The sequence below is a fragment of the Beta vulgaris genome, chromosome 8 (genome assembly GCF_026745355.1).
Source record: "Beta vulgaris subsp. vulgaris cultivar EL10 chromosome 8, EL10.2, whole genome shotgun sequence".
Taxonomy (NCBI): domain Eukaryota; kingdom Viridiplantae; phylum Streptophyta; class Magnoliopsida; order Caryophyllales; family Amaranthaceae; genus Beta; species Beta vulgaris.
Genome location: NC_079209.1, coordinates 25,328,140 through 25,400,228, shown reverse-complemented (window position 1 = coordinate 25,400,228; position 72,089 = coordinate 25,328,140). Strand labels below are relative to the sequence as shown.

The 72,089-nt window shown below is 36.6% G+C and overlaps 3 protein-coding genes across 5 annotated transcripts; 2 read left to right on the top strand and 1 right to left on the bottom strand.

Moving 5' to 3' along the window:
* Nucleotides 1-34,350: 34,350 nt before the first annotated feature.
* Nucleotides 34,351-35,206, top strand: LOC130589869 (uncharacterized). Its single transcript, XM_057391488.1, has 3 exons — nt 34,351-34,508; nt 34,604-34,878; nt 35,020-35,206. The coding sequence occupies exons 1-3, from the start codon at nt 34,494-34,496 to the stop codon at nt 35,204-35,206; spliced, it is 477 nt and encodes a 158-aa protein (XP_057247471.1). The 5' UTR covers nt 34,351-34,493.
* Nucleotides 35,207-35,229: 23 nt separating this feature from the next.
* Nucleotides 35,230-36,011, top strand: LOC130589868 (uncharacterized). Its single transcript, XM_057391487.1, has 5 exons — nt 35,230-35,401; nt 35,494-35,563; nt 35,658-35,756; nt 35,834-35,926; nt 35,976-36,011. The coding sequence occupies exons 1-5, from the start codon at nt 35,301-35,303 to the stop codon at nt 36,009-36,011; spliced, it is 399 nt and encodes a 132-aa protein (XP_057247470.1). The 5' UTR covers nt 35,230-35,300.
* An 8,562-nt stretch (nt 36,012-44,573) lies between these two features.
* Nucleotides 44,574-48,468, bottom strand: LOC104883801 (two-pore potassium channel 1). Of its 3 annotated transcripts, XM_010668364.3 has the most exons (4): nt 48,327-48,468; nt 48,140-48,233; nt 45,060-45,990; nt 44,574-44,966 (listed from the first exon to the last, which is right to left on the bottom strand). In XM_010668364.3, the coding sequence occupies exons 3-4, from the start codon at nt 45,956-45,958 to the stop codon at nt 44,801-44,803; spliced, it is 1,065 nt and encodes a 354-aa protein (XP_010666666.1). In that variant the 5' UTR covers nt 45,959-45,990; nt 48,140-48,233; nt 48,327-48,468; the 3' UTR covers nt 44,574-44,800. The 3 variants fall into 3 exon arrangements, with proteins under 3 accessions (XP_010666666.1, XP_048490461.1, XP_057247062.1); XM_048634504.2 differs by lacking the exons at nt 48,140-48,233; nt 48,327-48,468 and adding an exon at nt 47,367-48,108; XM_057391079.1 differs by lacking the exons at nt 48,140-48,233; nt 48,327-48,468 and having other exon boundaries at nt 45,060-48,107.
* Between the last annotated feature and the right edge of the window lie 23,621 nt (nt 48,469-72,089).

Below are 72,089 nucleotides of genomic sequence, written 5' to 3'. Positions count from 1 at the left end.
GTAATATGAAATGGAATAATAATTATGTAGAGTTCTAGTTCTGTTAGAATTCTATGTAATTTAGGGTTTTATTTAAGTAAGTGTGTAAATGATAAAGGAATCCTATTATGAGTAGGAGTCTAATTCCTTATCATTGAGTCTTAATAATTATTAGGTTTAGGCGTATGACTAGGCTAGTTATCTTTTATCTTTAAGCTTTACTAGTCCTAGTAGGTTTAGGAAAGTATTGTAGTATATAAAGGCTATTCGGCCATCTTAAATAAAGTAGAGAAGTTTTAGATTAAAGTGTTAAGCTTGTGCTTGCATAGAACTGAGTGTTCAAATACACAAACCGCGACTTTGTGTGATCTTGGAGCTGAGACTCACAAGAGAACCTCTTAAACTGCGATTTAAGAGCCTATCCATTTTATTCTTATTGTTGTTCGTCCATAAAAATCATAAAAAACACAAAAATAGTTCGAACCGCCAATAAAAATCACATCAAGTGGTATCAGAGCAGGGTGCCTTGCGACGGCGCGTGAGGGCGCGTCCGGTGTCCAAATTGTGATTTTTTTGGTTCTGTGTAAAGCTAACATACAGGGATACGTTGTGTCAAAATTTCAGCTCAATCCGATTTATAACGAAGTCACAGCGATCTCGAACTTTGACGCAAAAATCCTGTCTTTGCGCGAAGATGGTGGGTGAAGCTTCGAGGAATCTGGGAGACGATGTGGACCTCCTAGGAAATAAGATGGTGAATTTAGATGCTAGCCTGAATTCAGTGGTGGAGACTATGAGGGAGATGCAAAAGGAACTATTGGGATTGAGAACCAAGGCTGAAGAACGTTCCTACAACTCCTATGAGCGACAACCACGCAAAGAGGAGGAGATGAAACTAAGTGAACTCCCGGAATTTGATGGTACCTTAGAGCCTGATGTTTACTTGGATTGGGAGAAGCGTATGCAGCGCATCTTTGATCACAAGAAGGTTAGTGATGCGACAAGTTTTTCTTATGCCACACTTAAATTCACAAGGTACGCTTCTTTATGGTTTGAAAACATGCAAGTGAGGCGAGAGAGAGAAGGGAAGGAATCCATCTCTACTTGGTCAGATTTGAAACTTAAACTCAAGAAACGTTTTGTTCCACGTACTTATAAGCAAGATTTGTTTGTAAAGTTTAATTCTTTGCAACAAAATCAATTAACTGTGGCACAATATGTGTAAGAATTCGAGAGGCTTTCAATGGCGTGTGATTGTAAGGATGAAGATGAGCAAAAGAGTGCCAAGTTTCTGATTGGGCTCAATACCCCTATTGCAAATCTCGTGGAACTTCAAGTTTATCATTCTTTTGATGAGTTATGTCAGTTGGCTACGAAGGTGGAAAGACAGCAAAAGGAGGCTAAGGGTAAGAGCACTCGTTTTTCTTTCACTCCAAAAACTGAAACTTCTTCTTCTATTGTAAAGACTGACACTTTCGACAAGGGGAAGGGAGGTGAAGAGGAATTTAAAACCCCTCCTAATGTGGTTGGTCAAAAAGGGATGAGGGAAAGGGTATGCTTTAAGTGCCAAGGACAAGGGCATATTGCGAAACAATGCCCTAATAGGATGTTGATTACGTTGGAGGAGCGTTTTGCCTTGTTGACACAACAAATGGAGGAGGCGTCGGGGGAGAAAGCTAGGGAGGATGAAAGAAGTCCTGAAGCCACGTTGCATGACATGGCAGATCCATCCTTTTGGGCTGCAACTCCTATCTATGAACCAGAAGCCAAAAGAGGATTGATTGTGCGAAGGACGTTGGTGGCAGCACCCTTAGAAGACGCAACAGATGAGCAGCGTGAGAATTTATTCGAGTCTAGGTGTTTGATCAATGGTAAGGTTTATAATTTCATCATAGATTCAGGTTCTTGCACCAATGTTGTGGCACGTTCCTTGGTGGATTCATTGGAGTTACCTACGCAAGATCATCCTAAACCATATAAGCTGAGTTGGTTGAATGATGATGGAGGTGTGCGGGTGAAGAAGAGGGCTTTGGTAGGTTTTCGAGTGGGGGGTTATATGGATAAGATGTGGTTTGATGTGGTTCCAATGACTGCTTGCTCGTTGCTCCTAGGGCGCCCGTGGCAATATGATCGACAAGTGCTACACCATGGTCGAGATAATGTGTACTCGGTGCTAGTAGATGGTGCTCGTGTGGGCCTCAAGCCATTGCCGCCCAAGAGAAACTTGATTCCTATGCCTAAGGAGAGTGCATCGAGTGTCCAAGATGGTGGTGGTCATGTGTGCCTACAATCATGTCGAGACGAGATGCTAGAGACCGCAAGCACCAAGAAGGAAAGAAGTGCTAGTGTGCTGCATCTTCGGCAAGACTCACGCCTTAGTGAAGGGGACTATGTGTGGCTTTCCCTTAGTGCTCAAAAGCTGCACATTGATCATAAGAATGATGAACCAATGGATGAGGGTCCTTTCAAGGTTGTTAAGAAGCTTGGGTTCGACACATACAAGGTTCTATTGGGGCGTGGCATATGTGCAACACTTGGGGGAGTTGATTTGGTGCCTTGTTTAGAAGACCCTTGACGACAAGGATGTTTTTCAAGAGGGAGAGGATGATACATATATGATATGATCATTTTCTATAAGTAATATGAAATGGAATAATAATTATGTAGAGTTCTAGTTCTGTTAGAATTCTATGTAATTTAGGGTTTTATTTAAGTAAGTGTGTAAATGATAAAGGAATCCTATTATGAGTAGGAGTCTAATTCCTTATCATTGAGTCTTAATAATTATTAGGTTTAGGCGTATGACTAGGCTAGTTATCTTTTATCTTTAAGCTTTACTAGTCCTAGTAGGTTTAGGAAAGTATTGTAGTATATAAAGGCTATTCGGCCATCTTAAATAAAGTAGAGAAGTTTTAGATTAAAGTGTTAAGCTTGTGCTTGCATAGAACTGAGTGTTCAAATACACAAACCGCGACTTTGTGTGATCTTGGAGCTGAGACTCACAAGAGAACCTCTTAAACTGCGATTTAAGAGCCTATCCATTTTATTCTTATTGTTGTTCGTCCATAAAAATCATAAAAACACAAAAATAGTTCGAACCGCCAACAAAAATCACATCACTCCCTCAGTTGGTAAAGGAGTTTGGATTGAGATTCTTGAGCCACCTAAAAGCTTTTCCCGCCAAAGATTGCCGGAAGAGATGCGTAGCTCGAGATGCAAATTAATTGACGAGAGTAAAAGGGGTTTAAATAAACATCTAGACTAAATAAGGCAAAAAGAATAAAAGTGATTAATTCATGAAACAAACATTAGGGGTAGGGGGAATCATGGAGCTCACAACAAAAATTTCAATAACATTGATAGGCAATGCACTAATGGAAAAATAAGGAAGGGCTGCGCTAAAAAAAGCCCTTAAGGCTGCGTATTCTGACAGCATCCCTTTCCATAACAGCTCTTCACTTTAAAGGAAGGGCTGCGATTTTCAAGCGCAGCCCTTCACTTGAAGAAGGGCTGCGTTTTTGGTCCATAAACGCAGCCCTTTTGGACCCCAAAAAAATAAAAATAAAAATTATTAAAATAGAAGGCTCTAAACATGTTCCTTACAACCTTAGATGTTGCGGAACCAAAAATTATTTGGTTTTAGAATTCAATAACTCAAATATCTAAGAATTCATTAAATCTTACCTTAAATGTATCCTGATGCATAAAATAGAAATATTTCCACTCAAAAATAGCGTGCAAGATTTTGATACAATTCCATTTTTGACATAATTTCCTAATCAAAATTTCCAGATACCAAAATCAAGAAAAACTCAAATGAATATTACTTTTAACATGTAGCAGATTCCAACGAATCAATCCTCCAAACAAAAAACAATCAATACTTTGAAACTCAAATCTCATATAATAATCACTCTATCACAAATCCACCATCATCAAACCTAAAATTTAACAATACAATCAGTTACACTGAAAATAAAATAAAAACCGACACTCAACCCAAACCCACACTCGAGTACACCTAAAACTTTTTGGAACTTTCACATTGACATTCTCACTTTCTAAAAAACAAAAAAATGAAAAACAAACTAAAAAAACAAAAATCATAAACTAAAAAAACGAAGAATCGAACACATAAACCAAAACGAAAAACATAAACTAAAAAAACAAGTGTTGATGGAGATCTGAATGAACAAATGAGGGAGGAAGCCGTCGGTGGATTTGTTACGTCGAGCGAGTGTTACGATAGTAGATTTGAACAGTAGCAAGGGTCAGGCGACTGCGTTCTTCTAGCATTTTCTCTCTCCTCTCTCGTCCTCAACCTCCAACCTCCATCTCTCTCAATTTCTCTTGTTCTCCGACGATTCTAATTCTTCGACGCCTTCTAATTCGATTGTAGAATAAGGGTTTCAAAGAACTCCTAATTCTATTTCTCCTAGATTTTTGTGTGGATTTTTGTTGCCTAATTACTCGAATAGGGTTGTGAGATTTAGGAGAGGAGGAAGGCTATCTGATGGCGTGAGGGAGGGATGGTGAGAGAGAGAGAATGAGTGAAGGGAGGAGAGAGAGAATGAGATTGTGTCGCTTAACATTAACGTGAGAGAGGAGGAAAGGGAAAATCCTAGCCCGCGTAACATTTTAAGCCAAATGCGCGCTTCTTTTCAAATAAAATAAAAAAGCCCATAAAGGGTTGCGCTGGTCTAAAAAACGCAACCCTTCTTACAATTAGAAGGGCTGCGTTTTTTAGACAAGTGCAACCCTTCACTATAAAGGGTTGCGCTTGACTAAGAAACGCAACCCTTAACGGTAAGAAGGGCTGCGTTTTTTAGACATTCGCAGCCCTTTTTCAAAAGGGTTGCGCTTTTCTTCAAAAACGCAACCCTTCTGTTATGTAGGGCTGCGCTTTTTTAAAAAACACAGCCCTACAACAAAGAAGGGCTGTGATTTGAAGAATACGCAACCCTTCAGATGCAGCCCTTCCTTTTTTTTTCCCCTAGTGATGGTTCAAACCTATTGAGGGTCTTGGTCTAACATCAAGGGGTCACTCTGGCACACCTCTCAACACCTCCTACCCAACCTCGCTTATGAGGTCGTGGTTGACCCATCATATCAAGTCATCACTAATATCAAGCTTTCTCTCACAAACCCAACATTAGCATAAGATTCAAGCACAAAGGTAATCAAATTTCATGCTTTAAAAATAGAATATCTTGATTTCAGTACCAAAAGTGCAATCACCAAAACCAACCAAACATCATTCAAAATCATCACAAAGTATTATTATCCCCCTTCCCTATCATGAAATCTAGCTTAGGAAGGATAAAAGCATATTTAGACTAATAAAAGCAACAATAGGAGGAGCAAACATACTTAAAAAACTAAACATGATTAGTAAAAACAAAAAATATTGAAATTTTTGAACAATAGACTACTATGACTAATTAAGACAAGCATAAAAAAATTTAAACAAGCACAAAACTAAACAAATAACTGAAAATAAGCAAGGAAACAAGGATTATAGACTAGAAATTACCAAAAGCTTGATGCTTTGATTGATAAAAATGAAGAACAAATGTTGAGTTACAACGTTCTCTTTCCTAAGAATATGTTTCTCTCTTTCTAATTAACCTAGAAAAATGTGCTAATAATCTAGGATCATCTTTTTCATGAATTAAAAGCTTACCCTAAATGTCTTAAGAGATGGTATTTATACCCCTCAAAAATACAAGTTAAAGTAAGGGAAAAAAGTTGAAAAATCGGGAGATGAATCCTCCAGAGCTCCCGCTCCATGCGTAGAGCGTTAGCTCTGCTTCTACTCCTCTTTTCAATTTGAAGCTCCCTCTCTCCATTGAAAGGCTCCCTTTTGCCATTCCGTGCTTGTACAATCCTGATTAGGCCGCTACGAAACCTAAATAAAGATAAGAAAAATTCATAGCATAGGATGTTGACAACATCCAATCTTCGCATGAACAGGAAACAACCTACAACTCCCAGAAAAGACTCAAAATGCATGAAACTAGTAGAATCACTAACATTGAACAAAGCTAGCTAAATAGGCATAAAAATGGACTAAACAAGGGGTTAACTAGGGTTAAAAGAGGCCGTAAAAGCAGCCTTAAGAGCCTCTTCTCAAAGTACGATATGAAACTTAACCCTACTAAATGCACATTCAGAGTTGCTATAGGTAATTTTTTGGGCTATATCGTGACAATAAGAGTAATCGAGGCAAGCCCCAACCAGATTAAAGCGCTGAAAAATATCCAATCAACTAGAAACGTCAAAAAAGTGCAAAAGCTAACAAGACGAGTCGTTGCGCTTAATCGTTTCATATCAAGGTCGTCTGAAAAATGCCACTTGTTCTACGATTTCCTCATAAAATTTAAAACAAAGGCTTCGACTGGTTGAAAGAGCATGAAGACGCTTTATAAGCACTCAAACACTACTTAGCCTCTCCACCTCTACTATCCAAACCAAGCGACAGAGAAACACTTCAACTTTATCTGGCTGTCAGCAAACACTCCGTCTGTGTCGTATTATTACGTCAGTAAGTCTCTGTTAGATGCAGAGACCAGGTGTTCTTCACTAGAAAACTTGTATTTGCTTAAGTTATTGCTGTTAAGAACGACATTACTTTGAAACGCATATTGTCGTTGTCATGACTGATTATAGCATTAAAATTCTTTTATGTAGACCCGAATTGACAGTTCGCATAGGAATGTGGGTTATCGCGCTCAGTGGATACGACATCAAGTACCTACCAAGGAAAACAATCAAGTCACAAGCCCTAGAAGACTTCACTCAAAAGCTCGAGAAGATCGCAGACGACGAAGTCGCTCGTATCAGTAACTTTAACAACAAGCCTTGTATATTATTCATTGATGGGGATTCTAATTTTTCGTGGTGCAGGCCTAGGTGTTGTACGGAATTCACCACAAGGGATATGATAGTACATGATATATTTTGTGATTTCAAAGCGACTAACAAAGAAACTGAGTACGGAGCGTTAATCGCAGGAACGACCCTAACAAGCGACTTGGGGGCAAAAACGTTAAAAGTCTACGACGATTCGTTGTTGATAGTTAGTCAGTTCAACGTAGAATTTGCTGGTAAAGATTCAAAATGGCGCTATACTTAGAAGTAGCACAAGGTAAGATTAAGACATATAAACCTGTTGACATAATGTAGGTACCAAGAGACCAATATATTCAAGCAGACGACTTAGCAAACTTGGGGTCATCCGTGAGGGACGTAACATTTACTTTCATCCCCATCATTCACCTCATGACGCCAACAATAAGTAAATGCAAAGAAGTTACAGACATCACTATCGCCACAATTGACGATGGTAAATAGGACCACACAATAAGCGCAATATTGTCTAGACGAACGATGCTATTCCGGAGGATGTTGAGGTAAGTAGTAACTAGACACAACCTATTTTAAAGTATTTACTTAATGATGTTCTCCCGACGACATAGCAGAGGCAAGAAGAATATACTTCAAAGCATCCAGGTATGTTGTCCTGATACAGGAGTAATGGATGCAAGTTTTCTAGCTCTTGCATATAAAAGCATCTCTTTAAACCTTGGCTCAATTGATGTACATGGAGGACTCTTCATGGGAATGACTACTAAGGTGGTAGCATGTTCGCTAACCAACCAAGGTAGAGTGTAAGCGTGTGATAACATGTCTATGAGGATCCTAGTTCTATTAGGATTCATATCTTTAATTGCTTTCTTAGTTCTAATTGTATTAGGAATCATGGTTTTGCCTACGTTCTTAAAACGATGGATTTTACATGATTCAAAGAGTCTAAGGAGTCTATGACTTAGGGACTTGTCCTAAGCCTATTAGGTTTATGTTTTGTCGAGTAGTATAAATATGGAGTCATGTAGTTCGAATATTTTACAGAATTAATAAGAATTTTCGAGTGTTTTGGAGTTAAACATTGATTGTTTACAAACTTCTCTTGAGTGTTGGTGGCTTAGCCTTTATTCATTCAAAACCCTTAGAATTATTCCTTGTGGTGGCTTAGCCTTTATCATTGAATAATCTAAGTTCTATCTTGGTTACTTAGTTTGAGTTCTTGAAGTGTTCTTGCTGGAATCCTTGTTATTCTTGCTCGAATCTTAGTGTTTCTTGATTGAGTTTGGTTGATCTTGATTAATTTACTTAGCTTCCGCATTGTTATTTGATCTTAGAAGATTAAATACATCATATGGTATCAAGAGCATAGGTGACATCCATTGAAGGGGGTCCGAAATTTTTTTCCTTTAAGGGGGAGTATTAGATCTTCAAGAAAGTCTTAAAGATCCAATCTTTTTTTCAAGATTCTTGATTTTTCATAAAGTTTCATCAAAGTAAAACATTATTAGTATTGATTGGTGAAAGAAAAACATCCAAGATCCATAAAAACATCCAAGAACATACATCTACACTCATATTGAAGCGTTTTGAGGCGGTTTCTTGGAGACGAAATCAAGGGAGTCCACGCCAAGTTCTGTTTGGCTACCATGGACAATGATCAAGGAGGAAGAGAGGGTGGAGAAGGGAGAGTCCCTAGAGGGCTTAGCCTCTAAACAAGCCCAAAATTTGCGCAGGGATAGGCAGCTTGAAGACCTAACCACACGCATGGATGAACTCATGCGCATAATGCAACAAGGGATGCATGGTAATAGGCGCAACAACTCTCCTAGTCCTGTTAGGAGTATCAATACTAGCAACCATGAAGCTAGTTCTGATGAGGAGGTTCACCATCCAAGACATAGACAATCACCAAGGGATGATGATAGAGGACTAAGGCTTGATCTTCTAGATTTTGATGGTGCTATGAAGCCAAAGAAGTTCCTTGAATGGCTACAAAGAATGGAGAGAGTCTTTGATTATAAGGACTATGATGATAATAAGAGATTTAAGGTGGCTATCTTAAAGCTTACAGGGTATGCTAGTCTATGGTATGAGAGCCTAAAGAACAAGAGGCACAAGGATGGCAAACCTAGCCTACATTCATGGGAGAAGCTAAAGACTAGGATGAAGAAAAGATTTCTTCCTTCTGATTTTACACAAGATATGTTTCGAAAGCTCCAAGTTTTACAACAAAACTCTCTAAGTGTGGAGGAATATGTGGTGGAATTTGAGAAAATAAACATGTTATGTGATGTAGATGAGAAAGCTGAACATAAGATTGCTCGTTTCATTGCTGGATTGGATAAGAAACTAGCTAAGAAGGTGGATCTACAACCTTATTGGAGTTTTGAAGAGGTGGTACAAGTAGCTATGAGGGCTGAAAAGTATGTTAAGGCTAAGAAAGCCTCCACGTTTAAGCCTTTTGTGAAGCAAGGAGAGAAACCCTATAGTGGCGCCAAGAAAGAAGAAGGTAGTGCATCTACTTCTAAGTTTGATAAGTTTAAAGGGGATAAGGGGAAAACTTCTACACCCTTAGCCACAGATGAGAGGCGCATATGCTTCAAGTGTAAAGGCTATGGACACATCTTAAAAGATTGCCCTAACAATAGAGTGATGACTTTAAGGGACATACAAGAGATTGAAGATGAATATGCTAAGGGCAACATTGAAGAAGAGGAGCATAAGGAGCAAAAGGAGCATGATGAAGAAGAAACCTATGAAGCAGATTCGGAGGAGGAGCCAGTGTATGGGGGCCAACAACTCATAGTGAGGCGCATGCTCCACACACAACCAGCCCCTTTGGAGCACACTCAAAGGGACAAGATCTTCTTCACTCGTTGCTTGGTTAAACAAAGGGTATGTGATTTAATTATTGATAATGGTAGTTGTGCTAATGTAGTGTCTACTACTCTTATAGATAAGCTACAATGGCCTACTTCAAACCATCCACACCCTTATAAGCTTAATTGGCTAAGTGATGATAATGGCATCAAGGTGACAAAACAAGCCTTGCTTTTGTTCGAAATTGGCAAGTTCAAAGATGAGGTTCTATGTGATGTATGCAACATGGATGCTTGTCACATCCTTTTGGGACGACCATGGCAGTATGATAGACATGTCAAGTATGATGGCCGCACCAATGTATGCATTGCTACAGTTGGAGGTAAGAGAACTACTTTAAAACCTTTAACTTCCCCTCTTCCAAAGAAAGGTACATTGCTAGTGAGTGCTAAGGAGATTGGGAAGGAATTGGAGGAAGAACATGAAGGGTATCTCTGAATGGCAAAAGAAGTAGAAGGGGAACAACAAACATATAAGATTCCTAAACATCTTGAGCATGTATTTGATGAGTATGGTGATGTCTTCCCTTAAGACTTACCTCCAGGTTTGGCCCCAATCCGTGGCATTGAGCATCAAATTGACCTAGTTCCAGGTGCCTCATTGCCAAACAAAGCTGCTTATAGATGCAATCCTCAAGAGACACAAGAGTTGCAAAGGCAAATTGAAGAGTTGATGTCTAGGGGATATGTGCGTGAAAGCATGAGCCCATGTGCAGTACCTGCCTTGTTGGTGCCTAAGAAAGATGGTACTTGGCGCATGTGCATTGATAGTAGGGCTGTTAATAACATAACCATTAAGTATCGTTTTCCTATTCCTAGGTTGGATGATCTACTTGATGAATTGCATGGTTCTACTATATTTTCTAAGATTGATTTGAGGAGTGGTTATCATCAAATCAGAATGAGAGAAGGAGATGAATGGAAAACAGCATTCAAGACTAAGATGGGGTTATATGAATGGCTTGTGATGCCATTTGGATTAACAAATGCACCTAGCACCTTCATGAGGTTGATGAATGAGGTGTTAAAACCATTCTTAGGTAAGTGTGTTGTGGTTTACCTGATGATATCTAGTGTATAGCAAGAATGTGGTGAACACTTAGCTCATTTGAAGGAAGTTTTTGAGTGTTGCGCCAACAAAAGCTCTATGGGAAGCTAGAGAAGTGCTACTTTCTAGTTCCTAGTGTTACATTCTTGGGTATATTGTCTCCAAAGATGGTGTTTCAGTGGATCAATCCAAGGTAGAAGCAATCAAGAGTTGGCCTATTCCTTCCACTATTTCTGAGGTACGTTCCTTTCATGGTTTAGCCTCTTTTTATAGAAGGTTTGTGCGCAACTTTAGTAGCATTGTGGCCCCTATGACCGAATGTATCAAGCAAGGTAAGTTCATGTGGACAAAGGCAGCTCAACAAGCCTTTGATACTATTAAAGACTTGTTATGTAATACTCCTATTCTTGCACTTCCGGATTTTACTCAACCATTTGAAGTTGAATGTGATGCTAGTGGAGTTGGGATTGGAGCTGTGTTGATTCAAAAGAAGCGCCCTATTGCATACTTTAGGGAGAAGTTGAGTGGTGCTAAGCTCAATTATTCTACATATGATAAGGAGTTCTATGCAGTAGTGAGAGCACTTGACCATTGGAGTCATTACCTTTGGCCAAGTCACTTTGTGCTTCACTCAGATCATGAAGCCTTGAAATATATACATGGACAACAAAAGCTAAACCCTAGGCATGCTAAATGGGTGGAGTTCTTGCAATCTTTCAATTTCTCTTCTAAGTATAAGGAAGGCAAGGCTAATGTGGTGGCATATGCTTTGTCTAGGAGGCATTCTTTGCTTGGAGTGTTGAGTTCAAGACTTCTTGGTTTTGAATTAGTGAAGGAATACTACAAGGAAGTTTCGCACTTTAAGGAGATTATGGAAGCATGCTCCAAGGGTTCACATGGTTCCTATGTGCTTCATGATGGTTATATTTTCAAGGGAGAAAGGCTATGCATTCCATCTTGTTCTATTCGAGAGCTTTTGGTAAGGGAAGCTCATGGTGGAGGTTTAGCAGGACATTTTGGAATGAACAAGACTTTGGCTATTCTACAAGAACATTTTTATTGGCCAAAGATGCAAGGGGATGTGCAAGGAGTCATATCAAGGTGTGCTACATGTCAAAAGGCCAAAAGCACTTTTCACCAAGGTTTGTATACTCCTCTACCTATTCCTAATGGTCCTTGGGAAGATGTGGCTATGGATTTTATTGTAGGTTTGCCTAGGACACAAAGAGGCAAAGATTCAATCATGGTGGTCATTGATAGGTTCTCTAAGATGGCACACTTCATTCCTTGTCACAAAACTGATGATGCTTCAAAGGTAGCTGATTTATATTGCAAGGAGATCATTAGACTCCATGGTGTTCCTACAACTATTGTAAGTGATAGGGATACTAAATTTATGAGTTACTTTTGGAAGACACTTTGGAAGCTCCTTGGTACAAAGTTATGCTTTAGTACTTCCCATCATCCTCAAATTGATGGACAAACTGAAGTAACTAATAGAACTTTGGGCGCCTTACTTAGAGGGTTGGTAAGTAAGAGTACCAAGGATTGGGATATGAAGCTTGCACATGCTGAATTTGCTTACAATAGGTCCCCTACCTATGCTACAAATTGCTCTCCATTTGAGATTGTTTATGGAGCTAACCCTAAGGTACCTATTGATCTTATTCCCTTCCCTAGTGATGAGGTCTATCATGTAGATGCAAAGGAGAAGGCGCAAGCAATGCTTAAGCTTCATGCACAAGTTAAAGCAAGGATTGAGAAGGTGAACACCAAATATCAACAATAGCAAATGAAAATCGAGTGCAACATTCTTTTAAAGTTGGTGATTTGGTTTGGCTACACTTAAGGAAGGAAAGGTTTCCAGGGCTTAGAAAGAACAAGCTTATGCCACGCTCAGATGGTCCTTTCAAGATCACTGGAAAGGTGAATGACAATGCATTCAAGCTGGAGTTACCTGGAGATTACAATGTAAGTGCCACTGTGAATGTGGGAGATTTGGCACCTTATGTTCATGATGATGATATGGCTCAATTGAGGTCAATTGTTTCTAAAGAAGAGGAGGATGATACAGGAGTAATGGATGCAAGTTTTCTAGCTCTTGCATATAAAAGCATCTCTTTAAACCTTGGCTCAATTGATGTACATGGAGGACTCTTCATGGGAATGACTACTAAGGTGGTAGCATGTTTGCTAACCAACCAAGGTAGAGTGTAGGCGTGTGATAGCATGTCTATGAGGATCCTAGCTCTATTAGGATTCATATCTTTAATTGCTTTCTTAGTTCTAATTGTATTAGGAATCATGGTTTTGCCTACGTTCTTAAAACGATGGATTTTACATGATTCAAAGAGTCTAAGGAGTCTAGGACTTAGGGACTTGTCCTAAGCCTATTAGGTTTATGTTTTGTCGAGTAGTATAAATATGGAGTCATGTAGTTCGAATATTTTACAGAATTAATAAGAATTTTCGAGTGTTTTGGAGTTAAACATTGATTGTTTACAAACTTCTCTTGAGTGTTGGTGGCTTAGCCTTTATGCATTCAAAACCCTTAGTATTATTCCTTGTGGTGGCTTAGCCTTTATCATTGAATAATCTAAGTACTATCTTGGTTACTTAGTTTGAGTTCTTGAAGTGTTCTTGCTTGAATCTTGATATTCTTGCTCGAATCTTGGTGATTCTTGATTGAGTTTGGTTGATCTTGATTAGTTTACTTAGCTTCTGCATTGTTATTTGATCTTAGAAGATTAAATACATCATGTCCTCTAAGGAGTGTTATTCAAAATATGTGTCATGGGCCCTATTTGTGATGTTTGGAGAATCACCGGCGGGGACAAGTCCTACAAGATATACATGAAGGGACATGTGGAAACCATTTTGGTGGACGTAGCTTATCCAATAGAGTGTTGATGATCGGCTATTATTGGTCAACGATGAAACAAGATCCAATCAGGTACGTCAAAAAATGTGATAGTTGTCAGCGACATGTAAGTATGACGCACAAACCATGTGAAGTTATATATCCTACTTTAACCCCTTGGCTTTTCATGAAATGGGGAATCAATATAGTTGGTAAACTACCTCCAACCCCAGGACAAAAGGTAATTTTGTTAGCCCTAACATATTACATTTCTAAATGGATAGAGGCAAAATCGTTCCAACATGTATGTGACAAAGAGGTAATCTCCTTTATACACATTAACATTATTTGCAAGTTTGGAGTGCCATCTGAAATTATATGCGACCATGGGTCGCAATTCATAAGTGATAAAATCAAACATTTATGCGACGAATGAAACATCACAATGCTTACGTCAACGCCCAGATATCCTCAGGCTAACAGACAAGCTGAAAAATCCAACAACAAAACTTTCTAGACACATTAAAGAAACGTCTCACATCTAAGAAAAAGTAAGTGGGAGAAGCACTACCTGCCATCTTATGGGTAAATCGCACAATGCCACGCACTACGACCGGACAAACACCCTTCTCATTGTTGTATGGTTGCGAAGCGGTCCTACCATATGAGGTAAGCATCCTAACAGCTAACTATCGCCTGATGATGACGGAACAACAAAATCATGATGAACGTATCAGCGACCTAGATACAATTAAAGAGATACGAGATGTAGCATCGATATGAAGAGCAACAAATTATCAGAAGGAGTTTCAATAAGAATGTGCAAGCTAAAGCATTCGTGGAAGGGCATTCGTGGAAGATCTTGCAAAACACACAAGAGCCTAATGCAGGTAAGTTAGGTCTGAAATGTGAAGGTCCCTACCAAATAACCAAGGTTGTTGGCAACCGTGCGTACCAATTAGTTCGACGCAACCGAACTATGGTCCCCCGCAGCTAGAACGATGTGCATCTAAAAAAAAATCATTTTTTGCTAAGTACTATGAGATATTTTACTTTTTGTTTTATGTTTTCATAAGTGATGAACATGTGTCGCAAGGTCATTGAAGTGTTAACGACAAAAATTATTGTGTATTTCTTTTTCATATTTTTTTCCATCTTTTGAGAAATAAATAATTTTGTGATGTTTAGACGTGGCGATCAACGATTATTTTTTCAATAAATCAATTGGGTTAACAAACTATTGTATACAACATCAATAACCTCAAATTTCTTAGACATTGCGTATTATAATAAACACGACAAGATTCCAACGTTAGTCATGAATGAATGGCACCTCATAAGCATCAGACCTACTGTACTCAAGTAGGTAAGCATGTTTTACGACTATTTGATTTTCTTTCTAATGATGCCTAAGTCAAACGACAAAGAGGGGTTTTCAAAGCACCTTACGATTTTACTTAGACGCCAGAAAAGACATAAGTTCTAAAGTAAAACTTGCATGAAAAAAAAAATTAATGGTCATGCCATTCCCAAGAATTTCCAAAACCATAATTTGTGGTCATTCCCATGAGTGACCCAAAATTACACAAGCATGATTACTCCCATGAGTAATCCCAAAAAAAATTCATTGTTTCTAAGCAATGAAAGTTTAAAACACAAAGACTAAAATGGTTAAACGCCAAAAACATCAATGAACTTCTCAACAGAATTTTCAAACGCTTGCATCTCAGGCATAATTCTCTTCTCTGAATCATTATCCTGTGGAACGTTAGATGCTAGAATGTTGCACTAGAAGTGGAAACGTCACCCTCCTGCTAGCCGACGCTCAAGGTAAAAATTAGATCGTGTGGTTCCATCAAGTCCTTCATGGATCCCATAGACACTCAAGATACCAGTCGATATCCTTTTGAGATTCCCATGATACTGTGACACAATTCGCCTTTGTCACTAGTGGAAAAAACTCCATCTAATGCGGTCAAAATTCGGCTTACAGATGTGGTTTTGATCCGCATTAGATGGGCTCGCACCAGATCTTAATTTTTTACTGAAGTGGTTCTTAAAGAAAACTGCATCAGTTAATGTGATTAACTGATGCGGTTTTCTTTCAGAACGGCATCAGTTTTGGTCCTAATGAAATTAAAAAAAATAATCTAGCGCCACACCCCACAAGCAAGATGAACGAAAACCAAAACTCAAGCATTACAAACTTATTATACAAACTAAATTACAAGAATTTCACAAACTAAATTACGAAAAATTTAGAGAAAATAAATTAAAGAATATAAAATATTATTTAAACTAATGAAAGACGAAAAATTTAAAACGAAATATTATATGAAACTATACATAATAACGACATTAATTGGCAAAGAAAGTAAAATGAAAATTAAATAACTAAACTATACTTAAAACTGAAAAATCGAAAATAAATAAATCTGATAATCGAAAAATGTTGAACAAAACTATAAACTATACTAAACTATAATTAAAAATGTTGAACAATATAAATTAAAATTGATAAATCGAAAAAAATATATAAATCAAACAAAATAGCAAATCTAAACCCTAAATTACATGCGAAATTACATTCATCATCTTCGACTCTTCATCTTCGTCTTTTCGTTTTCGTCTCTTCGTCTTCATCTCTTCGTTTTCGTCTACTCGTTTTCGTCTATTCGTTTTCGTCTCATCGTGCGAAGGTACTGATGCGCTGGCGATGGTGGTTCGTGAAGTGAAGGTAGTAAAACGACGAAGAAGGCGAAGGTTGTGAAGCGAGGAAGAAAGCGAAGGTCGTTGAAGCGATGGACACAAATGTCGCCGTCGTCGTTGCCGTCGTGGTTCGTTGTGGAAGGAGAAGGGAGAAGGGAGTAGGGAAAAAAGAGAAAGAGGCGTCGTTGAGCTGGGAGAGTAGATAGAGGATTTGAATTTTTCAGGATTGGGGTTACAAGGGAGGGGCTGGGTTGGGGTTAGGGAGAAATCGGCCACGAGGAGAAATGGGCCTCTGGGACGCGGGATTTTTTAGGATTTAGTAAGGGTAAAATCTGATGCGGTCCCCATACCAGATCAGATGAAAGAAAACCGCAACGATTTAATTAATCAGATGCGGTTTTTTGAGGACCGCATCAGATTTTTTTTGCTAAATTTCCCTCCCATTGTTTGGTTACTTTTCGGATGTGGTTTTTTAAAAAATCGCATCTGTTACTAAGTGAAATATAAGGTTTTTTTTCCAATAATTGTATCACGTCGTCACATGAGCCTCTACCCCATCCACTTCGTTCTTCTGGGCAGCGACATGTGCTAGTAGATATCATCGATCTCGATTCACGGCGCTTCTTCGACGTCTGTTGGTTTTTTCTTCAAACATGTAGTTCCTCACCATTCTTCTTCAGAGTCTCTATAACAACCCGGATTTCCCCGTTAAACTTAAAAAGGATTAAACACAGTGAAAGAGATTCTAGTCGAGATAACCCGGACTATTACCATTACACACACCGAACTACATCGGAGAGTGTGGAACTCAATTTCTACCTCTATTCAAATTAATTAACTATTATAATAACGCTCCAATTCTCATACTCTATTCCCATATATTTCTACAAAAAAAATCTGGCAGAATTTGCTTTGAAAATAAGACAACCCTAAAACGGGAAATAATTTAAACCTGTTTACAAATTCAATTTATAAAATGATTAAAATCTCTCCAAATCCCAAAGCTCAACAACCTCAACACTTTCGCGGAGCACAATCAACATAGAATCAGAAGCACTAACGACTCTTAAATATAAAGAACTAAAACAAAATATTGATAGCTAACTATTACAAAGTCAAGCGTCCTCACTTTGGAATTAAATATGACATTACAATTATTATTCCATATCATATTAGCTTCAACTCCAGAATGATTAACTCTCGACTTCAACCTGAAACATTTAGGATACTGCCACCCACCAAGTGACAGGCCATAGAAATGACAAAACGACCTACACACATTAGCACAGCTAAGTACTAAACCCGTAAATAAGCTTAGCTTAACACATGATTTGGTGGCTTTTACATGAAAACGACTCAGCAGCCAACAGAGTCAAATTGTCATAACAGGCATCACACAACTCATGTTAACAACATACTTGTTATATCTTTACTAGATTGTTCCTTTTCTACTACACCGGCATTCACATAATAGCAAACCTAACAACGTGACATCAAGCAATCTTGTAACATATACATATCTCATATAAAAACTAATTAGTTAACCTTTCAACATCTCACGATCCCTTATAAGGAATCTAGGCTTACCACTTTTGATATAAATAATACACTTTACTTCCTTTAATTGATTTCTTATAAGAAATCCAAACTTATGCTTTCATACTCTATCAATCACTCTCTTATATTTTATACATAAATTATTTTCAGGAAATCAACATTATAATAACTTCTCCTATAACAATCCCTTATTGGGAATCCAATAACAAGATATGATTCCTTATCGGGAATCCAACAGCAATATAACTTACCATGATATGCTTCCGTATCAGGAAACCAATATCAATATTCATATTCAAATACTGAATAAACATTCTTTACTTACCTGATATGATTCCTTATCGGGAATCTAATATTGAAACAACTTACCATGATATGTCTTTATCGGATATCCAATATCAATATAACTTTCACAATTTGAGATAACTTTCTTTTAACCAGGGGAAAAGAGAACATGACGGAGGAGACAAAGCTTAGACTCCGACAGTGGGGGTCGTCACCCAAACATTCGCTTTACTTTTGGCTAATAACCGCGATTAGTCTGGAGTACATTTTTCCGCTGATTTCATCAGCCATTCACAAGTTTCTTATTACCTGATATATCGCCAAATTTCGCCCCACAGAGCAATGGGCATGTTTCCTTGTGGGGCCCCCAAGGATCACAGTCCATGGGGCATTGTTCATGTCACATCATCCGTCGACTCTAACGAGGATACTTTCCCCTTTTAGATTCTTGTGATTATAATCAATCAGATCATTCACATAACTCATCCAATAGTATTCGTAATTCTTATCATCTTTTGAACAGCAAACCACGCTAACAGACTTTACTTTAGATAGCTATACTCATTTATCATAGTACCTTCAAACATATTTCAAGTTCAATATTTATACATTTATGTTCAACTCAATTTCCAATTATAGAACTTATAACCACAATCATATTCAATAACATATTCATCATAATGACAAAAGTCTCACAGTTATGATTAACCAACGAGAGTTACTAAACCACTTACACTTAATTTACACTTTTGCATATGAATAGTTTATGTTATTTTACAAACATTATGATTATGAGTCTTCATTTACCTCACCAATAATAATAATCATTATCAAGCACCAACAACAATTATCATAGGCCTCTCTCTTAGAATTAAGTAAGGATAGTTAACTTAAAACACACTACTCAAGCTTCATCGATCAAAGGTTGATTATAAGTAACTAAATATGATCCAAGTTATACCATTAGCTAAGTTCTTAATAACATAATCAATAATAAAACCAAGTACAACCCCCCCACCCCCCACACACACAGATAGATAGATAGATAGATAGATAGATAGATAGATAGATAGATAGATAGATAGATAGATAGATAGATAGATAGATAGATAGATAGATAGATATATATATATATATATATATATATATATATATATATATAACTGAGCTACGTTCATGCAATCCACGAACTTTTACTTAAGTAATAAAAAGTATTAACTTAGCCTAGTGATTCTATTAAACATTATAGCTTATTATATTACTCCATTGTAGTCATTGAACTAAAATCCTTCATTGAACACATCCTTAACAATTTAATACATAACTAGCGAAGTTAACTCTAATAGTCTCCACTTTATTAACAGTGATTAGTCAATCCTTTTTAAACTATTTTCATCTTCAAGCAACTTACATCATTTATTTAACAGTCAATCAAATTGAATCTCTCACAAGTTAACTTTAATTAACTCACAGCTCAATCATTTAACAAAATAGTGAGTGATATTTTACTTTATAACCAACATGGAAGCAGTTTACTGAACTATTAACATTGTTTACTAAGTATTACACAAAGAATATAAAAATCTTACTTCTATTTTATTAAACTTTAACTAGTATGCTAATTAGACTATGTTAATCCACACTATAGAATATTCCCTCATCACACTAACTAGCATATATTTATACACAAACCTTGCTTTTGGACTTCATGAGTTATTAACTACTTTTAACATTCTTGATAACTCAACACTTAACTAATTCCTTTCCTACTTAAGTGATCTAGCATGGTTATTTGGGTCATAAAGTGTAGTAGAATAGTTTTCGACTAATTAATATAACCATTACAACTTCCTAATTGCTATCCTCTTAACTTATAACTCAAGAATTAGATTCAACAACTACTATACTTTGATAATATAAAATATTATACAAAGATTAGCACTTCCTATCAACGTTAGGACCAAAGAAACTTAGGTTGTCTCTTACTAACTCATAGCTTTCCAATTCCATTAAGAGAAATAAAGTTTCCTTCAACAAACTAACTACCTTTATTGATCCAAATCTGATTATGTAAGCTACCCAATAGATAACAATCACATATTGATTTCTTATTAAGCTATTTCAAAATCAATTCCTCAACATTCATTATTAATACTACCATATTCAATTTTACTAATAACCTCCCCCTAAAAATATTCATGTCTCCAAGTAATTTTTCTACTCTGTAACTCAATCCCATGATTTCACCTTAGTAGCATTAATAACACATCAATAACAATTTCTTAATAGATAGCCATTTAAAGAAATTAATTCAATTAGCTTTCTTAATTAGAACGAGTTTAAGGAAGAACAAACATTTCTCTCTTCCCAAAATCCAAATTAAACGAAAGATATTCTGACATTTCGAAACTGAATTAATCGACAAAGTTATAGCCTTCAATCACAATAACTTACTAGTAATACCAATTACAATTTAAATTATAAACCGATTTCATAAGCAACTTCACCAAATGAAACCATACACTAAAAATCATTATCAACATATAGAAAATGAATCATATTTCACAACATAAACTACCAAATACTGCCAATCCATCCCTACATGAATTTCATCTAACAAGGAAAGGTTTAATCGGGTGCAATTAAATCAGATTTTGACAAAATCAACACTAATACCATGAAGTAAAACAACCACACAACACAAGAATGGGGAAAGTACCAATACGGGAAGAAGATAGATGGTAGCACCACCACGATCAGCACCGAATCAAAACAACAACATTGACGACGACTACGCACTCGAAGTGGCAGCAGCAGCAACGACGGCAAGAAGAAGACCGAGAGAAGGGGCAAAGAACATCAACAACAACAGCAACAACTCCAACAGCGGCAGCGGCAAACAGCGAGAGGATGGAGAACACAAGCCGGGGGAAACACCACAACACATGGCCACAAACGAGCAAGGCTCGCTGCAGCTCCGGCGACGGTAAGGTGGCGTGGGTGACACGAGAGCAGCGTCGAGCAGAGTGAGCAGGGGATGGAATCGAACTTTAAGGAGAGCGAAGAAATGACGGAGAAGCAACGAAACAGGCAAGGAGGGAACGGCGTGTGATCTCCGGCAACCTCGGAAAACGCCGGTGACACGCGACGCAGGTGAGCGAGAGAAACCGAAGGTTCACGGGGAGGAGAGAGAGAATGTGGGGTTTTGGATTGGGGTTTCTCGGGTTTCTCTAGGGGTTTGGGGATTTCTTTTTTTTCTATGAGATAGAAGGATCGAGTGCAGTGAAATGGGTTCGGGTAGGTTTTGGTTTCTCTAGTAAACCGACAAAGGGTGTAATAGGGAACCGAGTTTGGCCAAACACCCCTCAACTAATTACACATAAATTCCACAAATATAAAATAATATTAATAATAATTTCATAAAATTAATTAAGTAAATAAATATATTACACTAAGACAAATAAAAATAATACTCCATAAATAAAATAAGAATACTCCAAATGTAATTAACTTAATAGTTACAATTAGTCTTTAAATAACCGCTCTTAAAAATAGGGCTATTCAGTCTCACCCATCTTGACCTCCTGTAGGTGGACTTTCTCCAGTTCTGCTTCCTTCCCTCAAAAGTTGCTTTGCTTTTTCCATCTTCATCTTCATTATTTGATGGCTCCTAAACAACAACAACATTTCCTTCTTCGTTATTGAGAAATAATGAGACGCCTGCAAGGTAACAACCACAAATAATAATTATAACAAGAAAGAATTAAGGTAGTGAAAGTTGTGATTAACATACCTTAAAGATGAGCTCGAAACCATCTGACATCAGCCCAGTCATGGGACGTTCCCGCAAACGATCTTCAGTGTGAGGAAAAATAAATTTTTCCCCAAGAGCCAAATTGACTTGTCAAACGACATAAAGTCGTCAGGTACAGTAACAGTGTATGAAGGTCCCTCCTTGTCAGGAGGGAAGGAAATTCACCCTTACAAATTTTTGGGGCAACATTTGGGTCATCATCAACAACATGAACGACGTTAAGATTCCCTTGCTTGTTAGGTGGTGTGAGCGACGATGCAGCAGAACGTTCTTTTTCCCCTCTTCCTTTTTGGAAGAGCTTCAACAAATGATCAATTGTCCATAGAACCTCTTAGTCGTGATTGGGAAGAATATGTTCTATAGAGTGTCAACGTGTAAGAATTGAGTTGCAGGGGCGACGATTAATGACTTAATAATAGAAATATTTACCTAACACCATTGACGAGCAACTAACTTGATCAGCGACTACAACCTTCTTCAAAGACCTTTCTTCTTCTCTTACTTCCAAAAACTCAACACACCTCTGTTCAGACTCTTCACGATGTTCCAACAATTTTGGGTCCAAATCTGCGAAAAAAGCGACGTAAAAAATCGCAAGAAAATTTACGAACCTTCTATGTTCCAGCCTCTGATTAAAAAATTTCCTAAGTCCCCCAGGGATAATTTGTTGACAAAGATGTAACGTTTCTTCCAGTGTAACAAACTCGCTCTTTCAAGCTGCTAGCGAAACACACTTAACATCCATAAACTTAAATTAACTCTTAAATAAATTAACTTGCAGCGGAAAAACAACCTTAATTACACCAATATCTTGACTAAAATTCCCAAATATTGTATACAACCAAATATAAATAACTATTCCTTAATCAACTATCTAAATACAAACTCAATCCTTAATCTAGGACGACATCATAATCTTGCTCCTCTTCAAATTCAAAGCTCACAACACCGAACCTGCAAATTCATAGAAGAAATACAAAACAAACAAATTCCAAAATGAGTGGAAAGCTCATAACCTTTACTTCAGCCCGTTATAAACATTTGATTTCTCAAATCATTTTCATCTCGTTACAACGCTGGCATAGCTTACTCTCTTAAACAAATTAGTGGCAAGTACGGGCTTTGGACAAAGGACAAACGCTGCCTCCAAGGTTCATTATGGAGCTCAACAATACTACCCCCAAGGTTCGTTATGGAGCGTAGCCGACCGTATCAGGTCAAAGGAGTAACCATCCTCCACCCATACCTTGCCCACTTTCTATTTTCAGTTCAAAAACTAAGCCAACAAAACAGTTGCGTATTCATAATCAATCAATGACATTTCATCATTACATTCATATCTATGGCCATAGTACGAACTTATTTATCAAAAACATAACACAAACATCCACACACACACAAGGGTATGAGTAAATGATTTTACTGTACATAAAAGTTACTAAATGCAAATCCAATTCCTTAATCTCCGAATAGTACTCCACTCCATGATTATCCTCCAACAATCACCTCACAACGACAACAATAATCAATAACCACACTTAGACTAATCTATACTAGAAAACATATTCATAACTAATTCCCAATTCACAAATTATCCACCTTTAACATTATAATTTCCTTAATCCTCACTTCACCATCATAATTCTACACTTAATCTCTTTATCAAACAATATCACCAAAACTTAGCTCAAAACAACAATGACAACTCTACAACAACCACCACCACTACAACGACACAACAACAACAACCACAACACACTTGTAGAATTAATGCTATTTGCTACGGTGATATTGCTGCGATTTTACCTATACGCAGCAATATAACACGCAAAAAGAAAAGAAAAAATAGAAATTGACAATATTGTTGCGGTTCCCGCCAAAAACCGCAGCAATATTGTCTAACGGATTAATTTTGAACAAAATGTGGGGCCCAGGTCAGCTAATACAACTGCGGTTTCCACGTAGGACCGCAACAATATATTAAAAAAATAATTTTTTTTTAATATATTGTTGCGGTCCCACGTGGAAACCGCAACAATATTTGCTGGCAAAAAAAATTAACGGGCCCTCGTTCATACTCTCTCTCACATACTTCACGATACATTCTCTTAGTCTCTCTCTCTCTTCTCACATACTCTCATACTCTCTCACACTCTTATATCCAGCTACTGGGTTTATTTTCCGGCGATTTGGGGTCTTCGCTTCTCCACCGGCGAGTTTATTTCCGGCGACTTAGGTTTCTCCACCGGCGAGTTTATTTTGCTTCTCCACCGTTTCGCGCAGACCACCGTTTCTCCTCAATTCGCTTCTCCACCGACGCTTCTTCTCCCACCTCGTTTCTCCTCACTTCTCCACCTGCGCCACTCCTTCGGCGGTGATTCTCGTACCACCTCCGGCTCTTCTCCTCCCACCAGCGAGGGTTTTTATCATATTAGGTTATTTTTTTTAATTTTTCTTAATTAGTGTTTTAATTTAGAATTTGGCTTAAATTATAGTTTAAAATGATTAGTATAAAGTATATATATGCTTAGTTATAAGATTTGAGTATTAAAAACTGATTTTGTGATAATTCTGCTTTAGTTTTTGTATGCCCTAATATGTTATTTGGGATTGTTTATGCTTAAGTTATTGTGATGTTTTTGCAATTCTTTGTTTAAAGTGATATGCATGCAATGCCTTTATATTGATAGACTCACCAATGGGAGGGGAAGGGAAATCTAAGGAATGGTTTGGTACTTGTTGTTTGATGATAACTTGAAATCACTTGAATGTAATTATTGTTTGGTGAATACTTGGAATCGCTTGAATGCGATTGTTTTTATGTACATCATATTGCCTAGATACCCGTTCAAGACTTACTCATTAGGAGTAAGTCTTGAATAGTCCCCATTTTGGGACTGTTCTTAAACGTCACATCTCACTAAGGTGGTGAATGTGGGTTGATTCTTTGATACTAAGTGAAATACGGTTAGTCATTTCCCTAATTTGTTCTCCGGGTACATATAAGATAAACAATTATCTTTATCGTGTACTTGGAGAACTGAAGGGAAATGCTGCCGAATGTCACTTAGAATCAAAGATGATACATGCATTCACTAGTGGGATTGGACGTTTAAGGATGGGTTAGGTTGGAGTGATAAGGCCCAATGGAAGCATGCATTGAATATTAGTTTGTTGTGTTGGAGTTATGTGAATTTTAAATTTATAATAATTTGTATGTATGTGTTGGGGTTTTTAGAAATGGATCGAAGTTGGATGTATGGAAAGCGGAATACGTTGGAGTTCATAGAAGGTGTGAATGAGTTTTGTAAACGTGTTGTAGAACATCAACAACTTACCTGCGAGGCTGAGATTTATTGTCCATGTGTTGATTGCTACAATGTGAATATGATTTCTAATATTAGGACCATAAGGGATCATCTTATTCGTCGTGGATTTAGGGCTGAGTATCATATTTGGTTATGGCATGGTGAGCAGGGAAAATATACTCAGGATAGGGTTAATGTTGATGTTGGCACTAGTAATTCATTAGAGATTGATATGTCGAATGCCGGGGTTGAGAATGAAGTTGTGATAGAAGATCATGTTAGGATTGAAGGTGATGATGTAGTAGGTGATGAAAATGACAACGGAGATAATAGTGACATTGAGGATGAAGAGTTTGGTGATCGATTAGGTGAGATGTTGGAAGGGGCTCGTGACCATTTTAATGAGTGGCCACGAGTGTTTGACAGTTTGTCTGAAGCTGCTGGGAAACCCCTTTATCCAGGGTGTACAAAATACACTCAATTGAGTGGGGTTTTAACTCTTTTCAACATAAAAGCGAAACATAATTTGACTGATGTAGGCTTCACAGAACTCTTAGAAGCTTTACAAGATATGTTTCCTAAGGGTAATTTGTTACCAAAATCTACCTACTATGCCAAAAAATTAATGTGTCCTTTGGGTTTGGAATATGAGCGGATCGATGCATGTCCGAATGATTGCATGTTGTATCGAAATGAGTATGCAGACCTTTATGAATGTCGGAGGTGTGGTAAGTCCCGCTACAAATTGCCGGATGGGGTTGTGCCCGGACCAGGCAATACTGGTCCTTCTGCAAAAGTGTTGTGGTATCTTCCAGTTGTGCCAAGGTTTAGGAGGCTCTTTTCTATCAAAGAAGATGCACAAAACCTAAGATGGCATGCTGATCGCAGAAAGAAAGATGGGATGCTTAGGCATCCAGCAGATTCTCCTCAATGGAAAGCTATCGATTCCAGATATAGAGACTTAGGTCAGGAAGCTAGGAACTTGAGACTTGCATTGTGTACGGACGGAATGAACCCTTACGGTACTTTGAGTAGTCAACATAGTACTTGGCCTGTTCTTTTAGTAATATACAATCTTCCTCCATGGTTGTGCATAAAACGGAAATATATTATGTTGTCTCTTTTAATTTCTGGGCCTAAGCAGCCGGGAAATGATATAGACATATATCTTGCACCTCTCATCGAAGATCTCAAAAAGATGTGGGGCGAAGGTGTTACGGTGTTTGATGCGTATTCTAATGAAGATTTCAGGCTTCGTGCTATGCTATTCTGTACTATAAATGATTATCCTGCTTATGGGAATTTATCGGGGTATAAGGTCAAAGGGAAAAAGGCATGTCCCATTTGTGAGAATGGTATGGAGGCTACACATTTGCCACATTGTGGGAAACATGTCTATATCATTAATAGGAAATTCCTACATAGTTCTCATCCATATGAAAGAAAAAAGCACCATTTAACGGGTTTGTTGAAAAATGCTCCAGCTCCTAGACCGTTAACTGGAAAAGAAGTTTATAATCGTGTTAAGAGGATGGGAACAGTATTTGGTAAGGGGGTTAAACCTTCGGAAGATGATGGTGTCATTTGGAAAAAAGAGTCTATATTCTGGAGACTTCCTTATTAAAAATACTTACCAGTTAGACATTCACTAGTAGAATAATTGCTTATTGCTGCGGTTTTAGCTATACGCAACAATATATCACGTAAAAAGAAAAGGAAAATTATAAAATAACTATATTGCTGCGGTTTTAAACGAAAACCGCAGCAATATAATTTTAGCGGAAAATTTTTTGAAATTTTTTTACTATTTGACCTAATATATTGCTGCGGTTTTTAAGAGAAACCGCAGCAATACATTAAAATATTAATATTTTAATGTATTGTTGCGGTTTCTATAAAAAACCGCAGCAATATTAAAACCCAATATTATATAAAAACCGCACCTCTCTCACTAAACCCTTAAAACAACCGCCTCCCTCACATCTCTCACTCTCCTCTCACGCCTCTCTCTCTCCTCTCACCCTCTCTATCCTCCTCACCCTCTCTATTCTCTCCTCACGCGTCTCCTCTCCTCTCACGCATCTCTCTTTCTCCTCTCCACCCAACCACATCAGATTTAGTCCTTCGTCAGTGCTCCTGTCGTCGTTATGTTCCGGCGAAACCAAATCAGTCTTCGTTCCAGTTCGTTCATGTCGTCGTTCTATTCCGGCGAAACCAAATCCGTCTTTGTTCCAGTTCGTTTGTCGTTCCTTCGTCGTTCATCAGTCCTTCGTTGTTCCAGTCCTTCGTCGTTCGTGCGCCGCCAGTTCACCGTTCGTGCGCCGTTCTACTCACCGTTCGTGCGCCGTTCTACTCGTCGTTCAACCAGTTCGTCGTTCGTGTTTGTTAATTTTTTTTTTTAAGAGATGTTATTTTGTAAATGTTGTTACTTTTGTAATTGTTGTTATTATAATTTTTTAGCAATTATTTGTGTACGAAATTACTTTTAGATCTAGTGTTTGTAATATTAAATATAGTTGTAGTATATATTTTCCCTTATATTTTTTTTGGAGTTACATTCCTATTCTTATGTTGGGTGTTTTTTATGATAATTGTTATTTTTTTTTTTCAGATCTGTTGTTTTTGGTACTATAATTTTAACTTTTTTTTTAATCTGCCTTAATAAATTATAGTAATATATTTCAATCTGTCTTTTTGTATTGTTTTATGTTTTTGAATATTGTATAATAATTTTTTGTCATTAATTTCAATCAGTAATGTTTTATTTTCTTTTACCTTTTTTGTTTTTCAAATTTGATGGCAAAATGCAAAAAAAAAAAAATTTTTTTTTTACCAGTACCTATTGTTGCGGTTTTGGCTAAGAAATGCAGCAATAGGTGTAATATAAATCTGATATGAAATAATTATATTGCTGCGGTTTTACCTAAAAACCGCAGCAATATGTTCAAATATTGCTGCGATTTAAAACCGCAGCAATATATTAATTACCTATTGCTGCCCCCTTAATTGCTGCGCGCCCAAAACCGCAGCAGTAGGGCACTTTTTGACCGCAGCAAATAGCATTTATTCTACTAGTGATTGTCTCGACGTAATGCATATTGAAAAAAATGTTTGTGATGCAATTACCGGTACTCTGTTGAATATGCCAGGAAATACTAAGGATGGTCTTAAGGTTCGTAGAGATATGGAAAATTGAAGATTCGACCTAATTTATGGCCAAAGGTTAAGGAAAAGGTAAGAAAGGAAAGGGAACAACAACGTATTTGCCTCGCTTGCTATACATTTCTAGGAAAGAGAAACGATTGTTCTGTAGTGTTTATACGGTATTAAGGTTCCCACTGGATACTCATCTAACATGAGAAGACTGTTTCTATGACTGATCTGAAATTAATTGGGTTGAAAGTCTCATGACTGTCATGTGATGATGCAAGTGTTTTTGCGCGATTGCAATACGCGGGATTCTTCCAAAACATGTCAGACTTGCTATCACGAGGTTGTGTTCATTTTTCAATACCATATGCACCAAGGTACTTGATCTGATAGTTGGATGCTTTGCAAAATGAGGTGGTGATCACACTTTGTCAATTTGAGATGTATTTTCCACCTTCTTTTTTTGACATTATGGTTCACTTAGTCCTTCATTTGGTAAGGGAGATTAAAATGTGTGGTCCTGTGTTTTTAAGATGGGCATACCCTTTTGAGAGACATATGGGTTCTTTGAAAAAGAAAGTGAAGAATCCAGCAAGACCAGAGGCGAGTATTATTCAAAGAACAATTGTCGAACGGTTGGAGGATATTGTTCTTCTTATTTTGCTAAGGTTGTGACGATAGGTCTTCCAAAGTCCAGACACGAGGGTAGATTAGAAGGCAAATGTGCGGTTGGAATGCGACATATTGCACCTTCATTGGATGAGTTGCATAAAGCTCATCTTTTCGTGTTGCACCATGTTACTGAAGTTAATCCTACTTAGAAAGACATATGCGTGAATTGCGTCACAAAAATCGTCAAAAGGGGAGAGGGCATTGATGAATGAGAAAAAGGTCGTTCATTACTGTTTCACAATAAAGTAATCGGTGAATTGTCTGCAAACAACCATCATGTACCTGATACAATTAAGTGGTTGGCATACGGTCCACGTGACAGTTTTAACTCCTATGAAGGATATGATATCAATGGTTATACCTTTTACACTAAACATCAGGATAAGAAATCAAAGGTGGTCCAGAATTGTGGGGTTTCAACGATTGCATCATCTAGGGAGTATGGAGTGCAAAGGATAAAACTCCGATTGATGCTACACAATCATATTATGGGATCATTCAAGAAATTGGGAGCTCGATTATTGTGACTTCACTATGCCTATTTTTCGATGCAAGTGGGCGGATAATAGACGTGGTTTGCAAAGGGATGAGTGCGGTTTTACTCTAGTCGATATGATCTCTGCGTGACATGAAGAACCTTTTATCCTCGCATCGCAAGCAAAACAAGTGTTCTATGTATCTGATCCGTAGACACTCAGTGGTGCATTGTTGTTAATGGTAAAAGGGAATTTTAGGAGTAGGTGATGTTGACGACGAAGAAGAATATGATAAGTTTGATGATATCCCCCTTTCCCAATCCAAATGATGATATGATGAATGTGTCTGATACTGAAAATAGTTACATGCGAATGGATCACCAAGAAGGTATAACAGTCATCGAGCAACCTATTGACCAAAATTAAAGGTAAAAAATGTTTATGAGTAATTTGACTTGTTTTGGTTTTTGTTACAATAATGTGATGATGTATATTATTTTAAATTTTGTTAACACTCTTTCTTGTTTCTATGTATATGCTACAGATATGGCTAGTGACGATGATTATTCATCGGAGTCTGATGCCCCTTTTCACCCAGAAAAGGAGCCTGACCAGGGAGAGGACAGTGATCGAGCTGCAGTTGCGGAAGATGTATGGATGGAGAGATTTGAGCTAGAGGCTGATAGGAATGCTTTACTTGGCATTGAGGTGACAGGTCCTGGGCAGCCAACCCCCTCAGGTTCGCATTTATTTCAATATTGTAAATATTCAATATGTAATTTACTTGTTCGTTCTCTAATTTAATTTCCTTATTTTGATTCTTAGATCCACGTCAGTCCACTACATATTATGGTGCACAAGGGAGCGGGAGGAAATCAAGTGAGAATCCAAAGGCATCCAGAAAGAGTAAACGAGGTCCCACGATGAATCTCCGCAACACAGGAGATATGGTCTTAGAGTTTGATCATTTGGGAAGAGCAACAGGTAAATAGATGTAATTTATCATACTTAGCTTATTACATTTTCATGTTTGGATTTCTAATTGTTTCTTTACTAGGTGAATGGCGAGCCAAGTATGGTATTTAGATCGGTCTTTCCATACGGAAGCTAAACATCAATTGGTCATTGAGACACATTTCTCCTACCTTATTGGATGTGATGTGGAAAGACACTATGTAAAAACATTTCTCCTACCTTAGTTTAATGTATTATTGGTAGATTTGATTGGTAAATACAACATATAGGCAAGTTGGAACCAAAATTAGACTTTTAGGCCATTTGGGCCATTTTCTTCCCAAATGAGTGAATATGATTGTTTCATGCTATTTAAGTTGTAAACACCTCTAACATATCATATATCTTAGTTTAATGTATTTATGGTAATTTGATTGGTAATACAACATATAGCAAGTTGAACCAAAATTAGCCCATTTTTGGCCATTTAAGGCCATTTTTCTTCCCAAATGAATGAATATGACATGTTTCATGCTAGTTTAAGTTGTAAAACACTCTAAAATATTATATACTTAGTTTAATGTATTTATTGGTATATTTGATTGGTAATCAACATATAGCAAGTTGAACCAAAATTAGCCCATTTTAGGCCATTTGGGCCATTTCCTTCCCAAATGAATGAATATGACTTGGTTCATGCTAGTTTAAGTTGTAAACACCTCTAACATATTATATATACTTAGTTTAATGTATTTATTGGTATATTTGATTGGTAATCCAACATATAGCAAGTTGGAACCAAAATTAGCCCATTTAGGCCATTTGGGCCATTTCCTTCCCAAATGAATGAATATGACTTGGTTCATGCTAGTTTCAGTTGTAAACACCTCTAACATATCATATATACTTAGTGTAATGTATTTATTGGTGGATTTGATTGGTAATACAACATATAGGCAAGTTGGAACCAAAATTAGACCTTTTAGGCCATTTTGGGCCATTTCCTTCCCAAATGAATGAATATGACTTGTTTCATGCTAGTTTAAGTTGTAATCATCTCTAACATATCATATATATACTTATTTTAATGTATTTATTGGCAGATTTGATGGATAATACAACATATAGGCAAGTTAGAAACAAAATTAGCCCATTTAGGCCATTTTGGGCCATTTCCTTCCCAAATGAATGAATATGACTTGGTTCATGCTAGTTTAAGTTGTAAAACCTCTAACATATCATATATACTTAGTTTAATGTATTTATTGGTAGATTTGATTGGTAATATAACATATAGCAAGTTGGAACTAAAATTAGCCATTTTAGGCCATTTTGGGCCATTTCTTCCCAAATGAATGAATATGAGTTTTTCATGTAGTTTAAAAACACTCTAACATATCATATATACTTAGTTTAATGTATTTATTGGTAGATTTGATTGGTAATACAACATATAGCAAGTTGGAACCAAAATTAGCCTTTTAGGCCATTTGGGCCATTTTCTTCCCAAATGAATGAATAGAGACTTGTTTCATGCTAGTTTAAGTTGTAAACACCTCTAACATATCATATATACTTAAGTTTATGTATTTATTGGTATATTTGATTGGTAGTACAACATATATAGGCAAGTTGGAACCAAAATTAGCCCTTTTTAGGCCATTTTGGGCCATTTTCTTCCCAAATGAATGAATATGGGTTGTTTCATGGTAGTTTAAGTTGTAAACATCTCTAACATATCATATATACTTAGTTTAATGTATTTATTGGTAGATTTGATTGGTAATACAACATATAGACAAGTTGGAACAAAAATTAGCCATTTTAGGCCATTTTTGGGCCATTTTCTTCCCAAATGAATGAATATGATTGTTTCATGCTAGTTTAAGTTGTAAACACCTCTAACATATCATATATACTTAGTTTAATGTATTTATTGGTAGATTTGATTGGTAATACAACATATAGACAAGTTGGAACCAAAATTAGCCCTTTTAGGCCATTTTGGGCCATTTTCTTCCCAAATGAATGAATATGACTTGTTTCATGCTAGTTTAAGTTGTAAACACCTCTAACATATCATATATACTTAGTTTAAGTGTTTTATTGGTAGATTTGATTGGTAATACAACATATAGGCAAGTTGGAACCAATATTAGTCATTTTAGCCTATTTTGAAAAACATAACATGTTTCACATTCCCGACGAGGTTCGATACAAGAAGCAATACTTGTCTGCTTGAACGTTAGATGGAAGGATTTTAAGAGCAAATTGGTATCTGGTTGGATAACAATGACGAGAGTTAGATCAAATAAAGAGAAGTTAGGTGATAGTCCGCCAAACGTATACAAGCACATCAAGAAGGAGGATTGGGCCACTTTCAAAGAAAAGATGATGTCAGATGATTGCTATAGTAATTATATATTCTAATTATTAACTTGGTTTTATTGATTTAAATAATATTATACTAACTTAATGTATTTTTTATTTTGAGAAAAAGCGAGAAAAGGCGCTTGAGAGCGCAAAGAAGAACATACATCATCACCACTTAGGTCAGAGGAGCTATGGAGATGCTAGAGAGTTGTGGAGGCAGGAGAAATTCGGTCCACCTAGTTTTGATTTTGGATCGTGTTCTAGTACACCATCCTCCTCGGTGTCCTCCAGTTTTAACCGGGGTGATGATTGGTGGTGCGCGATGCATAAGAAAGATTTAGTTACTAAACAGAGATTTATTCTAGCTGAGGGAACAAAAAAAGCAGCTGACAAATACGTATGTATATCATTATAATTAACTTTTAGTTTGACATGAATATTTTTTCATTTATTAACTACATTATTACTGTTAACTTGCTTTTTTTTTGGGCAGTTGGAGTACAAGGAGATGGAAGCCAAGGGTGAATTCATTCCGGTTCGTAACAGAGACGCCCTTTTTATGGCTCTTGGAGAGAAGCCAGATCATTCGGGTCGCTGTTATGGTTTTGGGGCCGTGAATGTTGGCTATAGCAAGGCTTTTGGGCACGTACCTCATACGCACTATAGGAGATCGAGTAAGGAACAAGAGGAGGCACTCATACGGAAAATGAGTGAAAGGTGGAGGGAGGACATCTCCACATATATGCAGAATGTGATGATTTCACAGTCACCTACACATCCACCTTCCGGGCCATATCCTTCACCATGTGCTGGGCCATCTCCTTCACATGTACAGCCACCTACTCAGTCACCTGGGCTACATTAGTTTTTCCCTTCACTATTTGCTTTGCCATCTCCTACACAGCCCACTCAGCCACCTATTCCGTCACATCCTTCACCATTTGTTGTGCCATCTCCTACACAGCCGACTCAGCCACCTATTCCATCGTTTGTTCCACCATCTACTTCACCATTTGTTGGGCCATCTCCTAGGCCATCTCCTGGGCCATATCTTGAGCCATCTCCTGGCCCATATGGCCATCTCCTGGGCCATATCCTGCGCCATCTCCTGGGCCATCTCCTCGGCCATCTCCTGAGGTAGCTACTTCACAGCCCACTCAGCTACGTACTCCACTATCTGGATTTTCCGACTCTCATTCTCCTCAGCTGAAGGTACATATAATTATTATATATACATGTGCTTTATACAAAAATTATTATATATACATGTGCTTTATACAATATTACGTGTTGCTGTTAGGACGAGGTTCCATGTCGATTGTATTTGGTAGATCAACTAGTGGAGAGACTTGTCTAGTGGCAGATGCATATTCTTATGCTTTTGATGAGACCACTACAGTTCATGGTCTAGAATGATGAATGATCACCTGAAAGTGAAAATTCATCGAATTATAGAGAAATATGGTCATTTGCCACTACCTGTTCCCGTCCCTGCATATGAGATCGACACTACAGCTACTGCTTTGGGTACTTGGGTGCAATGGCCAAAAAATTTAGCACAAATGTTAAGTGATGAGGTAATTGTTCATACAGGCCTCATTTTATGTAAAAATAATAGCTTTCAATTTAATAATTTCATAATCTTATGCGCGTTTTGAAAAATAATTATTAGGTTACACCGACACCTAAAAAACAAAAAGGGATTTCGGGGGAGGCTGTTAGATCTTCTAGCCAGTTGCATTCAGCCGGTTCGGCTTCTCAGTTTAGTCCAGTTATCGACGATCGATCGTTCTTGGACTCCCTCACTGAGGACTGCAGGGAGTTAGCAGATACGCTTGCCCTTGCCGTCGCAGACGATGATGCTGTTGGTGTTACCTTGCCGAGATCCTTGTTCCATTATTCGAGAGATGATGGCACCGCTTTTCTGACCAAGGAGGATATTGGACAGTTTTTGAGAGAAAAAATGATTAATATTTCTATTATCCAAGTGTACATGAGGTAACAATAATCAAAGTTATGATTTTTTTTAACATTTAATTATATGGTAGTTGTATTTTTCACATATAGTTTACTTTTGCCAATTTTTAGGGCTACGCAGTCGGACTTGGATGGATTTGGGGATGCTATTGGACGTGTTTGTTGGATGTGTCCGCAAAGCACCGTTATGGAGTCGCATTCATCATCAAAGGAGGTAACACAGTACATTGTGCATGCTATGGTTGGATGCGTCGATGTAGATGCTAGTATCATGTTCGCGCCAATCTTTCAAGAGTAATATTCTTTCTTAATATCTACAAATATTTATTGTTGCATGATATGTGATTTTTTAAGTAATTATTGTTGTTTAATCTTGCAATAGCCAACATTGGATGCTCCTTGTCATATGTCCCTTGCCCGGGATAGTTTATACCTTCGATTCTGCCAGCTTTCACAAACAGCGGAAGTTAAAGCTTAAATTGCCTATGATAGCGTAAGTTGATATATGTTTGATATACTTTAAATAAATTGAGATGTTAACATTCCACAATTAAGGACTAAATCAAACAATGTTGTGTTATCTAGTGCTTTTAGGAGGTTTCGGATGAGCGGCCACAAAGTTCGTCGAGAGAAGCTTTTGTGGAAATATGTTGAGGTATGTATTGATCGAATTGCTTGATTCAATTTAAAGCTTACTTTATTCTCATTATACGGTAAATTTTCTCATTTTCTTATAACTTTTGATAAAGTGCCCGCAACAACAAGGAGGCACGGAGTGCGGTTATTTTGTGATGCGGTACATTTTTGACGTACTCGCTTCATATTTTGGTTCGTTGGATATGGACAAAGTAAGTTCATATAATTATTCATTTCATATTTAATATATTTTAACTATTTGATGCTAACTTTGGTAAATTATTTTCAGGTTGCTCAAACCTTTACCAAAGATCCTTATACGGAGGATCAAATCAATGAGGTGAAGAATAAGTGGGCAAGATACTTTGTTGATGAGTGCATTGCGTAGGTTAGTTAGTTTATGTTAATATTCTTTGTTTTTCTAACTTTAGACGAACATATACATAATTGCAACTTGTACCAACTAACATTGTAGTGATGTATATATATATATATATATATATATATATATATATATATATATATATATATATATATATATATATATATATATATATATATATATATATATATATATATATATATATATATATGTTGGATTGCGCTAAATATTTTTGTTGGATTATTATGGAATTGTATTTATGATGTTGGTTCGGTTAAATATGATGTTGGTTTTTGGTTGAATATTGGATGATGTATGTTGGAGATCATGGTGGTTGTTTGATGGATTTTGGATTTGCTTGGATGGTGGATCTCGGAGATGTTATTGGTTGTTGTACAGGTTAATTCCCTATTATGGGTTTATCCAATTTCAAACGGAGCTCTGCCGAAATTTATGCAGAAAATTTATTAGCATATTGCTGCATAGCTTCATCAAGGTTGCATATATAGCTTCCTCATCACTAATGTATAACAAAAAAATATTTAAAAAAAAGTAATATTGCTGCGGTTTTGGGCCAGAAACCGCAGCAATATTGCTTTTTTTTTTAACAAAAAAGTAATATTGTTGTGGTTTCTGCCCAGAACCGCAGCAATATTACCTTTTCTGTAAACAAAAAGTAGCTTTTCTGAAATAAAAAGTAATATTGTTGCGGTTATGGGCCAGAAACCGCAGCAATATTACATGCCAGCAATGTTACATGCCACCAAAAAATTAAAATATTGCGGCGGTTTAAAACCGCAGCAATATTATTAAGAGTTCGTATTGTGTCGGACTCGTCCGACACAATATTCTCGTCGGACGGTTTCAGATAGTCTTCATTTTTTTTCAGTTAGTCTTCTTTTTGTTCAGTTGGTTTTCAATTTTTTTTTCAGTTAGTCTTTTTTTTGTTCAGTTGGTTTTCAATTTTTTTTTTCAGTTAGTCTTCATTTTTTTCAGTTAGTCTTCATTTTTTTTTTCAGTTAGTCTAAATGAAAGTAACTTAGGTCCAAATGAAAGTAACTTAGGTCTAACTGAAAGTAACTTAGGTCTAACTGAAAGTAACTTAGGTCTAACTGAAAGTAACTTAGGTCAAACTGAAAGTAACTTAGGTCTAACTGAAAGTAACTTAGGTCAAACTGAAAGTAACTTAGGTCTAACTGAAAGTAACTTAGGTCTAAATGAAAGTAAGTTACCTCTAAATGAAAGTAACTTAGGTCTAAATGAAAGTAACTTAGGTCTAACTGACAGTAACTTAGGTCTAACTGAAAGTAACTTAGGTCTAAATGAAAGTAAGTTAGGTCTAAATGAAAGTACCTTAGGTCTAAGTTATCGTTTCAGTTAATTTTCTTATTCTTTCATTTAACAACTAACTAAAAAAAACAAAAAAAACTAACTGAAAGCAAAACTCGGAGTCGAAGAAGTTGCGGCGGATGTTGTTGTTGTTGTTACGGCGGTTGTTGCAGAGTTTACGTAGATGTAATCTCCATCGTTGGTATGATCATGATGATGATCAAAATCATGTGAATGTAGTGTAAGTGTAGTTGTGGAAGTACTAGCACAAGTTGTTGAAGAGGTGAAATCTGAGGCATCCACATCAGTAGAGTCATTATTAAGATGAAGGGTGGTGTTGGAGAAGACATAACTGTGATTATTGTCAACTATTATTAATGAAGGTGGGGAGAATACCACGGGAAGAGAAGAGAAGGAGGAGGGAGAAATTTTAGTATTGGGTTGGGCTCGTCTGACCATAACTTATGGTCAAACGGTCTGACCCAATACTTTCACTATTATTAATACCTAGTGCTGCCCCCTGAATTGCTGCGCGCCCAAAACCGCAACAATAGGGCAATTTTTAACCGCAGCAAGTAGCGTTTATTCTACTAGTGACAACAACAATAACAACGCACAACCACACAAACAACCAACACAACCACACCAACAACCAAAAAAGTACCATAGACAACAACATAATAGCAACAATAATAATAACAACAACAACGTAACAACATAATTACAACAATGCTAACAACAGCGCAGCTACAACAAGAACAGAACAATAACAACAATACAACCGCACAACCAACATCAACCACCACAACAACCACCGGAACTCCTTTTAATTAAACTATACTCCATAATTTAAACTCCTAATTATAATCTAAATGTAAATTAGGCTTGAATCACTAATTAAGAATTCTGAAATTAAAAACAATGACGTAAATTTACCTCTGCTCTATTAGGTGCAGCGAAGAACAGGGCATAGAGGGGGGTTTCAAGACTTTGACGGCGAGCACCATCAACCACAACAACAGCGACACCAATGGCTGAACACAACCGACGACAGTGACGAACTATAGCGGCAGCACAAGGGAGGAGGGACAAAACAAGAGGACCATACAGACCTCCGACGAGCTAAGAGACGGTCGAACAGCGACGCATACGGGAAGAGATTCGACGAAGCTAGCGGGTCGTGGTGCGACGCGGGTCCGTTAAGGCGGCGAACTGGCGGTACGATACAGGCAGCAACGAACACAAACACGAACACGAACACCACAACACGAGAGAAATAGGAACAGGGGCTGCAAAGTGCAGCGTATGTCTCCGACAGCCTCAAAAAACTTCAGCGAGGCAGGAGGGTAGAACTCCAGCAACATCCGACGAGATGAGAGAGGAAGAAAGGGTTTTAGGGGTTTGGGTTCTCACGGGGAGAGAGAGAGGAAATGGGGTTTGATTTCTTTGGGGTTTTTTTCAACCGACCAACGAAAATGGGGAGGTAAATTGGTTTTGTTATTTTGCACAATAAGCGACAAATAATAATAATAATAATAATAATAATAATAATAATAATAATAATAATAATAATAATAATAATAATGATAATATTATTAATAATAATAATAATAATAATAATAATAATAATAATAATAATAATAATAATAATAATAATAATAATAACTACATAGAATTAATATAACAAGACAAAATAATTCATACTCCAAATCAATTAAAATAAAATTTTTCGGAACATAATTAACTTAGTAATTATATTTAGCTTTTAAATAAACGCTCTTAAAAACAGGACTATTACATCCAGCCTCTGTCATTTGATTCTACCCCTGAAACCAAGACGCAGTTACTCCGTCAAAGACAGTAAGGACCCTCCAGACTTGGGGCATTATCTGTCCTGAGCTAACTTGGGAGGCTTGCAATAGATCCCTGACTACGAGGAAAAGGGTAGCCTGCGAACTATCATAAAAGGGAATTCATATAGCAATAACCAGTCGTCGGGACAAACCTCCAGACGCTCATCGGGCTCAACGTTTCTCAAGATCGTGTCTGTGGGTAAATTTCCTAAGTTTAGGAATTTCATAAGTCATCTTCTAACACGGTTGATTGTTCATCATCAATTTAGTTTTTCGATTCTACTATATTTTATTTTGCCTTAGCTTTCTCGTGACTCTTAGCATAATTTCTAACACTAAGCCCACTTGGAGCCATTAATTCAAAAATAGGCAGTCAAATTCACAAAAATCGGAGCTAAGAGCAGCGGAATTTATCTGGTAGAGAAAGGCGATTCAGCCGAAGTGTTTGAAAGATTTTTGAGGAGAGAGAGTATTGCGTATGGCTTTAGATCAATTGGCACAACTTTTTGTACCAATTGATGTGATAATTAGCATGGAATAGATAAATATTGCCGAAGTTAAGTTATTGTCTTTAATTTCTTATCTTTTGCGTTATCCTCATTGCAACAATTGAGGGAAAACTGTATGGCTAACATTTACAGAGTGACGCTGACACAATGATTAAATGACGTTGACGCAATCAGTAGGGAGATGGCGTTAGGACTGAGTTAAGAGGTTAACGGCCCTCGAACAATTAAGCAAACGTGGTTGCTATTCAGTTGTTGAATTATCGTTTGGGTCTAGAATCAAACCTAACGACAAGAGAATATGGAGATCAACATTTAAAAAATATATAATTGATGCTTAAGATGATAATAATAATAATAAGTTTTTTCCAAATAATAATAATAAGTTATTTCCTAGTAATAATAATAGCAATAATAATAATAATAATAATAATAATAATAATAATAATAATAATAATAATAATAATAATAATAATAATAACATAAAGCTATGATAAAAATAGTAATAATACAAATAATAATAGTTTTAGTAACAATAACTATGATGACACTTAGTCAATTACTCTTAGTCAACTCGTGTGTGCGATAAATAGCTATGATGAAATGAAAACAATAACAATAATAAACATAAATTAATTATAAGAAGCAATTACTATCAACTCAATGAAATTCATATAAGTTATATCGTTACACAATAAGTTCACTTAAATAGATATAATCTAACTATTACATAATTGGGTAATAGTTGTATACGTAACACTATAAGAAGTATAGCTTGATAAGTAAAAGTATACGTATACTATAACACATCAATATAATCATAGTGTCATACTATAATTCACATAAATGACTATAATCAAAACATTAATTAAGCAAGTAATAGTTGTATAAGTAATCCAAGTATAGTTTCAAAAGTAATGACCTTAGAGCAATATAGCTTGTATAACTATTTATTTGGTTAGCATTTGTGCTCATTATATTATAAATATTCAAGATAATTTCTCATATATTTATATGATTCGTTTATTTGTTTTATGATATGAATTTTTGTTATTTCCTAATTAATTTATGATAAATGAGACTATGAGATAATTGACACGAGCATATATCGATTAAATGAAAATATTAATTACTACTATAAATAATTAAAATTATTATTTAAAAATGGGGACGTTGATATGAGATTTGGGGTTTAACTTTTGGAGTATATATAGGTTTAGTTGTTTGGGATAATAATTCAATAATTTAGTATGATTATTTGTTTTTTTAAGGCAAAATCCAATACCAACTAAGGGAAAAATCTAAACCGTTTGATCATTAAAATCAATGGCACATAAAAAAACATTACAAAGCACACGGATCATAAATATTAACCGTTAGATACAAATCATAAACCAGATTGAACCGTTAGATTGTCTCTCAGCCCATCTCCATATAAAAGATCAAAACCCTAGTTCCTTCCTCTCTGAGCCACCAAGTCCCGTTTCTCTCACCTTCAATTTTTTTTTTTTCTCATCTCCCCACACCTACATTCTATCTCATTCTCTCTGCATTCACCTGGTGTTATATCTCTCCTCTCTAAACTTACCTTTGTTTTCTCTGTCCATCTCAGGCTTTGAATCTTTGTTTTTTATGGCGAAATCGCAAACTTAAGCGGAAAACCAAGTCGGATCCAAAGCGAAGAAATCAGACCCAAGTAGTTGATGTTTTTGTCGTGAAAATCTCAAGAATCGAGGTTTTCGAATATAATATATATGTCTTAGTTTTACATCTGGATTATAAGATAATTATAGGTCTTATCAGGTTTATGTAGATTTAGAATTTATAAGGTTTTTTTGGTGATTTTTATCTTTTATGTTTTAGATCTTGTTTTCAGGAGAACTCTGAATTTCTATTATTAATTTTACATCTTCTGTAATTTATTGTTATCATGTATTTGTTCATCGTTGTAATACATCTAGAGACTATATGGTGGAAGTTATAAAATATTCCTTCATCTCTTTCTTTATTTTGATTTCGTTTGTTTGTAAAGTTTCGAGACTCAATCTTTCTTTAATTTGTAATTCTGAATTTATATTTCTAATAATGTGAGATTTGAGAATTTAGATTTTAGGTGTTGGGTGATAAAAAAACATAGGCTTCAATTTGATTATAATTTTCGAATTTCTTGCTAGGTTGTTGAATTGAAATGAGTTAGTGCGTACAACTTGTATAATTGTATAGCTAAGAAAGGAAAGAAAATAAAAAAACAGAGCAATTGCCGGAACATTTTTGGTTTTGTTTTAGTTATTTTATCTTGATTTAGAGTAGTATTAGTATAGTGATAGAGTAATTTGCAGGGACTTGTTTAGTTCAAAGTTTGGGACATTAGTTTGATTTCATTAATTATGTCCATAACTCAATAGATAACACTATAAGAGCCATAGAAGTGATAAACAAAACTACAAAGGGGTCATGGCTTCTGCTGAATTTTTTCGACAGGTGGGTTTTTTCGATCGTTTACAAATAAACGCAAACCACTGAACCAACACAACATAAGGTAAAAGTTTGCTGGGCCAAAAAAAAAAGGGACAGAAAAAGGAGAAAAAGTGTGAAATAGTATGTTAAAAGACATTGTTAAGATTGTTATTTGAATGTAGTGATTTATTTTTAATAGATATAGTAATTGAAAATTGAAATCACTTGTTTTTATCTCTGTCTAGTTATTAAGGTGTCATGTCATTGCACGTCAATAATATAGGTAAATTAAAAATTATGAAATTAGGTGTTACATTTTGAAACAGTTTAGTTTGAGTCTTTGAGACAATTGTATTCTATATAGTTTAAAATTGTTTGATTCGGTTTAGCTTAAAATAATTTTATTCAATTTTATGCAGTTCAGTTAAAAAACAATTAGATTCAGTTCAGTTAAAAACAGTTTTATTCAGTTTGATTCAGTTCAGTTAAAAACAGTTTGAAACAGTTTTCAGTTAAATTCAGTTCATTTTCAGTTCAGTTCAGTTTACATTGGTTTTTCGTTCAGTTAATTTCAGTTTGGTATGTTTTCAGTTGAGTTTCAGTTCAGTTAATTGCAGTTTACTTTAATCTGATTGACTTATCGGTTTTTAACATTTCAGTTATGGGTCAATTAAGTTCAGTTTATTCAGTTCAGTTAATCACCAGTTTGCAGTTTAACCATCGGTTTTCAACCAAACTGACAGCACTAGAATTGTCAACAAAAATGTTTTACAAAATCTCCAAAAAAAAAAAAAGTCTGTTGAGAAAGGCAAGTTACACGCTGCTTTTCAAAAAAAATTTAAAGGAATTTTTTTATTTTCAAAATCGTGGAACCATGGCAGCAGCATAGGCTGCCTTCCACGCCGGCCATGCCTAGAAAACGAACGACCAGAACATCCAGCCACTTCAAGCGACCTCACCGGTAACTCGCGAGTCCTTTCCTCCCCGAGCTGACGCCGGACGCCGGCATTTTTACCTTCGGTAGTAGGCAGCGCGCTGCTCCACACGTCGAATGTGCGTCGCGCATGGCTGCCGCCACCTTCTCTCTCGCGGATTGCCCAACCGCCAGTTTCGTTACCCTCGTCGAATTTTTGCCGGCAGACCACCGGAGCAGCCACCAGCCGTGGCTTCTCTTCTTCCTCCATCCTTCAATTTTTTTATTTTATTTTTATTTGAAGGAAACTAAAATTACCACCTTTTGCAAAATTAATTTAAAGATCATAATTAAATTAAACATAAACTCTTTTATGGCTAATTCAGAAAAATAATTTAAAATCTCCATTGTAATTAATTTTAGCGTTACTCACATAAATTAATCTCTAATTCATATAAAACGCTTTTCACAAGAAATAATTTGCATACATCAAAAATTTTAAACATGAAAATCAGATTAATAATATGAAATTAATATTCAAAATTTAGAGATCTAAAATCATATTTTAAATTTCGAAATTTAGGGTTGAAAGGTAAAAAATTTTGGCCACTTCTATTGAAAAATTAAGTAATTAAATCTTTATTTAATCAATTTCATTAATTATTCAATCCATAATTCAATTCCTCCCCTTAATCAAATTAAAATTACCCATACACATCAAAATAAATCTAATAAAAAACTATATGCAAGAGGCTAAAACTGATACCATTGTAGGATTTAAGTACTATAAGCGGAATTTTATAAATCATATTCATAAGCACTTAAACAGGATCACATGCATATATATTCAAGGATCACATAATAGTTTAGAATTAACCCTTGAAGCGTAATTTTCACAAAGCTCTTCGAGATCCAGATTTAGAAACGCAATTGAGGTTACCCTACTAGGTCTACCAATCCAAATCAATGCTCCACAAATGCTAGTTGAAAGGAAGATGTATTTTTCTATTTCTTGGAGCAGTATTACATAGCTTTTGAAAAGAGAGAAAAAAGGAGAGAGAAAATAATAAGAGAAATTGACTGACTTATTTTCTAATTCCCCCACATAATTATAGAAACAAATTAGGTTAGAAATCCTCTCCTTTTCTTTCTCTTTGACCGGCCACCCCTAGAGTCCTTCATGGGCTCTAGGTCTTTCTTTTGTTGATCCAGATTGTGTAAGTATGACCTCGTAGGATCCATCTGATTAGGCTTCGGGTTTATCATTCATTAAACCAAAGTTCTATAGCATTCTCTAGCAAGACGTATAGACAATCCAATTTAATGAATTTATTATTTCCATAATATGATCCATGTAATATTTAGTAATTGCATTAAAATCGAGGACATAATTCATTCACTAGTTAAACTTGATTTAGTGCTCGTTTACTTGATTGAGTATTAATACCATCTTTATAGAAGCTGCAGCACACTTGGCATCCGACACTGCCTACATTAAAGTTTTTTTTTTTTTTTTTTTTGGTTAACACATTCAAGTTTAGTTATCACATTATATTACATAGTAGTATGTATACGAACAATATGGTAACTAAGATTAAATACACATGGGATTATATTGGATACATTTCAGCAGGCTAGATCCAATGTGGATTATAATCATGCCTTTTGAAGAAAACCATGATTGAAGCGTGGTTCAGTACAAATTCCAGAACACAATAATCTAGAAACTATGCCCAAAGTACCTATGTAAAATTGCTATCACTGAACAACTTACTGAACATTTGTATGTAAATCAAGGTCCCTTCCCTTGACAAGCCTATTTTGTCAATCGTGGAGATGACTGAGCCAAAGTTATATCAGCAGCAGATACTGTTCCTGACTGATCAACATCAAGCTCTTTAAATTCTACCATTACAAGTGAAAGATCTTCCTCTGTAATTTTGCCCATCTCTTTCAGCTTATACAAAGCAAATTCAGCAGCACTGCAGGTAAAAAAAGATCCAAAAATTAGAATAAAGTTACGGAACAGCTAAACAAACGGTACATGTTGGATAGAGGGTTAATTTTCTACTTACTCAACAACTCCATCGTCGTCGAGATCAGCTGCCTCTATATCAAAATTAGTCATACGTCTAGTAAGCACACGCTCAATCAGATGCTTCTGTCTCTTTTCAGTGCTTAATTCAGCAAGACATAGGAAAAATTGTGCCACAAACATAGTTCCGGTCAAGATCCACAGGACTCCAAAAATACGACCTCCCAATGAACTGAAACTTGGGGAACCGTAACCCAGGGTAGTGATGGTAGCACACACGCAGTAAAACGCCTCAAAAAAACGCACCTTCTCAACAAATCTGAGAAAGAGAGTTCCACTTAATAAGATTACCAAGAGAAAAACAAAAACCAAGGCACATTTATGTTGGGTTTTTTTTGTTTGAGTTTTCCTCATAATGTCACTAGGACCAAGTTCTTCATAACTAAACGCTCTAACAAGCAGCGCCTCCTGCTTCTCGACAAGATAATCTGTTGCCTCACTTAGGATCAATCCAACCAAAGCCAGCCCTAGGAAGACGTAAGCAACAGCAAAGAGCTTTGCAAGGTCACTTCTTGGGGCTAAGTCTCCATACCCAGCTGCAGTCATTGTTATCACACAGAAGTAAAGAGCATCTATTATAGCATTTGTCTTTTCACCAGCGATTTGATGTCTGATCAGATAAAAACAAACAACCCCAGCACTCAGGTAAATAATCAATAATGCAGCAACTTTTCTGAGACTCGGATGAATACTTTTCAACGAGGGTTCCGGACTTATTGCGGAAGCATCGCCATTCACTTCTTCGGTATGCTCTCTGACAAGCGGAGCACTTCTTGCACGGCGAAATCTTCTTCTCTTCGCAGCATCCTTAAGACGGCAGTTTTCCTTTATAGATTTAAAGGATACTGGCAATACAACTTTTGAGTTGTCACTGGCCATCAGGTAAGTTAATAGTAACAATAATTGATTGCCTACATAGCATCAAAAGCACAAGTATTCAACTTCACAAATTGCAATTCCAAATGATTTTCGTATCTTGGGAAAGGTAAAAAACGGTTGAATACACCAGGATAGCCACTTTCTCCATTACCTTGGAAGTATAATTACTCGTCACGGTTTCACACTTCCAAACAAAAAGTAAAATGCAAAAACTAATTCTCACTCTTAGCGAATGTTATTTCAAAAGAAAAGACAAGACAAACACATACTGGCACAAATGCATTGGGATCACCATAAAAACATATTCTTTAGCATTTTATAAATGATAACGTGGCTGTAGAAGACAAAATTATCTGGTATTACAGCAGTCTAACCACTTAACAAGAATGTTTAGACAGGTTAGCTTACACGATCATTCAAGAGATTATATACCACCACTGGAAGAGGTACCAATGTCCTAAGGATACCACCTGGGACTGGCAGCAGGTGTGGAAGACAAGAGATTTGTTCGAAGATGGTTACTAGAAGAATACTTGGAAAGTAAATACAGAAGTGTACACCATGGCTAGTGGATATGACTGGTTGAGCTCTCAACACTCAAGGGTGGACGGGCACATCTGGGTTTGGAACAGATTCAATGTTCCAATACACAAATTTACATGGTGGCTGACTTGTTGGAACAGGCTGAGAACCATGGATGTTCTGAAGAGATATAAAGTCCTTGAGCAGGACAATTGTCCTCTATGTTATGATCACTCTGAATGCAGCACTCACTTGTTTTTGGATTGCCTCTATAGTAAAAAATGTTGTATTAAGCTCAACTGTTCTGTTGATTTTTCCAGTATTCCTGCTTGTTACACCTGGCTCAACTCCAACCAGGGTCGTTTTAAAAGGCAAGCGGTGCAGAGTTGCATTGCTGCTCTTTTTTACCACACTTGGCATCAAAGAAATTTGGCTAGTTGGCTCAATTATGTAAATGCTCCGGATTATCTAATAGATAGCATCAAAGGTGAGGAATATCATACAGTCATTAGTATTGTTCTTAGGAGTGCTAAGAGCAGCAATATTAGATTGTTGAACTCTCTGTTTAACCATGTTTCTTAGGTCCTCTTTGGACCTTTTTTGGCCTGGTGTGGCTGTTTTAGCGAATTGGTGTTTCTAACGGTTTGTTGGTTGGCTTTTGAGCTTAAGATCTCTCCTTTCTATAAAAAAAAAAATAAAAAAAAAATGATCCTAACCCAACAAAAAAGCTTTATTTCTTTTTGATCCCCTACCTCCAGTAAATATTATGGAGGCAAATTATAACAACCATGATAAATCCTGAGTTATAAGCTCATATATCGATCCAACAAGGAAAAATGGACAGAAATAATCCAACCTTTGGCTCATTAGCCGAAGATACTCTCACCTTTGAATTATTCCATAATAATCCCACCTTTGATCTCTATGACCGGTAACTGGTTGAATGGGTTGTTACAGAACAACTCAAACCTAGTTCACCACCATTTCCCATCTACTTCACCACCGCTAGTCCGCCACCTACCATCTCCTCCCTTCCTCTTCCACCTTTTTACCCACTATTGCCACGACCACAACAAAACCACTACACAAAACCCCACACCCAGCCACGAATCTCAAGCCACCCGGCCATGGTCGCTTCATTCTTTGCCTAATCAGCATGATCGTGGAATTGAAGCGAAAGAAGAGAGGCGAGGTGGGAGGAGAGAAAGGATGTGAGAGGATTGGTGTTGATGTTTCTTTGTCTCTATTTTTCGTTGGTGTTGTTGCCCCATGGTGTTGTGATTGTTTCTTGTTGTTGTCTGAAGTCTGAACAGATGAGAAAGAGTGGCAGCGATAGTATGGTTGGTCTGTGGTGGGGTAGAAGGGAGACATGAGGGATAGTGGTTTGTGGTCATTTGTGTAGCTCGTCGTGGGTGTGGCTGGGTTGGTTGGGTGTCTTGGTGGTCGTGGGTTTTTATACCAATCACCAACTTCTTTCAACAGGTCAGAGACTAAAATGACCAAAATCAAGTGAAACAATGATGAAAGTTTTGTCTTGAAAGAGCCACAAGGCCCACAACTAAACGCAACACTATCAACAGCAAGTCTTTTCTCTAACTAAACAGATAAATTTGAGCATAAACAACCAAATTCAGAGGAAAAGAAACAGAACTGTCTTACCTAGTTACAATGAAGCTTTGGTCCAAGAACAGTTTCAGCTTGTTGGACTCATGGTATGATCGAACAAGAAACTTTGAAATTATGACAATGAAATCTATGGAAAAAGAAAGAAGAAACAATACAGTTTAGAAGGGTAAAGTAAGATACTCCCTTAGTACTAAAGTCAGTGAAACACTCCTGAACTAACCTGGGGATTCGGTATTGCGTTGATTGCAGGCTCAAACTCGAATATAAAAATGTGCACTTCACCCCTCACACAAAAAAAAAAAAAGGAGTATGTTCACATGCTTGTGATTCCCCGAAAAAATGCAATAACCCGGTTAACCCCAAAATACAATAAAAGAGTGAAGAGGTACAGCCCCTGTCATTTCTCCATACTTGCTCGTCAATAGTGATGGGGTAGGTGTCGGCATTACTTTAATGCGACTATGAGTGCTTTAATTTTGTGCCAGTGTGGACTACCATAAGTTGAGATTGCTTTAGCAAAATTTTCTAGTAATAAAGGCTCATTGTGAAAGCCAACTACTCCATGTGGACCTCCCGCAATAAAAGAAAATTATTCAAAATTAACGGGGAATTGAGCTCAGTGATTATTTCATACCTTTTGGTTCCCTCACCTACTTAGATGCCATTTCTCCTTTTCACTCAGAGCCTTATGGTACTGAATCTCATGAGGAAGAAAATCTTTTCTTCAAGAACCCCCCAAACTCTCCAGCTTTAGACTTCTCGCTTCCTTGCAAGAACTCTTTCGATCCGCTAGGGCTAGATGTAACTTATGAATCTCCCATGCAAAACCCTACTGAAATTCTCAAGGATAATCTCGAGGAGGTAAATTCCTTTCCAATATGTCATGAAAAACATTCGTGCAACAATTCTGGGTCCTTTTGTCCTTTGTGTGTGGCTAATGAACACGTGCTCCCAAGTCAAAAACAGAAGAGGAAAGCTAGGACCACTTCTCTCTCCTTTTCGGATTGGGACGAACTCGGCAAAATTGTCGACGATGCCCCTAGAGCCCCACCTGTCAAGCTTACCCCTCATAAAGAAAGTCAGTCAAAGCAAGCTAGGGAATACCCCTATAAATTCGCTGAAAATATTTCCTTCTCCGCGAACTCTTCGTCTGATTCTCACTCTATTTTGCAAACTCCCCCCAACACACCAAGTTCCCCAAATTCCTTCAGCTCGGCCCTTTCTGATATTCCTCTCGAAGACTGGGATTACGAAGTTGAAACTATGGATCTTAATCCTTCTCTTCCTAAAGTTACCCAAGTTGAGGTGTCTGGTAAGAATACTCCGACTTCTGGACGGGTGATTAAGAGAAGAAAGAAAAGGGATTGGGAACCCAGAGCTATCCTTTCTCAGTATCTTCAAAGGTTCAAAAAAGAAGCTCAAAAAATTACTGCTCAAAAGTTGTTCGACCTCAATCTTCCTCCTTCAGAAGACCTATCCAGCTCAATGAAACCAAAGAGAATTGAAGAAAACAAAAGGGAAAGGCACACTGAAATTCGGGCTCAGTGATGAGGACTTCATGGACGGAAACTTACAGAATGCTGAAAGCTCCCACTCACCCCGTTTCAAGGGTTCTAGGGCGAAAGGATTTGGTATGCTGAAGAAGATGACCCAAGGTGCAGCTGACCAACAGCCTTCTGTTCAGATATGAGTCTTCTTAGTTGGAACTGTAGGGGGCTTAAAAACCTTAGCTCCAAGAATTTAGGTTTTATTTCCAGCATAGCTAGTTCTTGTAAGCTTGATTGTATTTTTCTTTCGGAAACTAAGAGTCAGGTAGCTTCTTTAGAGCCTTTTTTCAGAAAATTGGGGTATCAAGGTTGTAAGGGGCATGATTCGGAAGGTTGTAGGGGGGGTCTTTTTCTTTGTTGGTCTAAGAGTGTAGTAGTCTCTATTATCAGTTCCTCAAAAAATTATGTATGCTGTAGTATATCTGATGTAGCTGGAAATGAATACTATGTGGCTTTCGTTTACGGCTCGCCTTTCTTAGTTGACTGTGATGAGGTGTAATCTAATCTCACAGCTATAATGAACAATAATAAGGGGAAATGGTTGTTAGTTGGAGATTTTAACCAAGTGGAAAACTCTAATAAAAAACTAGGGGGGTCTCGGATGTTAAAGGGCGCGACGCAATTTTTGGATTGGAAACTTACGAATAATCTTCTGGATTTACCCTACCATGGAGTGAACTATACATGGACAAACAATCGATTAAATGCAGATGCAATTTACGAGCGCATAGATAAGGCCTTCTGCAATCCGGATTGGAAGGATGATTATCCAGAAGCCTCTGTTTGGAACCTCCCCATTCTTTTGTCAGATCATAGTCCAATAGTGCTTCAAACTCTCCCACCAATAAAAGAAAAGAGGAGACGACCTTATCGCCTAGATGCTTGGAGTCTCCATCATCCAGATGTGTGCGAAATCATTAAGAATGAATGGGAAGGGGTCCAGGAGGGCTCTCCTTCCTTCGTGCTCCAAAGAAAATTGCAAGGCAGTCTAAGGAGAATTAGAAGTTGGTGTCTTTGTTATAAACAATCTCATAACATCAACTGGGTAGACATTAACAATAAACTTTCGGATCACCAATTGGGAATCTCTTCACACCTCCAAGCAGATAGTGACCAAGAGAGTCGTAATCAGGTCTTACTATCCATTGACACAAAAACTGAATACTGCAAGCAAAGAGCAAAGTCTAGGCGGGACGAATTCGGAGATAAAACGTCAGCGTTTCTATAAGAGTGTCAAAGGGCGGTCCGCGAGAAATGAGATTAGAGCTATCAAAAATGAAGAAGGGGCCTGGATTACAAATCAAGCTCAGATTAAAAGTCTCTTCCTTGAAAGCTTCAAAGAAATTTACAAATGTGAGGAAAGTGGCGGGGAAAGATTACAAGTCAATGATCCTTTCTTCTCTCCAGTGTTTTCGCTCTCCCAACACCACATTGACCTTCTCAATATGCCTTTTTCTATGGAAGAGATCAAAAAGGCGTGCTTCAGTTCTAAACCTCTTAAGTCTCCAGGTCCAGATGGTTCCCCTCCAATTTTCTTTCAAAAAAACTGGGACATTGTAGGCTCGGACGTTCTCGATAGAGTGAACTCCTTCCTCACATCAGGGTTCTTGCTAAGAGAGCAGAATCGGACTTTTATCACGCTCATTCCTAAGAAAGATAGACCGCAAGAAACGAAGGATTTCAGACCCATAAGTCTTTGCAATTCTTCCTACAAGATTATAGCGAAAACTCTTGCTAATCGTCTTAAGCAAATCATGGGAGATATTGTGGATAAATATCAAAACGCCTTCGTCCCGGGAAGGCAAATGTCGGATAATTGTTTTGTTTCTCATGAAATAATTAATTGGGTTAAGAAGAGGAAAAAAGGAAATAGCTTTGCTGGAATCCTAAAGGTGGACCTTAGCAAGGCTTACGATAGAATCAAGTGGGATTTTATGGAAGTTATGCTAAGAAGGATGAACTTTCCGGAGAATTGGGTGGGGTGGATTATGCAATGTATTTCCACTGTTTCCTACTCAGTGTTGGTTAACGGTGAGCCTTCGAAGGTCTTCTTTCCTTCTGCGGGCCTGAGATAAGGAGATCCCCTCTCTTCTTACATCTCCATTCTCTGCATGGAAGTCTTATCGAGAAATCTTTCAAATTTGCAGGATACGAAAGAGTTAGTGGGTCTGAAGATTGCTAGTTTTGCCTCAAAGATTTCACACCTCTTCTTTGCGGACGATGCTCTTTTCTTTTTCAAAGCAAACCCCAAAAACTGCTGGGCAATAAAATCGATTCTTGCTACCTTCTGTGAGAAATCGGGGGAAATGATCAACTTTGATAAGTCTCACGTGGTGTTCAGTCCTAACACACCCCTTGAATTCAGGAAGATTATGAGGAAGCCTTTGGGGGTGTTGGATAAGAGCAAAATCGGTTCATACTTAGGTTGTCCTATGGAGGTGGATGGCAGAACCACTTCAGTTTTCAAGGATATTGTTACCAAAACAACCAATAAAATCCTTTCGTGGAAATTCACTTGTCTTTCCCAACCGGGCAAGCTTATCTTGATAAATACCATTTTAACTGCCTTGGCTTCAAACATCATCTCTATTTACCTTCTCCCAAAAAACATCACCAGGAAAATCACTTCCTTGCTATGGTGGTCATCTTCAATGGATAAGAGACCCATATACTGGAGAAAGAGAGAGTTGCTAGAGAAGCATAAATTTGAAGGAGGGTTAAGCTTCAGAAACATTGAGCATGTAAATAAGGCTTTACTGTTCAATCAAGCGTGGAGAATACATAAACATAAGGATTCTCTAGTACATACTTTGTATGTAGCAAAATACAAAAAAGATCCTTTATCTATGGTTATGGAAAATGAATCTCCAAAGAACTGTTCTTTTGCTTTCCAAAGTCTCTTTGGAGCTTGTAAAGCCTACAAGGAGGGTCTCTACAAGAAATTGGGAGATGGGCGATCGATTCGCATTCATCAGGATAGGTGGCACCCTCCTGTTGATCCTAAACCCAAAATCCAAGTGAATCAACCCTCGAATCCACAATGCTTCTGGGTTTCAGACATGATGGATCAAAATAGAAGATGGAAACCTTCTCTCATCTGGAATTTGTATTCATTAGAAAATGCAAGAGAAGTTCTTGCTACCTACATCCCACAGCATGAATCTCAGGATGAAATAGGGTGGAGGTATACCAAATCAGGGAGTTATTCGGTTAAATCAGGGTACTGGTTTTTGAATGGAGGAACTAAAGATATCGATTCAAGTAACAACACGTGGAGAGATCTTTGGAGGTCGGACCTCTTTCCGAAATAGAAATTCTTTCTATGGAAAATCTTCCATAAAGCTCTGCCAACAACTGAAAATCTTGCCAAGAGACAAATTGTCGGCATCATAGGGACTTGTTCCCTCTGCAACATGAAGAACGAAACTCTAGAACACTTGTTTAGAGATTGCCAGATTTCCCAAAGAATCTGGAACAGTTCTTTAGGAATTGTTGCTTCGAACGGTCATAATCTGAGCATTCAGGAATGGATTAAGAATTTTTTGAACTTTTTCAAGAAGAGGAAGGATGAGGAGGGGAAAGAAATGGCAATAGACTTCATATCGACAATATGGGGTATTTGGGTACACAGGAATGAGATTATTTTCAAGGGAACCACTGTCAATCCAGGGAGAATACTGACCATTATCAGAGATCACTCATGCAGAGCTAAGCGTAACAATTGCGATATTATGGGAAGAGCAGGTTCCAAAACTCCAATTTCTACCGGAAACGCTACCAGAACGGTTGAGTGGACGATAGGAGACAAGGATACTACTAATATCCAAACAATAGTAGTAGATGGCGCATGGAAGAAGAATACAAGGACGAATGAGTGGCAAGCTGCAATAGCTTGGAAAAATCTTAATGGAGATGCAAGCGAGGAGTCAGCTATGAAGATCTTTGCCAATTCTGCAGAACAAGCCGAAGCGTATGCAATTTTAAAAGCGGCTTCAGATATGGCATGGAGGTCAGCGGGGGTTATCATCAAATCGGATAATAGGGAAGTTATTATGGCTCTCAAGAGTAAAGATGGCACGAACAAGAATATTGATAGTATAGTTAGAGATATTCGGAAAATAGCCACAAATTTTATGTTCTTTTCATGTTGTAAAGCTAGTAGGGAAGAGGTGAAATTAGCTCATAATCCGGCTATTCAAGCAAGAAGCAGCTAATCCTCTTTACTACTGTTTATTGTTGGTTTTACCCTTTGTCAAAAAAAAAAAAGTTTTAAAACAATTGAAATAAAAATGTCTTGAAGGGTGAAGTAAGAGTTACGAGTTTTCAACTTACTTTAGATCTTTTTTGTTTTCTATTTCTTCCGTCATTTGAAGGATTGTGTCGGCAGCCACAATCGAATTGAGAGCAAAGTCATGATTTGAATTGTGTATTGTAGGTTAAGGTCCGAGATTTGAGTTTGTATATAGAGGAGTTTATTTAGAACAACTTATGATATAGATTATCATCTTGTCTTGGAATTTGAGATTGAATATATAATTGAAGTCTTATATAAAGGACATTGCTTTGTGGGCCATAACCCACAAGTCCAGGATTGTATATTTCAAGTTATTTCCGTTGCGAGTATTATCTACTTCTTAAGTGATTATTATTATTTTGGTGTTAATTCAGGTTTTGTGATTGCTAAGCGAATTAAGCTAGCAGCTCGAGAAGAACGACTGTTACAAATGGTATAAGAGCAATCCTACGATCGTGTGCTGAGTTAGCCACATAGCGGGGGTAAAAGATTTTTAGGAATGTGTGTCTGTTACTTGGGTAATAGAGTTCAAGTTTTGAGCTATAGAATAAAAAAAAGAGTTTGGATTTGTGCAACACTTCATGAGTAAGAGTATGAAGTTCGAGGTTGTAATTGAGGATATTTAAAATCTATTTTTAGGGAATATTGAGAAGCTTTTCATGGAAATTGGAGGATGTAGTGCTTGATATTTGGATACTTAAGGTTGATCGTCTATGAGTTTATGTTTTGAATTTTTAAGGACGAAACTTATTTTATGGGTTGTAGAGTGTAACAGCCTGAATTTTCAAATAGGTTCAATTATTTTGTTACCTATATTAAGTCTTCATCAGGCTTTGGTACTTTAAGTAGTTAAAATTATCTCCAACAACATACCAGGACAAAAGTGGATAAGAACCATCATTCTTAATGGTTAAGAAAGCTAAAAGTGGATAAGCACCATCATTCTTAATGGTTAAGAAAGCTAAAAGTGGATGAGCACTATCATTCTTAGTGGTCAAGAAAGCCAAAGGTGGATAAGGACTATTATTTTTAGTGGTTAATAAAACTTTGAGACCCAATACATAAGTTAGAAAGACTTTCAGAGCCTTATTCCTTGAGATTATGAAAATCGCATAGAGGTCGTTTTATCGGGTAACAATGAGCTACCAGTTTAAGAACATTTTTTGGGTTGAATCCGAGCTTGAAACCAAATCAAACTCTATATATGTTATGTTTAAGATGTATTAAGGTTAAAATGGTCATTTGTTCTCAAAATATATGTGGCTTAATATGGTAAATTTCTTACATAGCAAAATCTGGCCACCTGAAATATCAGTTCGTACCTATCTTCAAAGAAAGCTTTTAGCAGCTACTTAAGTGTCGATCTTCTAAAGCTCTTTTCATTCATTGAAGACAACACATCAAGCTAACACCTCCAATAAGAATCACCCAAAAACTCCAAGAAACTAACCTTACCTAGAATAGGTCTTACCTCCCCTGGGGGTACCGCCAAAACAGGCCTAAATTTCCTTCATCAACACCTACTTCTCTTTATAATATAGAACTCTTCTAGACATAATTCCCTAGCATTTCAAGCTTTTGATAGAGTTTTCAAGAAATGGAAAGTTGTAGAAATCTCCATAGAAAGAGCAAGTAAGCTGATGTAAGTACAACTTTGCATCCTTCTTGTGTTTAGGTTATTTATTCATGTTCTAAAACTTGTTTAATCTAATTCCTAACACTTTGTGTTTATAGGAGCAGCTTTAGAAGGACCTCATCTAGTTTATGAATGACTTAATGAAGGACTTAAGGTTGAGTTAAGCTAGCTTAAGTAAAGGTGAATTATATGGAGAATAAAATTGTTACGAAAATGAAGTTAGCCAAAGTGGTGTTCTGTTGAAATTCGTTCGATGATATATGAACGGTTATTATGGAGTTGAAACTATATTTTTGAATGGGAATACGTTTTTTCTTGAAGGTGAACAATTAAGGAATTGGATAAGCATTTCAGGTAACTTTTATGTTCAATAAAATGTATTTAATTTCATGCCCATATTTGATGTGTTTTCACTTTGGTAAAGTAGTCCGTACTATAGTTATTGTTATGAATGTGAAGTTGTGAGTTGATTCTCGAAATATTATTTGATAATATAAATACGCAATTATTTTGGCTAGCTAGTTTATGAACTGAAATGAAAAGTGGACCAAGTGCAGGCAGAAGACTTAAATAATAAATTAAATAATGAATTTAAGTGTTTCACTACAAAAAAAATTGGCTATAGAGGCACATCATCTGGCTGAGTTGCCTCTGAAACCCCCTTTTAGCATCACATAAACATAGTTGCCTCTAAATTATATGATTTTTAGTGTCAAATATATTCTGGTGCCTCTAAAGATACATTTCAGCATCAGATGTATGTTGGTTGCCTCTAAAACCATGTTTTTAGCATCACATGAATATTGGTTGTCTCTAAATCCATATTTTTAGCATCACATAAATTTAGTTGTTTCTAAAGCCATTTTTTTTAGCATCAACTGTAGTTAGTTGTCTCTAAAGCCATGTATTTAGAGTCACATGAATTTAGTTGTCTCTAAAGCCATTTGTTTTAGCATTAATTGTAGTTAGTTGTCTCTAAAACCATGTATTTCGCGTCACATGAAATTCGTTATCTCCAAAGCCATTTTATTAGCATCAAGTGTAGTTAGTTGTCTCTAAAGCCATGTATTTAGCATCCCATAAATTTAGTTGTCTACATAGCCCTTAATTTTAGCATCAAATGTAGTTAGTTATCTTTAAAGCCATGTATTTAGTGTCACATGAATTTAGTTGTCTCTATAGCCATTTTTTTCGGCATCACATAGATTATTGTTGCATCTAAAGATATTTTTTAGTGCCACTTGAATTGTGGTTGGAGCGGAACTAACATTTTGAAGTTGACTTATTTTATATTTATAAGATTATTGCAAAAAGAGAAATAAAAAAAAGGAGAAAAAAGTCATGGAAAGTCGAATATTTAAACTGTAATCTCAAATATTCTCAACCTAGAAAATGGGAAAATCTTAAAACAAACAATAAACATTAGTCCAAATCTTACAACAAACAAGGAGAAAAAAAGAAAGAAGGCACGCAGGTAACATAAGAAACACTTGTGCTACATATCCTGCAACTTTGAAATGAGAAACCTAAGAAACACATGTGCTACATATATCCTGCAACTTTTGATTAACAAGACAAAGTATATGTGATATCAAAAAGCTTTTTAGCAGGTAACGTCCATATAAAGTGTTAGAGAACTGCACTACACCAATGCTGCGTGTATGGAGTACTGCAAAAGTTAGATCATCAAATCCAAACTTCCTGACCTTATTTCAAAGACAGTTGTTTTGAGCATATAGGCAAATCCTCTTATGTAATTATTGGCCAGTTCAGCAGCATTTACCTTCCTAATCAGCAGGTGGGAAATATACACTTCAACTTAGGAAAAATGCAGCTTGCTAAGTTACCTAGACACTTATGTCTAAAGAAAGTCGCCTGTAAATTTAAAGATCTATCTATTGTGTCAATCTACTATAACCCAAAAGTTGTGTACTCCAATCTTCGGGGCAATACTCTAGTAACATTAATGCCATGTGAGCAAGTTAGCAGCAAAAAAAGGACACTCTACTGCCATGAGAACAACATCAGCAGATCAACAGCAGCACAACAAACAGAAGCATAACAGCAGCAGCAGATCAACAACAGCAGAACAACAGAAGCATAACAGCAGCAGCAGAACAGCAGCAGCAGAACAATAGCCCCTACAAAACAACACCTCCATGCCCTCAGCCCCTCTCTTTAAAATGAGAAACCTAAGAAACACCTGTGCTACATCATAAACCCGGCTGGAAGTTTATAACTTAATACCCTTGATACCAAAGAACAAAGCCAGTGCAATCTCCTTCAAAGAAAGTATATATGAACTTGAACACATAATATATGAACTTGAACTTGAACCATTATTATTAGAAAAAAAACCAGTATATGAACCACTAACAAAACCATAATCCTTAGAACACAAACCCATAATAACCACTAACAAAACCATAATCCTTAGAACACAATAACCATTATTATTGGAAAAAAAAACCAGTATATGAACTTGAACACGGAATATATAAAAACCAGTATATGAACTTCAACTTGAACAGCAGCAGATCAACAGCAGCTGAACAACCAAAGCCTAATAGCAGTAGCAGAACAACTACAGCATAGCAGCAGCAGCAGAACAACAGCAGCATAGCAGCAGCAGAACAACAGCAGCATAGCAGCATTGCAGCAGAATAACCATTATTATAGAGTCACCAATGAATTTTTTTAAAAAAGAAAAGATAAGGAGAAACCTGGGTCCACCTTTAATACTGATATCTAAAAAATATCTTTAATCTTCAGCATCATTGTGTTTTTTCTTAGACTTTTGAATTAGCTCTTCCTCATCCTCTTCATCGGTCCACTGTCATAAGTATTAATACGGAAGTTAATATTTGTAATTGTTAATAATGCACATGTGTTAATCTGTTTTGCATTAAATTAAAGGTATAATCTATGACATACCACATCCATATTGAGATCGGACATGTTGTATCCAGCCAAATTCATGAAGGCTTCTAGGGCGCGTTCCATAAGTCTAGATTTCTTTTCAAGGCCTCTCACTGTATTACTTAGAGCTTCGTTATTCTCCTTAACCTCGTTTGCTTCCTTCTTTGCCTCACTAGCTTCATTTTTGGATGCTTCAGCCTCTTTGCGAAACTTTTCTCCTTCACTAAATGACCCAAATAATGATGTCACTGAGGGACTTATCCCTTTTTGTCGATCACGTGCACTTGGCTTGCGTTTTGGCTTAACTGTTGCATAGATTTCTTCATCAGTCATTTTTGTTTCTGAAGTGTTTCGTTGCTCAACTAGCTGATTAATTTCATTTTGCAGTAACGGGAGAAGATCTTGTCAAGTAGGAATATACTTTCAAATACAACCAAAAAAAATCCAGTTTGAATATTCGTTACCATAGTGTCCTGTGCCGATTGAGTTACAGGTGTTTTGTCGCTTCTGGTATGAGTCTCCTCGTACAATTCCAATAATCCTGGCATTACCTTGTCACGTTCAAACTGAAGGAATGACAAACAATAAACCTAAGTAACTATTCCAAAAATTAGGACAGGAATGGTGAAAGAACACGCGTTACCATATCTTGTGCTTTTTGTGCAAAACTTTTTGTTCCTGCCGTATGTCCGACATCAAGATATGACCTATTCTCAATGTTACCGCGACTCTTTTTCTATTAAATTCAAATATAAACAAATTACAATTGTGTGAAATGATAAAAAATTGAAAATAAATAAAGAAATCTATGCAATGTACAAGGGTGCATTAACCTGAAAGTCTGGAGTGCCAAAGTATGATACAAGCCACTCCCAGTCTTTTTCGTCAACACTTGGGGGCCTATTATCTTCTTTCAGTCTGTCGTCATCATTTTCTTCAGTGTCATAATATTCTCTCTTCAAACGTGCACGAAAATTCCGATACTTCTTGTTCAAAGATGTCATGATATACTTCCTCTTATCTTTTCTTTTCTTTTCACGTTACTCTTGATCTTTAACATCATCCAGCCCAATATCAAATTTTTCCTGCACATGAAAAATGTTCTAATTAGAAAATAAAGTTCGTAAAAGATATTGAAGAATTATCAATGCTTGTGGAAGTATTGTTCTACCAAAATGAGCTTCAACATCTTCTCCTTATTCTCTTGTGGAACTTGTGAAAATTCTTCAATACGATAAAGTGGCGCATTCAGAGGATCTCTGACGAGGGAACCACAGTAACTTGACAGCTTAGCTCTGTTGACACCTATTGGTTGACCACTGACATCAAAATCTACCTTTCTCTTCTCATTGGGTCTCATTTTAGCCAGTTGTAAATTTCTTGTAGGACCTCTAGGTGTTTTGGTTTTATATGACTTCTTCGTTTTTCCCTTTCCTGACACAATAATTTGAATAAAAATAAATATTGTCTTAAAAAAATAGGCGTAGGGTATGTCTTTAAATAAATGAGCCACACCATACCTGTTTCATTAGATGCCTCCTTTTCTCCTGTTAGCATGCTTTCGCCTTTCTTCTCCATCGAGCCTTCTGACCCAAATTTCAATTTTCCGTCAAAAAACACACTTTACATGTTCAAATCAATTCTCTTGGAAGCTAACACATTCATCAATCAAAAAAAGGAAATAAGAGGCAATGGCTCTTTAGACACACCTTCTTGGTCAATTGCTTTTTGGGATTCTCTTGTATCGATTCCATCACTTTCTCGCTCATGAAATTCACTATCTCCCACATTAGCCTTCCCAATTTCATCGGACTCTTTCATTTCTGTGAGAAAATTAAACAATCTCAGACACTATAATGCGTAGAAGTACATAATTTCATTTATCATAGGTATTCTGTTATTAAATCCTATATATATACATATGGACTAGTATACCTTCATCGAAGTCCATCTTGTCTTGAACTTCCGCCTCCTGTTGACTAGTGATCGCTGTATTGCAGTGATTTCGCAGCTAAGATATTAGAATGCAACTAAATCTAATGACTTTCATAAATGGAACGAGTGTGGTTTAAAAGGCGAACCTTTCTGTAAGACTTTGAGGGCTGTTGTTAGCTGCACATTTCCCCCTTTGTTTCCTTTCCCTTGCACATTTTTGCTCTGCGTCAACAAATAGCCGATTGCACCCGGTAAAATGAAGTTCCTTTTCGTCCCCTTATTCGCACAGTCCTTGTTATGTGCCTGCCATTTTCAAATAGTAAAATATAGATGCATCTAACATAAAGGATCATCTACTGGATGTAGAAAACAAGTGTCTCAAAAATGTATGCAGTTACAAATGTATGCAGTTACAAGTGTATAAAAAATGTATGCAGTTACAAGTGTATCAACCCTTTATGCAGTTACAAATGTACCAGACCTCCTAATTTTTCTAACTTCTTCATATATCATCTAACTAAGCAACGCACAAAGAATTATTGAAGAAGCACATATACCTCTGCTACTTTTGAAAAGAGGTAATTCTCTGCAGAATATGTAGACTTCTATGTTCTGACATTATAGCTTAGGAAACTAGATGAACATGAGTGTACCACGTAATAGTTCATTTCCTACTAGTGATTCTGCTGTACATACCCTATTTCATGATATGACTGACTTATGTGATGTGCAACTTTTCCTCGAATTTTATTATTATTTTGAGTATGTACCAGTTAGCTCATAGCTCTAAGGATGCTTAGTTGGTAAGATCGCCTATGTTTATTTGGGGTTATGTTCAGGTGCCTCATATATTGCCATGGCTATGTTTCGATTTGTGTTCATATACTGCACACCCCCTCCCTACCCTGCACTCCCCACACTCACTGCACACACTCACTTCCCAACCTCCCTGCCACTGCACACATTCACTGCTCACTGCCCTCACCCACCTGCCACTCCCCACACATCCACTGCATAGTGCACACACTGCCCCCTTCCTGAACTACCTGCACTCCCCACCCCCCTCCCTACCCTGCCACTGCACACACTATACCCTCCATCAACTGCCTGCACTCCCCACCCCCTCCTTGCCCTGTCACAACTGATCCCCACCCCTCCATGCCCTCTCACAGCCACTCCCCACCCCCTCACTACCCTCCCTACCCTGTCCTCCCTTTCCTATAACAACCAATGCCTTGCCATGCCACTACCACTGCCCACACACTTGCACAGTCCCCCCACCCCCGCAGTGCATGGAGGGGGAATAATTTCACACCTTGTCACACATAATAAGAACATATCAAAAGCCATTTGCAATACTAAGAGCAAATATGCAACCTTAATCAGTAAAAAGAAATTTGTAAATCTAACTCAACATACCTTCCTTTTCTTGTTTGCAAAAGTGGCTTCCTCGTCATTTCCATCATCCAAAAGATCATCCTCCGGTGAGTAGTCACTATCTTGATCTAAGGTAGCTTTACTCTTGATCTTGCTCACCTCCTTCTTCTCCTTCGTGCTATCCACTAGACTACTCATGCTAGCCATAATGCGTTTCACACCTAGATTCTCCAACTTTGTCTTGTTAGCTTCAATCCTTTGAAGTCTCAGCTTCTCTTACTCATTTGTTGGACCTTCAACATTTTTCCTGGATGTCTTGGTCTGGACATTTTCATGAAAAACTCCCAACACCGAAGAAAAACACGCTAAACAAAAAACATTATCATTACTTACTCAAACAAACAGACAAATTATAATTACTACCATAAAAATTTCAATAGCACGAAAAAGAATGGAAAAAACAGCTAAGTTGATAATATTGCAGCAATAGAAGAAAATAATCGCCGGGATACACTATGGAGCAGGACATAATGCTGGAAATGAGCTTAAGTTGATAATATTGCAACATCAGTAATTTGATTTATCTCTATCTACTAGCACTGTTTTGTTTTTAAAGAAAAAGCCAAACCCATTAAACTACGTACAAATGGTTTCACAACTCTATCAACATAAATGGAATTATTAAATCCCTATAATGGATCAATTTAAAAAAAAAGCCAAACACATTAAACTTTTGTTGTTTCCCCAATGCTATCTTGGACAAGTATTTCAGGATCGTCGTAGAAGTTCCTTGGGTTTGCCTTCGCTACAACCTTCTAATTTGGCTTCGCAACGTCCTGAACATAGTACACTTGCCCAACTTGTGAAGCTAAAACGTAGGGATCATTTCCCGACACCTTTCCAATATTGACACTGATGAATTCAAAGCAATCTTTAGTTATTCCTCGCCCATGACTATGAACATACCACCAATCACACATGAACAAAGTGACACGATTTCCTCCTGTGTACTGTACTTTAATGATTTCGCGCAGCAGACCGTAATATTCAAGATCATTTTCCCCCAACACAACAATCCCACTATTTTGTGTCTCTCTTTCCATTTCACTGTCCTTTGTACGGAACATAGAACCATTTACCATGTAGCAGTTCACAGTCGCTACAACACGGGATGTGCCATCCGCTAAGGCCTGTACATGTTCAGTCACAGTCACTACAAAACTTCATTCCATTTTATATACGTAAATAGGTAGACATAAGATGACCTATGATGGAGGCAACTTTCTCGTTATTTTATCTTACTCGATGTTTGAACCATTGAATGAACTTGCGCTTCCTAGCGATTTTCATCTTTGTTGTGTTTGAACTTCACGCTCATACTCACTAGTGCAAAATAGGACAATAATGGTGAATTACAAACTTAGCATATTTGTAGATGGTATGATTGTAGAACACTAAAACGTACTCAATGAATGGCTTCATTATCAGAATTATTGAGCACATAAAAATGGAGATCCTCCCATTCTTGTGTTGTTAATGATCGAGGTGTGACTTTCCCGACCGCTCGACCACTTGTCTTAAAAATGGGTAATCGATCGTCAGCATCACCATGATCACACAGTCATAGACTCTATCTTCCTCATTGAATTGTGTTTCAATATCCTCCATGTATCCTGAACAAAATGTCAGACACTCCTCTAGAAGATAGCCTTCTGCTATCGACCCTTCAGGACCCCTTTGTACGAACGTACCTCTTCAGTTTACATAAATACCTACAAAGAGGAACAACTAAACTAAGCAAGCAAGTCAAGAAGATAATAAATTTTGATGTTTTTATCTTCCAAACTATATTAAGCTACATACCTCTCAATAGGGTACATCCAACGATATTGAATGGGTCCTGCAATCATTGCTTCTTTTGCAAGGTGTACCGACAGGTGAATCATAATCACAAAGAAAGCAGTGGGAAAATCTTTTCTAGCTCGCATAGGATGACGGCTATATCCTTGTCCATTATTTCTAAGTCTTTCACATTCAATGTCTTAGCGCACAACTCCTTGAAAAATGAGCTCAATTTAATAAGTGGTGTGGACAGTGACTTCGGCCAATCACGTATAGCAAGAGGAAGAAGATGCTCCATAATGACATGGTAGCGATGGCTTTTCAAGCCTGCCAATTTGCGCTCTCTCAGCAATGAATTTGGGAGATATTTGAAGCATAGCCATCAGGGAACTTGACACTCGTCAGGAAGGTACATAGCTTCTTTTTTTCCTCCAAGGATAACGTGTAAGGAGCCGGGGGAATCTCCCAACTACCATCTCTCGTTCTTTAGCATGCTGGGACTTTCTTAATTTTCATTTCCTTCAAATCATGTCGTGCATTCAGATTGTCCTTACTTTTCCCTTCTATGTCAAGCAACGTAGCAAGTAAGGTCTCACAAACATTCTTCTCAATGTGCATCACATCTAAATTATGACGCACTAGAAGACTACTCCAATACGGCAACTCATAGAAAATGCTCTTTTTTCTCCATATTGCTTTGCATTTGTTCTTTTGATCTTTGCGTCGATTTCTCTTCCTAGTAGGAGTCTCAAAAGATGTAACACATTAAACATCCACTAATTGTTCAAGCACTTCCTCACTCGTGAACTCCTTTGGCTTTGGTCTAATCTCATGTGTGCCGTCAAAAGATGCCCCATCGTACCTCCATTCATGATCAATGGGTAGAAATCGGCGATGACACATGTAACAGTACTTGCCCCCATTTCTTAGCCATTCTGAAGATGTGTCACTGTTGCAAGTAGGACAACCTTTTTCTCCTCCCGTACTCCATCCAGAGAGATCACATAAGCAGGATAGTCACTAACAGTCCATAACAAAGAAGCGAACAACCTAAACTTCTCTTTTTTTGAGGCATCATACGTCTCCACACCAACATTCCAAAGCAACTTAAGTTCCTCAATTAGAGGTTGGAGATACACATCAATATTCTTCTTAGGTCCCTTAGGGCCTGGAATGAGCGTGGACAAAATCAGAGAATGTTGTTTCATGCAAAGCCATGGAGGCAAATTATATGGTATTAGAACCACTGGCCATGTGCTATGGGGAATATGTCCATTCTGAAGGGACTGAAGCCGTCACTTGCTAAACCAAGGCGAACATTTCGTGTTTCAGAGGCAAAAGATGGATATTTATCGTCAAATGATTTCCAAGTTTTGAATCGGCTGGATGTGTCATTACCCCATCGTCACTCTGACGTTCATCTGAATGCCATCTCATACTAGCGAATTTTAGATGACATAAACATTCTCTGAAGCCTGGGTATTAAAGGGAAATACCTCATTGTCTGACATGGAAGCTTTTTGGGATTAGGTTATGTAGTGGGATTTCCATTCCCTTGTTCCTTTTTTTCCATCTTGATGCATGACACTTTATACATTCATCCGCATTAGCATGCTCTTTCCAAAATAGCATGCAATTATTGGGACAAGCATCAATCTTGATGGAGTTAAGAGACAACTTCTTCACCGTCTTTTGAGCTTCGTAGAAGGATTCTGGCAAAGTGTTATTCTCCGGCAATGCTTCCTTAAAAAGATCAAGAATCATAGAAAGACTTTTATCTGTTATCCCCCTAAGCACTTATGTGAAATAACTTAAGCAGAAAGGACAACTTTGAAAAGTTTTTACAGCCTGGATATAACGGCAACTCAATGTCTTCCATTAATTTATAAAATGTTTTGGCTTCTTCACTTGGATCTCCTTGAATACCAACCTTAGCCTTTGCATCCACAGCTTCTCCAACCTCAGCATCTACTTCTTGTGTCGCCATTCCAAATGCTTCATACAACATGTCACTCATATAATTATGCTCTACATTTTGATGCGAGTCATCTAAAGCATTTGCATCAACTTGGCATTCAAAGCTTTCACCATGTCGTACCCAACGTGTGTAACTCTTAACAATCCCAAACTTTAGCAGATCTAATTCAATATCCGGCCTGGTTTTCCTCCTCTCATTGTTGCATTTCAGACAAGGGCATGGCACAACTTGGTTTCCTTTTCCTTGTGTAAAAGCAAACTCTAAGAACTTCTTCACACCAGTTCTATACTTGGGGTCATTTTTCTTGTATAGCATCCAGGCACGATTATATGATTCCATAGTGTCCTACCTTTGATCCAAGTAGATGAATAATTTAGTCATGTACAAAACTATAAAATAACTACAACTGTTGGCGTAACTCAAATTTCATAAGATGGAAATCAAACAAACTCAAATTTCAAAGTAAAATCATCAAACCTAGCAAACATGATTATAAATAAAGAACCAATTTCAGTCAGTTAAAATGCAGCTTCGTAACAAATTAAATCTGAATTTTCTAATCTAACATTTTATGATAATTAGATATGCTAGAATCACTACATACAGTATGACTATCTACAATTTTTAGGATAAGGATGTAAGTTCGTTACAGCATATTATAATTTAGTAGCATAAACATTTAGTATTACATGTAAGTGAGGCAATTTGTAAGGAAGAAGATAAAATCAACTAGAAGAAAGATGCCTAATTTCTTATAACATTCAAATTATCTTCCCTTGTCAGGCAAGTCTTGCTCATCTCCACACTAGTCTACCATGTTTGTTGAGCATCTATGGTCGTAAATTCATCAAAAACCAGAAAGTAGATAATCAGTGTGCACTCATTCTAGGTATTATCAACTCATGTGATCCTAATTCAAGCAAAATATAAGACTACAAAAAGCTCTTTAATCTTCTCAACACAACTCCGAAGCAAAGTTTCCAAATTTTCTCACTAGCAACTCTAAATCTTAATCTCACATAACACAAGAAATATCTATGGTGCTTACCGCAACCAAATTTAGTGATGCCCATAATGCAATGACAGTTGTGAAGCCCAAACCAATAACAGCAATTTGATCTTCACAGTTATCCCACTGCATCAAAGTAGTCCAAATTAATGCCATGATATATATTAGAAAAATTACGTTAAGTAATTGAAATGGCTTCTAGTTGGTATATATTAGCTAAAATTACATGAAAACATGAATATTGAACACTCTGCAAAAAAATTTACCTGAATATTAAGACGGTGCAATTCAGGGTGTTAAAAGTAAACTCCTTCTTCCAATTCAGTATCAATGAATATTGAACACTCTACAAAAAAATTTATAATTTCAAAAAATTAGGAATTTCAATTATCTTGTGCGTGATTTTGTATAATTGAATGAATTATACAAGCAAACAATCAACTAAAGTAACACTTACCGCCAAAATAAGGAGGGAAATCGTCAATTGCTTTTTCACTTAATTTCACTTCAAATTTCTCGCTAATAATTCCCTGCTTTTTTTGGAAGATCTGAATAATTCTTTGAGAATGCATAGCAGATTTTTCGGTGTTGAATTGGCCTTTTTTTTGTGCGAGATATGGGAAGAACCGAAGAAGATAGGGGAAGAAGGAGATAGTTCCTAATTGCGGTTATTCTCCTAATTTTGAGTTTTTTTTAATTCAAGGATTCTTTATTATTTTAATTTATTTGAGGGGATGGATTACTTTTATTACTTTTTACTTCTTTAAGTCACAAATTATCTTAATTAAGGTGCATGTGAGTTTTTTATTTCAATTTTCCAATTTTAAAATCTTCCAATTTTTTAACACCTCGGTTTAATAAATACGTGTCTCTCAAGACCTCTGTACGTTAGCTCAAAACACCTGAATTAATGATCAAACTTTATTGATTTCATAGTGTTATAATTGGTATTTTTGTTTTAAGCCACCTTTTGATTTGTAAGTAAATTTGTAATTTAGAATGGGAAGCGGGTAACATATAGTCTCTTCATTCGGGGACACCATAGCTCTCCCCCTTTCGTTATATAATAGAGATATGTTGTACTTTAATTCTTGAATGATATATATTTTACATAAACCTTTTTACCTTGATAATTAATCGCTGCTATATAATAGAAAAAGATACGTCCAATTTTATTAATGTAAAAGTTTTATTATATATAGGAAACACTATAAAAAAGTAATAATTTAATTATTATTTTAAATAGAGATAAAGTTTCCTGATTGTTTGAGTGATTTGCGTGATTTTTATAACGTGATTTGTAAAGTTTCTTTTAAGTGATTTGTGAGTGAGTGTTCTAAATAAATGAGATCGAATCACCAATATTATGACTATCAACAAAATTCCTCCAACACCGAAAATAATTCACCACAACAACAGCCAAATTAAATACTCAAATATATATCTCCAATTCTTATATAATTCCAACGCCTCGAAATTACCTATACGTAGATGTGAACTAACACCATCATAATCGCTTGTTATAATCAAAATCTTCCAATTACCCTTGACCCTCTGATTTACTATCCTCGTATGATTAGGCCAACTGCATTAGGCTACCACCAACAACCTCCATCTTTGAGTGAACCTAATTTGGTGCATAAAGATAGAAGACATGACAATAATATAAGGGCATCTATCATGAACCAAGAACCACCATGTCAGGGGTCTGGTGCATAATCTGAAGCTCCTCAATCAAATGAGGCTATAGAATAGGAGGTAATTATTCAAACCACAATCAAAACAACAGAGAAGTTTAAATGGAGCCAGTACAATGATGAAGATTTATGCACAAGTAAATGGTTAACTTTCACTCATGACTCAATCAAGGGTATCGATAAATTTAATAGGGTAAGATATTTTATGTGTTGATAAATTAGTTTGGTGAGTTAATACATTCTTCATAGCAGAGTTATTAGCAACTTATGCTCATAAATATAAATCAATAATTGAGTCTTTGTTAAGAAGTTATCAGTGAATGCATGTTATTTACTTCAAATAGAAAATTCTGAAAATATTAATTGTTGCCAATATTATGACTACGTGTGATCGTGCAGAAATTTATCTTAGGGCCTGTTCTCCCCAACTTATTTTCAGTTCAGTTCAGTTCAGCTACAATCAGTTCAGTTTAGTTCAGTTCAGCTCCAAGTAGTTCAGTTCAGTTCAGTTCAACTCAGCTCCAATCAGTTCAGTTCAGTTCAGCTCCAATCTTTTATAACCATTTTGTTAAATATTATTATTATTGTTATTGTTTTTGTTGTTGTTTCTATATATTATTTTGTTTATTGTAGCTTTACTCATTATTATTACTATTATTATTATTATTATTATTAGGATGAACATGCATGGCTTAGGTCAAAAGCACACATAAACACACTTTTTTAGCTCATAGACCAATAAAATCGCGTCAAAACGGTTTATATTTGATGCAATTATCATTATTATCATTAATTATTATTATTATTAATAATTTATGATTATTAATATTATTTATTTATAACTATCATTTAAAAATATCCAAAATACTATTATTATTCATTATTATTATTTATCATTATAATTATTGTTTAATATTCATATTATTATTATTTGAATATTATGTATATATTTATTACATTTAATTTAATTCAATTCAATTTATTTCAATTTAATTCAATTTCAATTCAATTCAGTTCAGTTCAGTTCAGTTCAGTTCAGCTATTTTATACCGAAGAGAACATGCCCTTTATTTCATACGGAACATTAAATGAATATTTTTTCCCGAAAACGAAATATCTGTTGTATAAAGAAGAAAATATGAAAATTCTCTAAAATCTTAGATATTATTTACGGTATAATTTCAGAATTTTTCAAACCCAAAAATCTAAGATATAATGAAGATAACTTAAGGAGGGAAAAATTTTTATTTCTGAAATAGATTCCCACCTTAACGAAACAAACCTCCTAACCTCTTCCCTTCCCTTTCCCAAACCAACTATATGACCCCCTAATTCCCATTAAACCCTAATTCCCATCCTCTTGTGCATTCATCATTCCCCTCCCTCTTGTGCGTTCATCCTCTTGTGCGTTCATTCCCTCCCTCCCTTTTTCCAGTAGACCTAACCCCAAAACACCAAAAAATGGTAGATCTAACACCATTAAAAATAGCTTATGAAATTGAAGAAGATCCACAAAGAAAGGCATGGCTGAAACTTTGTTTCGACCTTATCAGTGAAAGAAAATTCCTAGATTTCTTTCTTTCTTTGAGGGGAAACAAAGCAACAATGCCATTCATGAGTCCATATGCCAAAACAGCCTTCAACACGGTCATGAGAACTATTGCAGAAGATGTTGCAGAAGGTAGGCAAATTGTGTGTGCCCTTCCAGCAAAGGGGAGCGAATTGGTCAATGAAAAGGAACGGAAGAAAGCATGGGTTTCATCCCCGAAAAATGCGGGTGGAAATAAGGGGAAGGAGAAGATGGTTGATGATTCTGAAGGTATAAAATAGTTTTTTTTTTGTTAAATTTAGTTAATAATTTTTTTTTTCAAATCAGAAGGTCTAAATACGTCCCTTTAATTCTGGTATTATGTTGTTGTTGTTGTTGTTATTGTTGTTGTTGTTGTTGTTGTTGTTGGAAATAAGGGGAAAAAATAGTGTTGGACAGGGCAAATCATTCTAGCAGCATGTTAAAGTATAAGAAAATTCTATGTTCTTAAATCAGAATTTTATAATTTTTTTCCTAATATGTAATTAAAGATGCGAATGATATAAAACCTACACTAGTAAACGTGAAAAGAAGAAACGAAAAATCTTTTAGGAACGGAGGAACTAGTATATAACCTAACATGCTACTGCCTACGATGGCAATTGCAAGAATAATTCAGAGTCTCTAAGGAAGTCTTGTTATGAATTCAGTAAATAACCCATAATCGCATAATTCGAAATCTAACCATGCTATACAATTGATAGAAGGCAGAATTTTATAAACATAATGTAATCTGATATTACTAACAAAAACTCTTTATTTTCATAATACTACAAAATCCATGAAACATTATTAAAGAATCAGAATTTATACCCTATTCACTAAACTAATACCTATATTGTAGCATGTTAAAGTAGCAGCAATGTTAGGTTGTGGAAGATGTGACCAATCTATAGATGATGATATAGAGATATAGTAGGTTCTTAAATTATGATGTCTTTCGGCTTTCAAATTTTATTATGTGACTGATAGCAAATTGAAGTGCTCAGTCAATTGAAGGATTCACCTCAGCCATTAATGGTACATAAAACCTTTTCCTCTTGTTTTCTTCTCTCTTTAATGGGATGGCAGTGTATGTATCAGACTAGCTATGTTTGTTAACCTTATGCAAGAAACCTATGTGCCTGAGTTCATATCAAAATTGATATTCATGAATTGAGCTAGTATTATTTACAAATCATCTTGAGGTTGTTGTTGCTCCTTGATCTAAGGTAACTTGATTCCTCTTGTTTTGCTTCTCAGGTTCTTTCTTTTTCTTTTTTAACTTTCTTATTTAATAATTGTATTGTGAACTTGTGATTGTATTGATATGTTTATGAAATTTATGGCTTGAGAGGTTAGTGGCTTGAATTCAGTTTAAGACTATTTGCTGTGCTGCTGCACTTTATTTCCTGATCTGGGCTTATCGGAGACACATAGGGAGAAAGGAATTTGAATTTGCTGTGTTGCTAACTATGTCCAGGCTGGACTTATGTCACGAGGGCCTCTTTTTTGCTTCTTATTGATATTCTATGTTCATGTCAATAAACCAAGGAATGTTTTCCTCTTATGAGATAAACCTGGTGACCTTATGTTAATTAGCAGTTCATTAATAAAATCATTGAATGTGATCACAATTGTTAAGAAGATGAATGTTTTCCTCTTATGAGATAAACCTGGTGACCTTATGTTAATTAGCAGTTCATTAATAAAATCATTGAATGTGATCACAATTGTTAAGAAGATGAATGTATAAGGTTTTTGGTGTAATGTTAATAGTGTAATTGTGTTACAGAAATTTGCTAGATTCTCACAATTGTAGCTACTGAAATAGCAGAAAATTAACAGCAAACAAACACACAAAGATAGAAGTTGTATTGAGGATCAGTGAATCCACAATTACAACTCCCTCACATTCGAGAGGTGAGGTGCTCTCCCACTAGAATAACCACACTCAATTTCTGCATACCCTTTTCTCCCTCTCCTTCAGGCTATTTATTACAATATTTACTACTGAGTGGGCCTTAGTGGCCTGCCAAGTACAGGTGGCCTAACAACCTAACAGCCTAACAGATTCTTTCCTTGCTTCAATATTCTCTCATACTCAGTACATCCCCCTTAGTGACTTATCCTTAGATAAGCGCAGCTACTTATCACTGCCTGCCCTCTTCTTCTCCTGCTA

Coding starts and splice junctions, on each gene's coding strand:
- LOC130589868 (XM_057391487.1), top strand. CDS start 35,301: ATGCTCCTTGTCATATGTCCCTTGCCCGGGATAGTTTATACCTTCGAT. Junction 35,564..35,657: donor TTTTGTGGAAATATGTTGAG/GTATGTATTGAT, acceptor CTTTTGATAAAG/TGCCCGCAACAACAAGGAGG. Junction 35,927..35,975: donor ACTTTGTTGATGAGTGCATT/GCGTAGGTTAGT, acceptor TTCTAACTTTAG/ACGAACATATACATAATTGC.
- LOC130589869 (XM_057391488.1), top strand. Junction 34,879..35,019: donor ACCAAGGAGGATATTGGACA/GTTTTTGAGAGA, acceptor GCCAATTTTTAG/GGCTACGCAGTCGGACTTGG.
- LOC104883801 (XM_010668364.3), bottom strand. CDS start 45,958: ATGGCCAGTGACAACTCAAAAGTTGTATTGCCAGTATCCTTTAAATCT. Junction 44,967..45,059: donor GACGACGATGGAGTTGTTGA/GTAAGTAGAAAA, acceptor TTTTACCTGCAG/TGCTGCTGAATTTGCTTTGT.